The following is a 53,166-nucleotide window of genomic DNA, read 5'->3' on the forward strand; positions in this document are numbered from 1 at the left end:
GGATAGTAAGACGACTCGACAGGGACCGCGAAATGGCTATTTATAATCATAGCGGGTTGGGATTGCTGTCATACTGCTCGTAAGTCAGGACAAAATGAAACCCCCGAGCGTGTGGTTATTGCAAAAAAAGGCTAACGTAGGGCCCCAGGTTTTCAGCTATAGAGGGTTAATTTGGCATACTAATTAGCTATGAAAAGTTAAACAGGCACAATGTGGGATTGACATGCCCTAATCCTAATACTATCCTAACCTTGTTCCTAATGTCATACCACCTATACCTATCAATTACTGCATCTTATTCCTAGCTGATTGTCATGAATATGCATTTGTGTGAAGTGGGTGTGGCCTGTTCGGCCAACGTTGGATCAGAAGATGGATCGAGACTGGGGACGATGGCGCTCGAGGCGAGGGGAGAAATAAAGCATTACAAGTCAGGGGGCTGTTTCATAAAGCTGTTCGTAGAGTTACGAACGACTTACGAGCGACTGGTGATCAGTTCTGATGTGTTATACTTATCAGAATTTCCATAACTCAACACAAGAACTGATCACCAGTCGCTCGTAAGTCGTTCGTAACTTAACGAACAGCTTTATGAAACACCCCCCCCCCCCCGTATGGTAACGATGATTTTGTTCGTAGTCGGAGAAAATACGTGTGAAATGCTGTTGTACCGCCAATATTTTCCTCCCTTCCGTGATAATGTATCATATTCTTTTGTATAACGACAAAAGTTTTGTAATGCGTGAAGACGTGGTTAATAAAATTTGGTCAAACATACCTTCATTAAGCCTATTTAGATACGACAATAACTCTTCATAAATAATGTACACTCTTGTATAATACAAATAATTGTGAATAACTCAATAACGTAGGTACAATTTTTTAACAGAGTTAAAACGTTTGAACCCAGCCTAAATACTTTTTATTTTCAAATTTAGATTTTCTCATTTGAATATTCATAAATATGCATACATTTTCTTGATATATGCCCTTATTTGTTTTATGTGGGGCCCAATATGTACCAACATGATTTAACTGGTATCAAATTTTCCAGTTTGATTAATGATGTAGGTCTATGGGTTTAAGTACATGTACCGACCAACTGTTTACACACACACACACACACACACACACACCCGCACACACGCTCACACACATGCACATACACACACATTTCAGTGCAGGACTATACGAAAACCCATCATGCTCCCTGCTTGCTCATCTGTGCCCATGCGAAACCCAAGGGGCAAGCCCATAGGAAGCCCATGTCAGTTTTCTCATGTCTGCCTTTGGCCAGCACACAAGGGCCCCTTGAACACTGAAGGATGACCCGCAATAATAGCCCTTGCCCATCTCCAACCCGGCTTGCCCACATTTTACACATGTTTACCCATGTGGACCCCACATGGTTTTGTTCGTTGGGAAACCACCATTCAAAAATAATGAAGAATTGGAGGTAACCGTGACATGTACTTTCTCCATACTCGCGTCTTTTTTTTCTCTCTCTCTCTTTCTCTCTCTCTCCCTATCTTTTTTTTTCTTTCTCATTGTCATTTCCTAGAGCTGCACGCTTAGTAATAAAATGGCATGCAAATAATGAACATCCCACCACCAAAGGTTAGAACCGCAATATTTCACCATTCCTTTTTTAGTCTAAATCATACAGTTCCCATAAAATTTGATTGTGTGACATATCATACATAATTAGTAATGGTAAAGAGTAAAGAGTAAAAGACTACGAAAATGCGTCCATAATCAGTCACATACAGCATATTTTGCAACATTTCCAGTCAAACTATTTAAGACAGCAACGCTGGAAAATGATATTCTGTAAAAAGTGCTACTTATTAGTCATGCACTATGATAAGCATAAAATGTTAATTTCTGTTCAATCAAAAATTTGTAATTTTGGTCGATTGGTTCAATCAAAACAGTTGTTAAAAGAATATAAGTTTCTGTATTAAAATCAAGTAACGTCGAAGTATCATAAACTTACATCATTTCATTTGATTAAAGAAATCTTCGGCTGAATGAACATTTCTGTAAAAATAAAGTAAGTTAAAAATATCTAAAGCGTTAACTTTCATCAAAGTTATACATTCATTATATTTCCTTTAAATCTCAAGTTTCTCATGTTACTCAAGTTTACAAATAAAAATGAAGTGTTTTTGCTGGGTAAATGAAAAAACACATCAGAATTGCTGTAATTAGTTAAACTTAGCAAATCTGTATTTTCCTGTAGAAATACAGATATCTTTTACAGTATGTGTGCATGTGTGTGTGTGTGTTTGTTTGTTTGTAAAGGGGAACACATCCTTACCCTTGTTGCCCGTAGTCCTATTGGTAAGTCCTAATTTTAGTTGAGTTAGACTTGATTTTGTTTGGAGCATAGCTATACGTCACGTCAAATCCTCATTAAATATAATTATCTCCAAACAAAGGCAGCATGAACTTTTAGAATATGAAACACCAATTCATTCTCTGCTCTTGTACTAATTTACAAGTCTGACGGCCGTCTTTATCGTCACCGAATAAGATCAGACAGAGAGCCTTAATATGTTAGCTTAACAACTGTCATTATGAAGGTCTCAAACAAAGATACGTGAAATTGCCAACAATCGTGGATGAGTTTCAACAAAATGAGGTAGAATAGTATTACACATTCCCAAGCGCTCAGTACTCGCCGGTGTCTGGTGGAATATCATGATAAATGATACACATACACACCTGCCACGTGAGGCGTGGACATACTGGTACCACTCTTTACTGTGTATTCAGAGTCATAGCCGATACCAGCACTTGTTATGTAAAGACCAGGAGCGAAGATGTTCACACATCCGCCGAAGTTTGAGAAGTAGGCTCGCGTGTCGTCGCTTCCCGTAGCGCCCACAGTGATAGCCTGAAAGCACATTTCAGAAGAGCGAAATCGCAATAATTCAAACATTCATTGAAACCCGATAAAGAACTCGTAATAGTAAGGATAGTGTATGCGCACATAGCATTGACGTAGAGTCACGACTATGAATATTGCAATACTTGTTTTTGTTTGCTTTTCTCCTCTCTTTTTTTTTTTGCCATATTCTCATTTTCGTTTGTGTTCATTTCAGGCTTCTAATCTTATTCACGTGCAAACAGTACTAATCCTTAAATGTCTTCAAAGACAAAACATCGGATTTCTCTCAGCTCCATCCAAACGAAAAATCGCTTCTTCAAACACGTTTTACAAACAAACACGTTTTACAAAGGAGGGACGCGATGTATACCCTGGTTTGTCTTTGATGTATACCCTGGGTTCTCTTTGTTGTAGTTGCTTGGGTTTGGTGTTCCTGTTGTATTGAGTTATTTTCTCTTTTACATGATTTTGACTTGACTAAGTAATGTCCAAAAGAAAAATAGTAGCCAGCTAACGTTTTCCAGTATTTGCCGTAAAAGTAGTTACTTGTTTTGCTTTGTATTTTCCACAGTTTGAACCTCTTTCTATTTTCAAAGGAAAATTTCCAAAGGAAAATTCTCTGCTTTGTTGGGATCACTCTTAGTTTTTGAATTTTACTCAGGCATGGGGCTTATTGCAATCATTTTGTTGATTTATTTGTTTGATCGCACAATGTGTATTGACAGTATATGTAAGTACGCACGTCTTGGGCCCTGGCAGGTACGCGGTAGCAGGCATCGTAGTCGTTGTTGCCAGCAGAAACGGTCAGTGTGACTCCAGATTGGACCAAAGCCTCTACGGCCTCGTCCACCGCTGAAAATGTGGCCACCCCGCTGAGTGACATAGAGGCAACGGCAGGCCGTTTGCCGTTCGTGGCGACCCAGTCCATTCCTAAAAAAAGGAAAGTGGCAAGAATACTTCAGAGGAAATGTGTGTTTCTAAAATAATCCTTTGCGTGCCAATGAGTCAAAAGTAATATGCACAAATTTTAACGAATTCGAAAAGATAATACGTGATACACAGAGGATTAAAGCGAACACATCGTATATATTGCGATGATATGGGGTCAATAAACGAAATGACTTCGTCTGCTTAAATAATTCAAAATGGGTGCACGTGACGAGCTTGACACCCACAAGTCATACAGCCCTTGAGTCACAGGCCTCGAGGTAGACACAAAGTGAACCTGCCATTGAGCTCGACATCAAGTAAAATAGGCCTGTGAACTATACGGTCCACCATCTCGACACTATAGGCAAATAAGACCAATGAGCTCGACACTAGGCAAACATAGCAAGTCCCAGAGTCCGACACTAGGCAAAAACGGCCAATGTAACCGACATTTGATTACGTCAGATGCATCAGAGTCAGTCTCATGGGCCTATTTTGCCTAGTCTTGATGGACTCGTGGGCCTTATTTGCCTAATGTCGAGCTGGTGGGCCTATTAAATTGCCTATTGTTGAGTTCGTGGTCTGTAATACTCGTGGACTGTATGACTCGTAGGTGTCGAGCTAGTGGGATGACGTCCAACCCCCTCCCCCAGACTGAAGTGTGAATAAAAATTAGAGTAAAACGTAAATCATTCTATCCGGACAATTCGAAGCTGGATTCTTTTCGTGGATTGAAGTATTCTACTTGTAATTCAGATAGACATTAAAATTCTGTTACCTCTTTGTATTAGGATTGTCAGTCGTACTTAGACGCTATTTTCATTGTCTCAAATAATTCATTTCAGTGCTTTATCATTATCCCCAAAGTCAACATTTCTCTTCTTTACATTCTTTTATACATGCATGCTTTATTTATTTACATCCCAATGATATCAATTTTAGCAGGGTGATATATTCAACAAAGGTTGGTCGGATACGTAATGATAATTATGATGCAAGACACAAATAGCAAATCATGTATTAATGAATATGGTCGAGTGTGACGCAAGAAAAACATGCTACTCATTCGTGAAATACATAGTATAAGAAGAGAATATGCAAGTAAGGAAAATCAAAATCAGAATTTATACGCTTGCCTGATCATGAATTTATTCAATGTTAAAGTATAAAGAGAATTATAAAAGACGATTACAGAACGTAAAAGAACAAAATGAAAATGAAGGGAGAGATGGAAAACAAAGGAAATCAGCCAGCCTGATGCTATAGGTCCTGGCATCAATCTTCAATATTTACAATATAAAAGATAAAGTTTCTTCCAAAATTGTTTAAAAATGTGCAGTTAATTTTCTTCCTTTAATTTGCAGTTGAATACACTGGTTTGGGAAGTATGACACCATTCTCAACTATAGTATCATATTTCTTCTTCATGTTTCGAAGGTACATGTCATGAAGTGATGCATTAAGAAGCTTACGATATAATTCCAAAACACGATGACATCTAAAGTATGCGACAGAATTAAGTTACTTTGAGGCAACGGTTCTAAAAACATTAATACTTAGGAGAGGTTTATGTATTATACTGAGTTTTGAACTCAAGCTTGTATTTTTGTATGAAAGTATTATTTTCGTATTGTTCTTATGTATGGTAAATTTATGAATCACGTCCCTAGTATAATTAAAAGGTCTATATGCGCATACCCTGTGAAAATAAAACGAAATGAATGAAGAAATAAACATTCATGCAGTTCCTTTTTCAATCTCTTTATTCTTTCCGTTTGCGTTTCAAATTATTTCCTGTATTTACGCTTCTTTGTTTGGAACTCATCATATCCTATGTGTAATGATATCATATCTTACGTATAATGATTGTGATAATGATACGCTGTTGACAAAGTGCATTACAGATAAAGTGTAATGTCATTTACTGTATTAGAAAATAGTCGATTTTTCATACTGTTTCCTAGAAATTATTTAAAAAAAAAATGTTTCCCCGTATAACATGGCATCCCTTGCTTTCAATGTATTTAGGCATGTGTTGGTGTTGTTGGTTTTCTATTTCCAATTATAGGATGGATTTTTTTGTGTCCTAAATTTTGAATTTTTTCTTTTTTCCCTTGCCTTTCATATCATCCCTGTTATACTAAAATTCAAAGGCTTCATTTCATTTGGGTATACCAAACAGATAATTGTCATAATGAAAGCGTTCTATGTTAAATTCTAAAATCATATTTCAAAAGTTTTGAACCAAAATTGTGGTAAAAAAAAATCAAACGCAGTAACGAACCATCAATAATGCCAGACCATGAGCCGGAGCCTGTACATCCGAGAACTTTAACGCCATAAACCTTGGATCGCGGCGCCACGCCGTACTGTGCCCCAGCGGCTGTTCCAGCACAGTGTGTTCCATGACCGTTACAGTCGGTGCCATTCCCCTGAACCCACGACGCAGGTATGAGTATACAAATGTAGAGTATGATTAAGAAAGTTAATTGGATCATTCATCTACTTATAATTTTCTCCACTATAGGTCAAACAAACAAAAAACATATACTTGACAATACCGATGAACAGTGTTTTGAAATATACTGTCATCTTGCTCTTCGGTACAGCTACAGGAAAACGTAATGTATGCGATTTACTATGTGAGTGAAAATTGAGTGAACATTATTACGTCATCTAATCTTGAGAAGGACATTTCTGCTTAAGTTATTCCATGCGGTCAATATTTTTTCAAACGTAACAAAAGATTTGTACATCATTTTCAATGCTGTCATGCTCAATAACAGCGTATATAGCTTGTAATACTATTCATTTTTATAATCACAGTAGACGTGGTAGATAGCAGCTTATCAGAGTAGGCTGATGTTGAAATTGGAGGCTCGTAATGTAGACTATCTAATCAGATTATTTGACCGACATGAGAAATAGACAGACATTGCAGCTGATTAGATTAATCTACAATTAACACAGGAAAAAACAACCACTCGAAATCCCTAAAGTCAACATAAGTGACAGATTAAACTATACTGCTGCGTGTCGTAACGATGTGAGCAATACCACCTGTCATATCATGGCTTTTGTAATTTGCACTCGAAAAATTTCATAAAGCACTCAACATTCAGTCACGATATTACTACCCTACTTAAATTACCTTACTTCTGATAAGATTTCCAAGCCACAATCATACTTGAGTCAAGGATGTTCGAGAGTACCAAAATGACGTATTTATACCATTTCGCTGCCTGTTGCGTCATAGGCAAAGGTGGCCCTGTCCTCAAACTCCTGATGGGTAGTCCTCAGTCCCGTGTCTAGGATGTATACATGGGCTCCATCCCCGTCACCTACTGTAAATAGCATGATTATCCATTTTTTATGTGTAGAATATGACAGAGGCACATTTTCCATGTCGTGATAAAATCTTTAATCAGTATAAAGAAACAGAACTTTCATCTATGTAGACGGAAACAGGCAGACAGGCATACGTAAGGAGAAAAAAACAAAACATCTTAGTGGGTATAACTGGACAAAATTCAAACCCACAGATTCCTGTAATATAATAGTGCATAGCAGTGTATTTTGATAGAATGCAATCCCTCAAAATAAAACGGTACGCTTCATTCATGCTTCCTGGTAGAAAAGTAGTCAGGTAAATGACGTTTATGTCGCTCATTTATCGATAAAAACAAAACCAAAGAGACGAGTTACCGCTTGGCTGGAAAGTGTCATCTAAAGGCAAATCACGCTGGTCGATTCGATCCAAGCCCCAGGTTACATCATCTGCATATGCCATGCCATCTTCCTCCACGTAACGCACAGCGTCATGTGACCGGATCTGAAGTATAAGAGGTGGAAGAGAGAGGTGGGTAAAGATTGAACTGAGACATGGGTGCAAACTGAAGAAAATAAAACAAAAAATTTAAATGTGTACATGTATAGCAGTGTTCTGATTTGACATTCAATGCATTTGCAATAAAGAGCACTTTACTACGTGTAACACTGACCCAATGCTGACTGATACATTCTCCGAAACATGTTGTGCTGAAATAAAATGATAAACTTGAACCAACATTACGGCTGAAATTTTAGACTAATAATAAATCTATTCAATTTATGATAATGCATGGATGATGCATCTTATGGGGAATAGTTCTGTTCCCTGTGTCTGTATGTTGTATAACTTCATACAAATGCACAAAGAAAGATATAAGTCGAGATGTTTATAATGCAAGTGATTGACAAATTGACCTTCATCGACGTAATTGAACAGTAAATATGCAATACCCTCTGTTATAAGGGATAGGAACCATCAACTGGCTATCAGATGGGAGCTCGGCAGTCTAGTGGATATGACACCTGTCTAATAGGAATGAGGAGATCTTGAGTTCGAGTTCCATTAGAGTATGTATGCCCATCATTTTTATCATGGCTATACCTCAGACACATAATAGTCCAGTAGATGGTCTCATAGACCATTTACATGACCTGGAAAAGGTGTAAGTACGAGGTTTTTTTGTTGATTTGTGTTCTAGAATGGTATTTAGATAAACTTAGCTTGGCTGCTACCTTAGCAACCTTGAGAAACTTTTTTGGAAGCAGCCTTATCAGCATAATCATATACTTAGCAAATGTTATACAATATGTAATAAATTGCTAGTTTTAAACCAGGAGGCCAAAAACAGATACTACAAGTTTTCAAGGGTTTTTATATGACGAGAAATCCATCTGTATCAACACTTTCTATTTTGAAATGATGAAAGGTTTCTTAAACATGCAAATTACCATAATGAGTGAATTTGCATAAGTACAATTGTCTAGAACATGGTATAATACTATTTATATGCCGTGGAAAAGTTTATGGTAGAAGGTTTTTTTTCTGTTGATTCGTGTTTTAGACGAGTATTGTAAATTAAGTAAATTAAACTTCGTTGCCACCTTGGGAAATTAACTTTATTAGTCTTACAAGCGTATTCAGCTAATTAGCATAATAATATGTAATGATTTGCTAATTACAACCAGGAAGTTATGAGGAATCAATTTAAAGCAACAATTTTCATTTTGAAATTATAAGTTGGTGTCTCAAATATGTCTCAAATGTTTGTTTGTTTTTGCTGCTTCGAGTTTTAGAAAATTCAAGCTTTGAGAATGAATTTAAATTTCAACAATATAAAAAAAGCTCCCTCTCTCTCTCTCTCTCTCTCTGCCTTTTCCTGCTCCTAGATATTACAGTCTCAAATAATTTGAAGAATTCTAGAATTTGATTGCTTGGTCCAGGTTCAGGTCAGGGGAGGGGGATATCTCCCTTCCCCCCCCCCCTTTTTTTTTTTAGATGAAAATTAAGAATTAGCTCATTATGCTATATCACTTGCATGTTTAAGACACTTAAATCATTAAAAGTTCAAAATGGAAACTGTCGTTATAAATAGATTCCTCGTCATAGAAATCGCTCTCGTCATAATTTGCTAAATATGCTAATTAGACTGCTGAAGATAATTACCTCGGTTGCCACCTTGGCAGCAAAGCTTAAATTTACTTCAAGACCATCTACAACACCATTCAACTAAAATCCTTCCACTAAACAATCTCTCCACATCATATACATAGTATATGATACTGTCAAATACTAGACAATGTAGTTCATTATGTTAATTTGCATTTTTAAGACACTAACATCATGTCAAAATGGTGAATTTTGCTATGAAGGGATTCTTCATCGTAGAAAACCTTTGAAGAGTTGTATTATCCATGTTTTCTGGCGTCCTGGTTGAAAACGAGCAATCTATTACAAATTGCACATATGCTAATACATGATAATGCTAATACATTTTAGGCTAATAGCAAAAAAAAAAAAGTTTACTTCAATATTCTTCGAGAATACGAATAGAACAACACTTAACAACTTCTTCGTTTACAAAAAAAAAATGTCTACCCAACTATAACGAATAATCGGCGTCAATGAAGGCCTTTTTGTCCAGGAGCAATGAAATCAATCATTTATTTGCAGTAATACTGTATGTAATAGCAAAGTGCTATATGAAAGGAACACGAGAGAGATTCTACTCACAATGTCCAGAGCTCTGCTATCGCCTAGGGTAACAGAAAATCCATTAAGAACTGTCAGGAATTTATGCGTGATGTCAAAGACGACTCCGGCCTCAGACGAGATCGATGACATCGACGAAGTCACTTCCGAGAGATCGACGTCACTCTGTATAGCATAAAATGGATTCCAGTGATGATTTTTACAGTCTTACACACGTTGAATTTTGTCTTTATTACTTCAAATCATACTGTAAGCAGAAATATACAAGTAGAAGTATTCAAGTGCGACATAAGTATAGTATTAGAGTGATTACAAAAAAGAACCAAAAAAAAAAAACGTTATTTCACTTCAATCGCATAGAACATGTACTAGCAAGACGTCCAGGCATGGCAATGCGGTCTAGAGTAGGCCTAGAATTCAAGTAACAACCCCCAAACAAAGAATGGTTTGTCTATGGTGTTGAGAATGTCAAACCCACACTTTAAGACGGGGAGCATCATAAGCACTTCAATAAGGGGAAGATAATGGTGCCTCTAAAGTGACTTTAAGATAGATTTCAATTTTTATTTCTTTTGTATTAATTGAGGAACGAAATGTAGAAATAACCAATATTTACATCGCTACAATAACATCAAATTCAACGATGACTTGCCTTTAGGACAACGATGTAACTTCCTGGAACTTTTCCTGGGGAACGGTAGAGTGGCGCCCAAGCCGATAGACTCGGCGTAGCCAGCAATAACATGATCACCATTCCAGCACACCACATGACGATACAATGTCTTTCTTTTTATTACCACAGTATTTCAAAACTCAAAATGCTGCTGTTCCACAGATGTGTCGGCGTGTTTGTATCCTGTACAATGACGACTGCGAAAATTTGCAAATCTTGTTCAGTTAAAACGATATCAACGTCCTTTGCGCTCGTTTATATCGCGTAAACGATAACTTCACTGTGCGTGGTCGGGTGCTTGTGTAAATATGTCAACAAATGTGAATAATTATGTGTGTGTAAGTTTGTGTGTATAACAACCTCCGTGCATCTGTGTGTAACATATTTGCTTATCGTCTTGTGTGTGGCAAAATTACTTATCTAACAATGTGTCTCTTTCACACGGTCATTTCTATTCCAAGAAGAGGAGGGGTGCGGTTGGTGACCTTTTAACATCACTGCCGTTTATTGGAGGTAGAGTTTCATGACGGTCAAGGACAGCTGCAAATTGTTTTCTACAGATATTGCAATGGAACGGACGAAGAACTATCAACTAGATACTGATTTCATTACACGACGAAGGGTTAACTGTGTGAATGCTATACCTTTCTGATTTTCGAAATTTTTAGTGATTTTGTTTCATAGCCACTGATTAGATTAGCAATGTCGTCTTCGATGCTGAATATACCATTTAGAAGATGTACTTCTCTGAAAAAAAAATACCAGCCAGGTGTGCTTTGCAGTAAAACATGCACCGTATAAAGGACATTTGGGAGAATCAGGGCAAACACCAAGAAGCCGCACTACCCCTAGCTATTATTGAATTTTTTCAGGGGGTTGATGCTAATCCTATGTCAGAGTTGTTCTGGAAAATTTGAATACCACCCCTAATTAAAAATATTTCGGGAAAAATCCTGTAAGACCCCCTATTTCAACGTTGTTGGGGGTTTTTTCGGAGCCCCTAAGATATAGGCCTATACCCCTTTTCCGGAAAATCAGGAACGCAAATTCGGTACAGAATCTTTATCCCTATATTCACCTTCAAACTAAAAATTAAAACAGTTATTACAGGTTTTCTCGGTCAATTTCATACTTTTGTCACTCAAATTCATTAACGTGCATTCAAATTCACACAGCGCACGCACGCGAAAATATTTGGGCATTCAAATTCAGAATCCGAGCCATCAATTATGGGCGTTCTATTTCGTTTTCGTGAAATCAAATTCACGATTGGGCATTCAATTTGAAAATGCGAGCACCGACTTTCCTGCTCGTGCATGATTCAGATTCATGCGATAGTCATGTGATAGTCCCAATGAGCTTGTTTAGAGCGTTCAAAATCATTTTTAGGCGATCAAGTTCCTACTTCGTGCAATCAATTTAACAAGGAAAATGGAGTAGACTTTTTAAGAAAGGAAAAAGGGCCAACGCAACCAATGAAGGCTTGCATATAGTGTAATTATGATTGTTTTAAGGTTCTATACTCTGTTCATGTACTCTTTGTTTTTCATCTCAGTAAATTTCAAATTGTAATGTCCAATCAGCAGTGCATCCAAACAACACAACGGCATTTTAATATTTCTTGATGATACTGCATGCTGACAATGCCCAAACACCAACCACATAATGACAATTCATTAATCTAAAGACAAACTGACGCACAATGATATCACAAAGTCCCGCAGAAGTAAATCATTAAGACAGCAATACACAACAAACAAGACGTATAAAATGTTCATGTATCAGTTTCAATATAGTCGAAACTGGTTTTTTTTTCCTCGAAGGTGTCCACCAACCCTCTGTGTTATGCTCGTCTGTAGGCCTACACAGTGCCTAATGTTTGTTTGTTTGTTTGTTTCATTTCCCATCAAAGAAGATGGCTGGATAACCCATATTCAGCTGCAATAGCTGGTCTTACATATGGGGTCCAGTTGGATGTTCTGCTCTTTGCGATGAATAAATGAAGTGGGATCTTTTACGTGCATGAGTTGTGACTCTCTCACATAATTTATGGGACCTTCATTTTATGTCCAATCTGAGGGACATGTGCCTGTATATTCCTTTTTGCTCAGCGCGAGTTCAAAATTGTCAATGAACAGGTGGACCTCTACTGCAAAATAAATAATCATCATAAATCCCAATATATTCAAAGCCAAATAAGAAAAACATGCATACACGGCCCCAAACTAACTAAATTCAGGACTTCTTTTAAATTGAATGCAGTTATTTGGAACATGGTTGCCTATTCACGGATTTGAATGACCGACAAGATTCCGTCGCCAGCTTGACATGAATTTGAATGCTCATTGATGACATGCGTGCTCCTCTCTTAAATTTGAATGCTCCTATAGTGAATTTGAGTGTTCCGATAGTGAATTTGAATGTTCCGATAGTGAATTTGAATGCTCCGACAGTGAATTTGAATGCTCGGATAGTGAATTTGAATGACCGGATTTTGAATTTGATTGCTGATTCAGTGCTGCGAGCTTGGAATGCGTGAAATCAAATGCTCGGAATAGGAACTTGAATGACAGAAGTATGAAATTGACTTGGAAAATTTATACTTAATAGTAAATACACACTACCTGGTTTTTAGCAACTTTCTTTTAATATTCCCAGTCTCCTTGCATTCATTCTCAGCACTAAGTTATTTAATGAATGGTTGGCTTTTAGATTGTAGTTCTCAAATGTTCACCGTAACTAACCCCCTGGCCATTTATTAGCTTCTGAGGGTGTGGCAGTTTATCCTTGCCTTCCATATGAGTATTGAGTGATCCTGCATTAAATTGCTGTGTCACTACTACGTTATGATTGGTAAAGTCTTCGTATAATACATCTTTTAGAATTAATATCAATCTGTTTTATATGCACTGATTTCTGAGTAACAACATAACATTATAGCATTCTTTTTTCAAGCATGACGAAATCTGTACAGTCTGATCGAAGCAATATATATGTGGTCTATTAGTAATGTTCATTCTTTATTGATATTTTGTACTGGAATAATTTTAGTCCGCCAAGATGAATATATCCATTCTCCGCATATAATTCCACTACTAATTTTGGGGCCTAGTCTTACAGGCGTTGTAGCTTTTATAGGCCCCATTAGTATTTCGGTTATTTCCTTGTGACACCCTATATCATGGACCAATAACATTTGTGTTAAGTATATTCTGGTGGGTTTTTTTTAAATAAAAATACATAGTTGTATATATTTAGTATTTTTGCTTCGTATTACCGTCAAATATTTTGTAATTTCATTTAGAAAGTGAAAATATCAAATAAATTGAACAAAAATTACCACTTAATGAGTGAAGGGGCAGGGTGTCATCTTTCTTACTCCGAAAAGTTAAGTTTTAGTTTAGTTTAGTTTAGTTTAGTTTAGTTTAGTTTAGTTTAGTTTAGTTTAGTTTAGGTTAGTTTCATTTCCATATGAGAAGATGGGTGGATAGCCCATATTCAGCGGCAATAGCTGGTCATCAATGGGGTCCACTTGGTGCTTGGGGTCCACTTCACTGTGTTAAACATCCTGCTCTTTGCGATGAATGAATGAAGCGTGATCTTTTACGTGCGGGAGTTGTGACTCTCTCACACACGGGACCGCCATTTCATGTCCTATCCGAGGGACCCTCTCACTATTACAGAAGGGGAGGTATGATTACACACAAGATTGCTCAGTAGGACCCGGGGATCGAACAGAGGCCCTTTGGATCGTGAGGCAGACGCACTACCGACTGAGCTAACGCATTGCTAATGGTATGGGAGATCGCGCCGGCATTGCACGACGAATAAAGTAATGGCGCTTGGTTCGAGTCAAATATGAAAGAAATTGTCTTGACGAAAGAGTATTATAGAAGTGCTTGGAGTGAGCATGACCGCTTAGCTTTAGACACATAGTAGGGGAAATAGATAAAAATTCCACAAAGTTCTTCCCTTCTCCAATATACAATAACTATACATTTGTATCCAAGTTTTGTTCCAGGTTAAGATTTATGTCGCCTTATCTCGTGTTCGTGTGCGTTTCGCATGGCGACAATAGGACATAGGTTTAGCATAGACTTTGCTCGTATTTTATACTGATGAAAACAGTGATAATCAACTGTGTTTTGTACATAGCGCATTTCCAATCGGGTTGACAGACGCGCTGTATACAGTACAGTGGTAAAATCGTCTAGGTGACGAGGTCAAGAAGAATACATATGAACTTTTTGAGATTCTTTCGAAAACTGACATTGGGAGTGATGAGTGGAGTTCCCTTACCGAGAAGGCTTATTTCCATGCTGATATTCCACAAAATTGAGACTTATAGACTAAATGGTAATTAGCCGAAATATATTATATTTAGACGAAATGACAATTTCACGAGTTGGCTTGTAAACCAGATGGAAATTAGACCTATCGCAATTAGAAGAGATGGAAATAGACCAATTGAATATTAGACGTAGTGAAATAATAAAACCAAGTGGGTAGTATAGACCAACCAGTTTTTAGAGGAATTGTCCATAAACAACATGAAAAATAGACTCAATTAAAATTTGACGAGCTAATGATAGGCCAAGTCGTATTAAACGAAAATGGAAAAAAATAGACGAGATGGCAATCAGACCATCTCAATTCAATTCAATTCAATTCATTTTTTATTCGTCCAATAAAAGGCATTACAGGAAACTCATCGCGGGATTTTCACATATAAATGACAAAGCATAATAAATACAATATATACAAAAAAAAGAACAACACGGAATAGCACTTGACAAATAAATAAATAACCGGACACGTATGCAAAAATTAAACTGAAAAGAACACTCGTATAAAATGTTGCATAAAAACGGACTCCATTGGCATGATGTTAAAAACTTAAAAAACCTTCCCTGTTGTTACGTCCCAATATCAGCCCCCCCCCCCCCCCCCCCGTCAGCCCGTAATAAACTGAAACCCAAACCAAATCGCACTGAAATACAACACAGCAAACAAATCAACACATACAGAAACGATATCAGTGACTATATCATCATATCATACAAATTTCTTTCTAAGTCCACCAATATTGCACAAAGTCATTTCCCACATTCTGAAATATAATAATGTTTACAAATATAATCATTGTAGTTGTACGTCAACTTGCCAAGGGAAATATATATATATATATATATATATATATATATATATATATAAAGGGAGGATCAGCGGTAGAGAGAAGAAAGAAAGAAAAAGAATAAGAAAGGAAAGGAAGCATATATAACAATTCATAAATAACATACATCAAATATCATTAACTATGGCATCATAAATCCAAAACTGTAAAATCCCAAAATGAAGTGATGATAATAATGACCAGTCTGTGTCAATGACTAAAATAAGAAAAGGAAAAAAAAGTTGAGGGTGATTATGATGATAATGGTAATAAAAACATGACATCTTCAAAACTGCTTCATTGTTTTACAATGCCCCCCCCCCCCATCCCAACAACTTTCCAACCCATACATACAAAAATCACCACACATTTACCCCTATCACAATACATCCATTTGAAAGCCCATGACTCTACCAAACAACTTACTCATCACAAAAACAATTCCGACACATCTCTGCTGACCCGTAACCTTCCTCAAATTACTCAATCACATATTCCACGTAGAAACAATGGAAATGGTTAAACACAAAATCATCAAAAAGTGGGCGGCCTCAGATGGCCCAGGGAGCAACGCCACGGCTTCCTCTGATAATTCAACTACTAATGAGTTAACAGGTACTGTTGAAAATCTGCGTGAAAACAATGAAAACAATCAAACACAAAATTATCAGAAATTAGGCGGTCGGCCTCGGGTGGCCCAGTGAGCAACCTCACGGGCGGCCTCAGATAATTCAACTACCAATGGGTTAACGAGTACTATTGAAAAGTCTAATTGCAAATGGAACGAAAGAATTCAGATATCGGTTTGTCTTGCATTTTGCAGACTGCAGTCTCTTGCCAGATCTTAACCAACAGAAACATTGATGAAGAGGGTGATGGGGGTCCTTCATGATATTCTCTACCTTCCTAAGAATACGGACAGTGCACATGTTATCTAGGCTGAAATTTTCTCCGACTATTTTACCTGCCTGATTCAATAACCTTTGAATTTTCATTTGGTCTCTTTTCTTTAGACTGCAATACCAGGAGAGGCAACCATATAGAATGGTGCTCTCGACAACAGCGGTGTAGAAGAGTTTGAGAATGGGTTTGTCAACATGAAAGGATTTTAGTTTCCTCAAAAACTGAAGCCTTGCATGGCCTTTTGCCAGTGCTTGTTTGCTCTGTTCTTCCCAGTTTAACGACTGATCAATCATTACACCAAGATATCTATATTTTGGAACAATTTCAATAACCGTGTTGTGGATGATAACTGGTCTTGGAACATCATTCTGTCTTTTTCTCTGATCAAACACAATTTCCTTTGTTTTCTTTTCATTAAGTTTGAGATAATTACAGTCACACCACTCTACGAAAGAGTCCAGTGTTCTTCGATATGTTGTTTCGTCATTCTTCGTAATCAGTCCAATTATGACCGAGTCATCAGCGTATTTCAGTATGCTTGTGTCCTCACAATCACTTTGACAGTCATTAGTATAAAGTATGAAAAGGATGGGGGACAGGACACAACCCTGGGGGAACCAGTACTAATTGACATCGGGCGTGAAAGAACACCACTAACCGATACTTGTTGGGTTCTGTTAACAAAGAAATCGCGAATCCAGTGAATGAGGGTGGGGTCAACTCGCAGATTCCGAAGTTTTTCGATCAGCTTCCCTGCTACCACGGTATTGAATGCTGATGAGAAATCCACAAATGTAGCATGAGCGTATGTGTCGCGGTTGTCTGTGTGACTTTGAATGGAGTGAACCAGTGATAACACCGCGTCATCTACGGATTTATTCTTCTGATATGCAAACGAAAATGTATCCACCTGCTGCTTTAACGGATCAATGAGGCGCTAGGACACAATTCGCTCGAAACACTTCATGACTTGTGACGTAAGAGCAATCGGACGGTAGTCATCCGGCTCACTTGGACGCGGTTTCTTAGCAACGGGAACAATAACGGCAGATTTCCAACACTTAGGAATTATGTGTGTCTTCAGCGACTTGCGGAAGAGTGCGGCATAAGGAATTGCCAACTGATGAGCACATTCTTTGAGAATTTTCCCGGTGATATGATCTGGCCGGCAAGCTTTCCGTGGATTCACGCGCTTGAACTGTTTCGCGACTTCCCAAGTTTCGATGGTGACACTGCATTGTGATGGGTCGTCACACAAAAGCTGTTCAGGTGGAGCAATTGGATTCACACATCCTTCCCTATCAAATCGGCAGAAAAATTCATTCAGGTCATTCGCCTTGTCAAGGGGGTTAGATGCAAATAGGAAAGGGTCGCTTTTCCGCGAGGAGAAACCCGTCATCTCTTTCATGCACGTCCAGGCGTCACGGGGATTGTTTGTTTTGAACTTGTTATGTAATTTGTCTCGGTATGCAAGCTTTGCATTCTTAATTTCTTTCTTTACTTTCTTTGCGCTCTCAGATACTGCAGCTCGATCATTTGCAGAGAAAGCAGCGATTTTTTGCTTCATTGCATCTTTCACCTTTTTAGTTATCCAGGGTTTTTGGTTGGGATATATTTTCACTGGCTTTGTTTGAACACAGCTGTCTATGCAGAAACGTACATAATCATTTATCCTTTTCGTTTCCACATCAACGTTATCATCGCGAAAAACATCCCAATCAAAGCAAGATTGTAGTCTCAGGTTTGTCCCACACTTTCACAACTTTGTTGGTAGGTTTTGTTGTTTTAAGTTTTTGACGGTACCTTGGTAAAAGATGAACGACATTATGGTCAGAGTTTCCAATCGGGGACGAATAAGAGACTTGTAAGAATTGGCATTGGAACAGTAACATTGGTCCAAAATCTTATTTCCCCCATGTAGGTTCATTGACACGTCGAATAAATGTAGACAGGGCTTCACTGAGAGGCTGCTCACAGTGATTAACATCTCCCAGAACAATCTTTGGCGAGTCGGGGGAAGAAATACACATAGACTGCATGTACAGTGTCATAAACCAAGTTTGACGCCACCTCGGCATTTGCGTCGGGAGGGATGTATGCCAGAATAACATGAATTTGGTTAAATTCTCGGGGAAGGTAGAAGGGACGTAAGGCCACGCACATTGGTTCAATGTTGGCGCTGCATATACTTTTCTTTATCTGAAAATTCTGACACCAGCGTTTGTTCACATACATACAAATTCCACCTCCTTTTGATTTATTAGTTGCAGTTTGGGACCTGTCCAGACGTAAGATATCGAATCCATCAATGTCAATAATGTCGTTGGGTATGTCATTTAATAGCCAGGTCTCGGTGAAACAGAGTATGCTGGAGTCTCTGAACTCGGACAAGTATTTGCAACCAGTTCGGATTTCATCAATTTTGTTTCTTACTGACCTTAGATTAGACAGCGTTAGTATTGGTAAGGGTGGGCGTTGTCCTCTCCTTTTGACACGTTGTCTCACACCACCCTTTCTACCACGGCGTCTGTGTCGACGCTGATCCGGTGGCGCCGTCCAAGAGTCATTTCTCGTTGGTACCCATGAAGGCAAATCCATGGGCGTGACTCGCGACGCCACGGTTCCAGCAAGTTCATGTAGTACACGTTGGTCATATGTAATTGGGTTGTAGGATTGAGCCGGAGATAAAACAACCAAAAGAAGCACCAAACGAACCCACATGACGTTTAACAGTTTGACGAACATATTCACCACTATGCAATAATCACACTGAAACAGATAAGAAGTCGAAATCAATCTCCAAAGATGAAAATTAACATAACATTTGACGAAAAAAAGGACGACAAGTAAAAATCCCTGGTCGCCACAGGAGCAGCGCCCTCTCCCCACAGGAGCAGCGCCCTCTCCCACAGGAGCAGCGCCCTCTCGGTCATTAGACCAAAACATGATTAGCCAAACTGGGCACTGGACCAAGTGAGGATATATATAGGACTAAACGGACATCAGACAAAATTTCACAACTTAAACAAGATTTACAATCTCTGGTGAGCCCAATATTCAGCCCACTTTTTATGCACCAACACCTTCACAACCTTCGACGTGTCCACCTCCCCTGCCTACACAAAGCTGTGAACGACGCTGCATATCTCACAATGCTCTTCTAACCATGATCATGACCGTTGAGGGATCATGACGGAAAACATCGATCTCATGCCGAATACGCGACTGCAAGTCATCCAGATCACGCGGTGGGGTGTGTATGGTGAAGTACTAGTATCCCCAGAGGAAAAAAAGTCAAAATGTGTAAAGTCAGGAGATCATGGAGGCATTCCACCTCATTATTGAGGGCTATTTTATGCGTTGGCCAAATAGCTCTACCAGCCTCTCACGGACAGCTCGAGGACGGTATAAGGTGGATCACCATCCTGCACCCACCAAAGGTGCCGGAACATTCCTCGATCCTGTCTGTCAAAGTTTGTTTGTTTGTTTGTTTGTTTGTTTGTTTTCCAGCTGGGGCACTGTCGTTATTGATCAGGTGTTAGTACGTGCCACCATTCATGTTTCTGTTTAAGAAAATGGCCCAATTATTTGGCCACTTCCACACAGACCAGTCCACACACTCCATTTTTGTCTGCTCATGTTTACGCCGTAATTGAACTCCTTATCAGGGCACTTACCCCTGCTAAACACTAGTTAGTGATAAGGTTAGAGTTAAGATTACGGTTAGGGTTGGGTTTTAGGGTTAAAGTTTGAGTTAGGGTTAGGATTAGGTTCAGGATTAGGATTAGGGTTAGGGTCAGGGGAAGAGTCGCGGTAATTGTCCTAGACCCTTGAACTCTGGTGGATGTCCTGCAGCCGCGTACTCAACGGCATTGTGGGTGTTCACTTTCCCGTCCGTGCTAAATGCGGCTTCGTCGCCAACAAGGTTTCGCAGGAAATTGGCGTCGCCCTCAATCCTGCCCAGGAGCCAACTCGAATAGTTGAGCTTCCTCTGGGAAGCCCTGAGCTCTCCAGCAGTTTATGACCCTCATGCATTTTGTAAGGATACATAATAAGATCTAATCGTGCAATACGATGGAAAGTTGGCCTTACCCCTAAACCATTACGGCGTGCAGTGGGGTCCTTGTATGGGCCTCCAGTTGTCTCCTCACAGCCTCGATGTTTTCTGGGCATCTTCCACTCCTTCGCCTTCCAGAATTACCCTTGTTTCTGGTTAAGGCTTGTTCCGTATTGTTATATTTGCGCACATTCTACCAGATAGTCTTTTTGGATGGAGGATCTCTGTCTGGGAACAGTAAACGGAATGCTTCCCTTGTATTCATTATGCTACCTTTACGGTGAAACGTTGTCACCACGAAATAAAGTCCTTTGCCCAACTGTGAGTTGCACCATGATCAGATATCATTTGCTATCTCCTGTTTCATTAAAGACTGTGCTTGTCCCAGTAGAATACTCACAACTAAGTGATGTGTATACTTACCTGACCTCGCTGCAAGAGCAATGGGTTGTTCCATGACAATATAGCAAATCAACGCCATTAAGAACGTCGACCTGTGCTCTCCTGACATTGCAGATGGAAATTTTCCCATTACATGATAATGAAACAATGTCGAACATTGAGAAGAATGTAGGGTTATGAATACCTAACATTGCAAGTAGAATGCGGAGTTATGCATATTCCTACCTGACATTGCAGCAGGGTAATTACCCATAAGCTGGATGAATATATAGCAATCAATGCCACTCAATGAAATGAATGTATAGGAAAGGATGTGCTAAACAGAAGGAGCAGCTATAGACACTGCTTACGTAACAATACATTCACCTGCAAAAAGTGAACAGAGTGGATAGCATTTCTGGTGTGTAAAAAACAACAACAAATAAACGATAAAACAAAGCAAAAAAAAACTTACAGAAATGTTAGTTTTGTAGTTTATAAACCAAACTTGGAAAAAGGTACTTTTTGTGCCCCTCACCTTCGAAGAACCCTAACTCTGTGATCCGTGACAATGTTGACGCAGGCATGTTGTCAAATTAAAGCTGATGAGTTACTTCGTATTGTGGTAAGCATTTCATAAGAATAAATCATGTGTTATTGAAATAGCTGACTTTTGAATTTCGGTTACCTTTTTAGGAACACACTGTATATAAGCCTAGGGGAAACAGAAATTTTTTAGAGAACCCGGCGTTAATAGCAAAATCACGGAAACTCAGCTCTTATTCCGCGTGTGCATCATCACTGTGTACACAATGTCTAATGAGAAGGTGTGTGGGAGGGGGATACCCGCTCCCGCTCAACACAGCTTTTGTGTTTTAAGAATTAAAGTAAAGCGATCTGAAGCACACTTTTTTGTCGAAAATTCGGAAACTGTCATTCCTCAAAGTGTAGTAGGTCTATAGAGGAGACCAAGCAATGGGAGATGGCAAGACACCTCTCCCATATTCGAGAGAGCTTTTTCATTTTTAGAACTGAAATTCAACGGTCTGACGCACACCTTTGTTGAAATAACTGGGAATTTGCCAATCAGAGAAGTGTAGCAAGTCTGTGGAAGGAAGCAAAGCATAAAGGAAACAAAGCGATCTGGTGCACACATTTTCTGGCATATTAAGAAAACTGTCGATGTTCAAAGTGTAGTCATACCCTACAGATGAATGGGGGCGGGATTGCAGGGAGAGGGCGTAAGAGAATGCTTTCCCCACCCTTTCCAGATGAGGAAGCTTTTGCCTTTTTAAAGTTGAAATTGATATATATCGTATATACAAAATGGATTAACTTGGAAATTGTCAAAAAAAAATGTACTAAATCTGATGTGGAGGAACTGAGCGAGGAAAGGGTTTATTAAAAGGTCACATTCCCATGATAGGCCTACACGAGAGAACTTATGAGTTTTTGCATTTTCAGTGATTGACATGTGCATTCAGAATTATTTAGAAATTTTTCTGTACTGAGGCTATAGGGAAAGGGGCACAGAAGGGGAGGTGTGGGAGGGATTATTCCCCCTCCTAAAGCAAGATATATTTTGCCATTTCAGAATTGAAATTCAACGGTCTAGTGCACACTTTGAACAATGTTGAGTGAAATATTGGAACAATGTAATCTTACTTTTTTTAAAAAGATTGAAAGAGAGAGGCTTCACATGCAAAAAATATACATGCAATATTTCATTTTCTTCCGCCTTCCAAATCCACGTCCAAATCTAGGGGGGTGATCGCCCCCTTCCCCCTCCTTCCCCCTTTGCTACGCCGGGGACAACTTCCTCCCACAAGACGGAGATTTGACATTCTCAGATTTGAAATAAAACGATCTGATGCACACTTTTTGTAGAAAATATTCGGAAATTTGGCAATTTCAAATGTATTAAGTCTATAGAGGGAGCCGAGGAAGGGGCGGGTATCCCCCTTCCATTCGAGGGAACTGTTGCGCATTTAGAATTGAGATTCAACAACCTGGAGCACCTTTCTGACGGAACATTTGGGAAAATTGTCAATCCACAAAAGTTAGACATATTCATAGTCTGATATGTATCCCCAACCCTTCCAACAAGAGAGAGCTTTTGTATTAACTCTGTAGAACTGAAATGAAAACGTCTAGTTGGTTGCAAATTTTGGAAATTATCAATCATAAAGATTGATTGTATGGGGATTTCACCCTCCCATTATCATGAGTGATTCTTTTCATTTTTCTTTCTTTTTTTTCTTTTTTTTTTGCATTTAGCGAGTGACAGATCTAGTGCACACTTTTTGATGAAATATTCGGATATTTGTCAATCTCAGAATTGTGCCACGTCTACGGAAAGGGACAGAGTGGGGGAAGGTGTGGAAGGGGATATCCCTTCCAACGGGAGGGAACTTTGGTATGGTTATGATTGCAATTCAACGATCTGATGTACACTTTTGTTTGAATATTTGGACAACTTTCCATCAAAAAAGTCCGTAATTTTTTCTCATCTCGGGAGTATATGGGGAAATGATTAAATCTGCCCCCGTCAACATAAAATTTAGATGTATCTTGACTATGTCATCATCGTTTGCGGAATCTTTCCGGAAATGAAAGACATACGGGGAGGGGGATGTACGTGTAGATCAGTGCGTACACGGAGGACGGGGACAAATTCTGGATATTTTTTTTTATCTGTAGCAAGTATAACAATATTTTTTTTTTCGTAATACTCAGGTAACTGCATGAATCAAAAGATGATTTGAAATAATTAGAATTGGTTTTAGAATTACTCTAGACTCATTTAAATTTCTTTTGCGTCATGAAATATATTCAACGTCTCGATGTGCTGAATTAAAAAATATACATGTTACTTTTCATTTGTCCCTTGATGTATGTTACAAATACAACACTGTATAATTTGTGTGGAAACTTGATAAATGACATGAAATTAATAGAAATGAAATGAAATGAATCATTGCAGTCTGATGTGATTTGATGTAATAAAAGAAATGCTATATAGGAGAATGAGTACTTTAAGAGTGGTATTTTACGGTATCGTTTCAGGTTAACGTAACCATTTTTGGGAACATTTACTTTTACTTGCAATAAAGATAACTTCATTGAAAAAAAAAAAGGTTAAACGAAAGGTTCAGTATAACTCCTGCAGCACTTGCTACGTTACAGCCAATGGATTTTGCGGTGCATATCTCTTGCTATGACACCCTACGATGCTGTGCGCATGCCCGGTTGAGATCTTCGTCAAAAGGCCATCGTATGCACCAGTTTCCTGGACTGTTAGCGATTGTCTCTATACACTGAACAAGCATAAAAGTGTATGTATTCCATTCGAAAACATTGGCGTTTATATACGTGAGATATGTTCGGTTAAACCACCGCCTACCTAAAACGCACAATTAAGGATAGCCTTCTCGCCATGAGGTAAGATTCTTCGTCTTACTTATAGATTTGAAAACGATTGAGGGAAAAAGTGGTTTGTTTGTTTTTTACAAAGGTCAGCTAGATATTTCCTATGCATTCTGGTGGTGTTAAACTGTCCTGCTAACACGGGTAGCAGCCTCCACAGTAAGTACAGGACTGCGGTCCCGGAACTCAAACAGACAACGAACCAGACTTCCAAAACTTGTAAAACTTCTCTGTTCACGTTTTAAAGACTGAAATTCCCTTCAAAGCAATAGTTTGGCTATCAGAATATCACACACAACTCCTTCGCTGTTTCTCTCTAGCTTGTTTCGAGACTTTTTGGACATACTCTTGCCGACAAGTGACTTCAGGACTCTTACTAGGTTCCAGGACAAGCCATGTCTATTCACAGACTGGAAGAGATATCTGAGTGATAGTACTCGTTCATGTGGCTACCAAACTCGCAAGCAGGTGAGTCACTCATCCTGTTTTGAAATCTTTCAAATCTAGCATTCAGTAGAGATATCAGTCATAATCCTTGCTTGGTTTTTTACTGTTTTCCTTTTTTTTTATTGTTATGTATGGAAAAGAAAGTATCGCCAAGAGAAGCATTTTTAGACATTATCGTTTCTGATGGAATAACCGTAGCAAGAAAACCTTCTTTTAGTAATGGTTATTGCGCAGAAAAAAAAAAAAAAATCTCAACAAGGACATGCAAAACCCCTTATTGCAAGTGACAGTGGATTCCCGATGATCGAATACTCCAATGCCTGGTATGTGACTACAATGTATCGTGAGAAATGTTATGCCTTTTTCGTATAGTCATTTGTGGCAAAATTTTTTCTTGTTGAAAGTATGCGTTTGGGATAATCTTTTTACGTCATAAAAAGATAAAATGCTGTTGTACTGTAATAATCATTGTAATTCACATGTGTTTGTTTCTTTGCTTTCGTGAACACAAAGTGCAATAGATTCAAAGCAATCAATCAATCAATCAATCAATCGATCCCCTTACAATCATTTTGTGAGCAATAGCAATCAATGAGTGATGTCGGTTAGCCTAACTGTATTCATGCATTATGCCTTGCCTCTTCTCGTTAACTTTGTGACTATCACTCTTCTACCACTGCATGCTGTTTGTAAATTTAGCTGAGCGGACCAATGAGGAAGGAAATGGTGGAAGTCGATTTCAATTACCTTTTGTGTTTGTTTTTTTTTTGTGACTATAGTAAATATCGCAACCCTGCATTTTCATGTGGCTGCAAAATGCATAATAGATAGGTTGCTTTCATTCCTACAATCTTTCTGTAAATCTCCTCTACTGGATAAATTCATTTGTGAAACGATCCTTACATATATAGTGGTCTATGTCTTTGCCATTAGTCCATAGGATATTTCCGTTCGAAAAACAACAGATCAACGCCAAGAAACATTTCGATGAAATTCCTGGACATATGGGTATATGTCTCAAGGAAAGATTTCATAACTTTCAATATGCAAACATTACAGCGACGAATCATGTCAAAATGTATCGTCATATCCATTCATAATAATAATCAGTGTTCCGGGAAGTACTTGTCATGTTTGTTTTATAACCTTGTATGAGGTTTACAGAGAGTATTCTGTCGAGTTAATTACTGGCATTGTGCATCAGCTTCCTGGATAGACAAATTGTTAATTTCCAAGAAATCGCTCTCTTAATAGTAGGAATTTATGGTATCATGTAAAAAGGTGAGGATTGAGACATATGTGGGTTGTTCTTTCTAACAACCTAGAAGATCATATCAGTGCTTATTCACCTGAGCACTTTATACGGGGCATGATTTTAAACGTCCATGATCACCGAGTGTCAGATGCAATCTTAAACTTGAGTAAGAAATCGTTTTGATACAAAAATGCGCCGTGATAGGTCACTATCTTTATACATATGCTGTGTTGTCCTTAAGGTCAAAAATATTGTTTGTTTTTTGTTTTATCTTGTGTCTGTTAGGAATATTATCGGCAATTTGTCGAGATTGGCGGCAGCAGCAAACCTAAGGCCATAATGGACTCAGACGGGAATCATTTATACACAAAGGTAGGACATCATGGACAACCTTGCGCATTGTTCACTATACACAGTCTTCGCAGATATTGCCAGTAATTATAAGGGGTACATTACTATCATCGTACACAAACCTGACAGGCTAATAATGCTTAAATATCTCAGGTCATTGTCTTGTAGATGTTACCTCCCTTTTCCTTTTTTTTTTCATTGTTGTAGTTGGGATTGAGGGTTGTTGTTTTGTTGTTGTTGTTTTTTGGCCTGTGGTTCTAAAACATGAGAGAGATGATTGATGACAATAATGTACGTTGTTTTAATCATGGTACGTTTACATGTTCCTGGCTCCCACAGCAGCCCCGTTTGCCTGAAACGTAATACATGTAGTGCGCAGTGGGATGGAGGGATATTCTCCTGCTTTTTCCTCTGCATATTTTAGTCTTGTTCGTTCCAGTCTCACTCCAGCAATCCAGTAAACGCGTAGCCGTCCAACGCCGTTCTCACGGCGTCCGGTCAGGCTACACTACACACATTTTCCTTCGTATCCCACAAAGTGCCTCCAAGTTTTCTATTTACGTGCTGTTGCATGTTTTTCTTTTTGTTTTGCATTGCCTTGACAGATTTGTTGACAGTTGAACAATCTGACATGGCATGCATCCACAGCAATCAAAGGCAGTAATTTTACTCGGTCGGATATATAGATAGCGCGTCTGTCTCCTGATCCAAAGGACCCGGGTTCAATTCCCGAGTCTAAAACTGAGCAATCTCTGTCTGTAATCACACCGTCCTAGTGCAGCTGAATAGGCTATGGCCGGCCAGCCATCTTCTCAGATGGAAATATGACACAAACTTAGGAATTACTATGTGTTTTTGCCTGTCCGATTGGAGGGGACGGTATGATTTAACCATGAAGCTGCTATAGTAGCTCAAGCGGTGGTAGAAGTTTTTGAGCGCACTTCTGCAAAAATAAATAAATAAATAAATGAAATAAAATCTGTTGCGGCAACAGGACTATAACGACAGTACAACGGAGTCCTGACTTCGTCTATCAGCTATAGGGAACCGAGGGGATAGGGTTTGCCTTTTCAATTTCAGGAAGTCCCTTCTGCTTGGGTGGCATGGTTGTATAAGGCCAGTGTATACACTGTTGTCAACTCTGCGTCTATGACAGGAATGGTGAGGTTATATCCTATAGAGGGGGCGACACATTGTCCCATAGTCACGTAGCCGTGCCTTCGGCTATACTAGGCACGTTGATATCACATCGGTATTACATCGGTGGTGGATCGGTAATACAACGGCCCAGCAACGATGTCACTGTTTAAATTTGGGTCAATGGTTGCACCTCAGTAGAACAACGACGGCGAATCGGTTACAATGATATGAAAAGTGCATGGTACAGCACATCAGCTATTACATCGGCAGGACAACAGTATCACAACGGTATCACAATAAGAAAGCCGGTACTAGTTGCTCGGCCAATTTTCCGTCTTTGTTATAATTTCTTTTCTTCTCCGGTTTAGTACTGGAACACTACTGGTGAGCGACAATCGGTGATGTCATGAATAAACAATTAAGTCTACATATCAAGGCAATACAAAAAGAGATGGAAAAATCAGTTCAGTATCGTCGTTTACTGTTGGCATGGTAAAACCACTTCACACCAGAACACATTCTCAACATTCTCTACTTGAAATACTGATCTGGTAATGCGTATAGAATCTAGAGATGTTTGGTTGAGTCAGAGTGAGTTAGCTGACAATGGATGACCTGTCCCTGATATTAGCGTTAAGTGTCCGACTCAAAAACTGACTCAATATGAAATTTAACACTGCATGCAATTTGACATTAGATTATGATGTTTCGGAGGAGTACCATAAAGTGTATATCTGATCATATGTCTTACGAGAGATTTCGTGTTTGATCTACAGGTTCATGCGGAAGTGTGGAAAAGCAAAGCACGCAAGAAAAAATCTTGTAAACTCGATGAGTTGGAAAGGGCGAAGCAGTTTCTCAGAGTACGCAGACGAGAGCGGAACATAGTGAAAGAGTCCCATGCGGAAGGAGCCACACAGTTTCGCGAACTCTTCGCTGTCAGACGACAGATAACAAAACTAAGGCACCAGCTCCATGAGGAGAGGAAGAGGACAGGCAGTTTTAGAAGGAAATGGGAAAGGGAGTTTCACAGATCAAACCGGATAACAAACGAAAAGGTATTATATCAATTGACCTTTTAGCGTTCTTCCTGGATTGTTAGGGATAAAGAAATTCCTTTTAATTACATCTTTTGCACGATGGTCAGAGACAGGAATGTAAGCCAGAATGCAGGAGAATAGAAAATCAAACATCTTATTTTTTATTCCAACCTTAACCTTGGTAATCGCCCACTCAGTCTAATCATCCTGAAATTGCGATAAATGTACATGCAGTTGATGACTATTTCATAAATTGAAAGGAACATTGTTTCTCTTTTTCTAATCCTGTCTGAATCGTCTGGAAAGAAATGAAGTAAGACAATAACTGCCGGTACTGAGTGGATCGGAATAGTATGTCATTTAGGTCGTTTTTTACATAATTGTGTATGTGTAAGTGTGTGTGTGTGCGTGTGTGTTTATGTGTTTCTAACATTGTTCAGTCATTTTCGTAGATTAGAGTTATACAAACACAATATAATTTCTTGACATTCAATACGACTTGAGGCAAGATGAATCAATTTGTCCATTGCAAGGAACAATGACTTATTCAAAAGATTGTAAGCTATTAAAGTTATGTCAGATAAAAGGGGGATATGAAAGACTATGCAGTGTCCCTTTTTCTTGTCTTATCTCTTTTTGTTAATCCTAGCCATCGTCTTGATATCAAAGAACTGCTGTACCTCGATCATATTTTTGTTTGGCAATATTGAGCATAAGCCAAGTGAATATTTTGGAGTTTAGAAAGACCTTTAACTCGGGACAGGCAGAAGTGCAACAAATGAGGTGTAATCACACAAATGGGAACTCCCTTGGTAGACTTGACTTTTCAGGCATGATACTGCTCACTAAGAAAATCTCCTAAAAGTAATATCTAAAGTGCATTGCTTAAAAAAGCAAGGATGTCAAATATGGGAAATATTCAATGATGCTCATAATATTTTCTTCTGTACTCAATCAACTAAATGGACCTACATAACTCTTATCATTTAGCAAGTCAAAAGAGGTTTTTTGTGTTTTTGTTGTTGTTGGTTTTTTGGGTGTTTTTTTTTTTGAGGAGGAGGCTAGATCAAGATCACAATAAGATTCGGTCTGACGGGTAAGAAAGATTGCTGAAACACTAAACCGTGTGATTTCAAATGTAATTTAGTAATCTAGAGCTGCCGGGGGGGGGGGGGGGGGGGGTTAGTTGATGTTTTCACCATGTCCAAGTGTTCCGATGGCCGTTTACCCATCGGTGCTTCTTATTATCATTATTATTAGTATCATTATTGTTATTATTGATGTTATTGTTATTATTATTATTATTATTATTACTATTACTATTATTACTATTATTATCGTTATTATTATTATTATTATTATTGTTATTATTCTCTTTAGGATCTACAATAAGCGCTTGTTTGCATCCGTTTAACGTCTGCTTGTACTGGGAGAAAGTAACTAGCGCAGGGCATGGGTTCAAGACTAATATATTCATCACAAGGCATGAACAGGTCGTAAATCATTTATTTTCTTACTTTGTTCTTGCGTCAAATGGACTTAGCGGGCAGAAGAACGAAAAGTCGGTAGACTGTCCAACATGGTGGTTAGAATGAGGCAGATGCTAATCAGTCTGGAGGTAAGAATCATATTTCAGCACTTCAACGTATAGTGTCACATCGTTATTACTATCTCTGTATAAGATAGGTATAATATACACGAGCACATACTATTGTTGGTGACCTTTCTACTCACCTAACATTCACCAGAAAGAATACTCTCTTTGATCAGCCAGCTCTCTATAGCATAAGCGTACCACATGTGAAAGTGTTTCTTTGCATAGTTAGTCGAAGTCTTAACTTTACGTAATTTTCTTTCGCATGACTAGCTCAAAATTGAAACAAGAGATTCGCGAAAGCTTTAATATAGTACCACTTGCGTATCAAAGGTAATGACAGATTGCATTGAGGGTAAATTGTCTAAAGGGATCGAGCGTCCATTTCGAGACCTTGAATACTGGCACGATAAAGGCCGCAGTGTCGATCACTTTTGTCCTATAAGCCTTTCTGTAATACATAAGACTTAGAAGGCCATCAATTCAGAACTTGAAGGATATATTACACGATGTGTGAGTTATTAACTTCAGAGTGGTTAATATACACTTTCGAGAAAATACAAACTATTTCCCAACCAAGAGTGTTGGTAATGTTTGTCAGTTTTCGTTAGATATCACTCAGCTGCCATACCATGAACAGTGGTACAACTACACCGCTATGCTCTGTAATCATATAAGTTACCATTTACTTCTTTCAATCCCAGGAGGAGAACAAAAATCTAAAGCAAGATCTTGACCTAGCTCTTGAAGGCATTGATGAAAGAAAAGAAGACATTGAGTGAGTTATCTGCATCCATCAACATGTTGCTTCATGCATGCAGTAATTTCTCCAGCCCCTTATAACATTGTCATATTTGCATATTTTATTCATTTCATTTATTCACTTATTCATTTTTCAGCGACAACAAAATATAGACGCACAAAGGATATCATACTGATTGATACACATCATTATATATGTGTCAAAATATAGTATCATCACAGGTTTACTTGACGATGTTGAAAATTTGCCTTTATGTCTGCTGTGAAGGGCATATCTCTTTATCTGTCTATCTCGGTCTATTACATCCATCCGTTATCCACGTATATCTTTCTTTCACTCTGATTCAGTAGACAAATATGATGACCTATAGTAATTGCTTTTTTCCTTCTCTCTTTCTCTCTCTCTCTCTCTCTCTCTATTTACTTTAATTTCAGATTTTTGGAAGTCTCGTTGCACCAAGAACAGAAAATGAGAAGAAAACTCGAAAAAGAATTTAGCAGGTAATTGTAACTCTAAAGATGATTTTCGAATTCATATTATATAAACACGAGAGAGAGTTCAGATTACACTTTACTTTCATCATTTATTCATGACTTAGCAATCACCAATATATGAACGTTCAATAAACTACGTTGATGATCAATTGCTTGTTTTATAGATACTTGCATCCGATGATGCCAACGTCTCGATCATAAGTTAGACTATTTTGTGCAATCTTAAAACTGGTCCTGAAAAAGCACTGGTATCAAAATATCATGGGCAGAATGTGCATCATACCATACGTGGTAACGGTAACATTAATGTATTTCCAATCCTTGAAAGTTGTTTGATTTTCGACGATTGATTACACTCCAGATTCTGAACGTAAACGAAATTTAATGAGCAGTTTATAGTGTTGATCCACTCGACATGCGACAAATATTCAGTATTATAGATTCTCTTGAGCAAAGCGATATAATTTTTGAATACGAGTGAAGCTAAGAAAAAAACGGTCATCTCCAACCGTGATTCTTTTACGTGCTTGATCTACAAAACATTCGATCTGTTTGCTTGTGTGTTTGTTTTCATTTTTCAATCTGCACAAGATAGCCCATATTCAGCTGTAGGAGCTGATAGGATCTTCCATGCGGTCCTTTTTAATGTACTTGGGAGGACCATATTGCGGGTTTACGCACACTTCTCCATGAGATGAATGCATGAATCTAACTATAGAGTCAATCCATAATTTTTCTCTGAGCAATAAGTATAGGACTGTGTATCCACATGAAACATTACTTTGATTGAAAATGACTGGGTACCATGAATCTCAAACCCTCATTTCTTACTCTTATCTCCTATTAGTCTGTTGAAGGACACAGCTGACAGTGATTTTCAAGACCTACACGAGCTCCACTTTGCACTGCTTCGCAAGGCACCTCCTTGTACTCAGGTTGACATCGCCGAAAAGTACGAACCTTTGACTGATTCAAACTGTTCTGTAATCACGCTCGGAGATGGTGCATTCGGACGGGTGTTCGCATATCGCCAAAGATGCAGCCGCCATGGTCATGGCAAGATGGTGGCCATGAAAATTCTCCACGCCACTGACGACGATTATAACGTCAAAAGACAAGAAATTCTTCTCGAAGCTCGACTTCTGAAGCTTGTCGAGGACTCTGGAGTATTTCCACTAATGTTTGGTGTAGGTAGTCTGAAGAATGACACTGCAATCGCCATGGAATTCCTTGGTGACGAGACTACTCATGACGTGATGACGTTGGGCTCGTGGACCCGCAAAGCGAATCTGGGAGTTGGTCATGCAAAGACAGTTCTCTCTGACCTCCTCTCGGCGCTTACAGCCCTTCACACAAATGACATCCTCCACAACGACATCAAGGATGATAACGTGGTGATAAAACAATCTGATTATGACATGTACAGTGCATACCTCATCGATTTAGGCAACGCATCAACTACTTTTCTACCCGCTTCCTATGATTTCGGGGCCTTCGAGAGAGAGTGTTACGAGCAAGATCCGCTCACCGTTCACTACGCACCAGAACTGCTCTTTGACAGTGCTTGTACCACTACAGCATCGGATATCTATCAAGTTGGGCAGCTCATTTATTTCATGGCGGAGGATATAGGTAATGCACACCTGAGGGACATTGCAGAGGAATGTCTGTACAGAGAACCATTGTCTCGTGTTAAGCTTTCCCAGCTCATGGAACTAGTGTCAAAATTATGATATGAAATGGATTTGAGGAAAAAAATTATGTAGGTCTGAAGGTTCGTTGTATGTTTATTGCGTGTATGAATCTCATGTTTTCAGTATGTAACTTTATCCTGCTCAGTGTTTCAAACGGTCAACAGTGTTAAACTTGCTTCATTTTTGTTGTTTTGTAATTACTTCCTCCAACAATAGATTGACAGTTATTATGGCTTGCGCTAAACCATGTGCTCATGAGTTACAGAACTTTCAGAGTATGTGATCTTTGATGTCCACTGGAGTAATCAATGATTTCGTGCTAAAATTTTAAGCCCTTTATAGCTTAACCAATATTCACTGGAAGAAACCTAACTTCTTAAGAACAAGGAAAGCGATACAAGATATTTGTCAGAAAACCTCGGTAAGAGGACTTGTGGTTAGGGCATCATGATTATCGCATGTGACTGTTATAAAAGATATACCATCAGTCAAATCTAGGCCTACTTGATAATGTAAATTATAACAAAACTTTACATTAACTTTGGACATCCCTTTTACTAAAGGCAAATTTTAAGTGGCTTTACACAATCATGCACATATTCGAGCCAAATAAAGTTTGTTAAAAAAGAATAAAATGTCAAAACAGATAAAAGGTTTAAAAAAGTGAGTATATCAGTCGACTTTTGACGAGGCATCTAACACATTTTAAAAAAAACTGTTTACGATCTGAACTGTAGAATCATAAGGTTTTCCAGCGGATATAATCGCAATTCATGAATGTAGGCAAAAACTGAAACTGTTTAAGCCACATAGAGAATGACAACGCAGAAGAAGCATGAAGATTTTCGTATATGAAACCTGAATTGAACTGTAAAATAGATGTGGTCTTTCAATGCGATATTAAATACATGTATTGCTTGACCTCATCGGCATCTTGTGCGTGGATGTGAAAGACATTATAATCGATGTTCACCATAATATTCATGATTGTATTGTACGTTTAGGGGAGGAAAGAACTGTGTTCAACATAAGATCTTGTGTGTGCAGTCTGTGAAAGGCTGTAAGAACTATATTCATCATAGAATTTTGAGTGTGTTTGTAGGAGACTTTAGGCATCAATAAATTCCAGGTAAATTTTATTTCATCTAGCTGATAAATTGCAAATGATCGACAAATCATTAACATATATATATATATATATATATATATATATATATATATGTGTGTGTGTGTTTGTGTGTGTGTATGTATATACTAATTGCAACAAAACAACTCAGCGCGATCAAAAATAAAAAGTTTGAATAAATTCGCAATACCCACTGATATAAGGGATCAGAACCACCACCATCAGCGGAAGATCGTTATTGTATGGCGGATATGGATGCCTGTCTAGCAATCAGGAGGTAGTGGATTCGAATCCCACCAGGAGTACGTATGCTTATTACGTTTTGATCATTGCTATCTATTGCTCATGCACACTCACTCTGAACAATCGATGTTTGATTACGTCGCTGAAAGTCAATTTGTCAATCAGTTACATTAAGGACAATTCGAATCATTAATTTGAATACGATATGCAGTATACCCGCTGCTATTATAGGAGATCACAGGTTATCTGGCGGAAGCCTGATAAGTCTCGTGGATATCACGCCTGTCCAGCGTTCAGTAGCAATAAAAACAAACTTGACGTAAGTGTCTTTAATGTGAATGACAAATCGCCCTTCATCGACGTACCAAACATCGATTATTTCGTGTTTGAATACACTAGCCATGATAAACATTAAGAGCATACTCGTTTGGGATGAACATAACCCGATTACGTAGGCCATTCGATGATTTTTATCATGGCTACTACTCAAATACTTATGTCAATGAAGGGTAAATTGTGAATTTGTTGTTGTAAAAACAACATGAGGCAAGAATCATTAATTTTGTTAAATGTCAAATTGTTCTAGATACGAATATCTTCCCAGAATATTCAGTGCTTAACATGCTGAAGGGACGCGATGTCAGTCATCTATTCTCCGTATACACTTGTACTACTAGTACCCTATGTGCGTATGTGTATGTGTGGGTGGGTATGTGTATGAATGTTTATTTGTATCTCTGTAGGTATGTCAATCATTAGGTTTGTTACTGTATGCATAGGTTTTTTTTTTTTTTTTTTTTTTTTTTTTTTTTTTTTTTTTTTTTTTTTTTTTTTTTTTTTTTTTTTTTGGTGGTTGCGCGCGCCCGGTGGCTGCCCGCCAGCAGAGCTCTTAATTCTTCGCTTATTTCTCCTGTTGTAAGTTTTTCATTGAGTGTGTATTGTATTCTATCTTTGAATGTTTGTCTTCAAGCACTTGCTGGACAAATTGTAGTGATTTCTGTACTGTTTTTGCGCATTTACAGTGGATTGATTTTTCAGTACAGCTACAGTGTATACAGTGCAGACAACCACAGCCATTTTATACCTGTTATAGCATAGGCTTCACTGCACTTGATTCTGTGTGGTTCACTCTCACTGACACAATGTTACCATTGGCATTGCATTCTTTTGTATTTGTTGCCCTTCTTTTGTGTAATAGCACTCAGCTATCACAGACCTATTGTCGTATGTGTGCTACCCAGCCTGGTATGTCCCATGGCTCTGCTGTACAACCAAAGGGCAAGTACATTGGGAGCCCCATACTGTACTACTCCAATACTGTATCAACTTATCGTGTAAAGTTGCTTATGTGTGGGGACATTAACCCGAATCCAGGCCCTTCTGAAGATGTGTCTGATTCTATAACTTTTGGCACACGCAATTCTAGGGTTCGATATTCTAGTGAGCTTCTTCACTCATACAACTGTGGCAGTAAATCCCCAAAATGGCGTGAAGAAAACAAGGAAGTATGGAGGAGTATTCTGTCCCTGGGTATCGGTCGGAGGTCGAAGACACATCGAGGGAAAAGAGGAGGTTATGACAAATTTAGTGATCACCTTAGATTCTGTACAATCAATGCCCGATCCCTTTGTAATAAGTCAACAATTTTTCAAGATTTTGTTGTTGATAACAAGTTTGATGTAGTTGCAGTGACTGAGACTTGGCTGACTCCATTAGATGATGCAGCCATCACAGATCTCACTCCACCCGGTTTTGTATTTCTGCACCAGCCCCGAGCCTCCAGGCGTGGTGGAGGTGTTGGGTTCTTGTACAGGGACAATCTCTCTGTAGTTCTCAATCCATCAGATCACCATTTAAGTTTTGAATCTATGTCAGCCGTGGTCTCTAACAGCACTACTAGTCTTGAGATTGTAGTTATGTACAGACCACCAGGATATCGTTCTTTTTCATCTTTTATTAATGAGTTCTCGGATTTGTTAGATGAAAAGTTGTATAAGTTATCTTCTCTCGTAATCACAGGAGATCTTAATATACACTTAGATAAGCTCTCATCCCAGTACACGCAGAAGTTCAACGACCTCGTCGATGGCCATGGACTCCGCCAGTTGGTGACTACACCTACACATGATCATGGCCATATTCTCGACGTCATCTTGATACGGCAATCTGACAGACTGCTATTTTCCAACACACGAGTTATTCCCGGCATCTCCGACCATTCCGCCGTAACCTGCTTGTTTCGTTTTAACAAGCCAGAGAGGAATGATGCTACGTTCTCATCTCGCAACATAAAAGGCATCAACAGGACTGATTTCGCCAACGACGTGTCTGACAGTAACATTTCGTCCTTGTCAACAGCCGACGTTGATGATGCTGTGAACCGCTACAATTCAGAACTTAGCAGGTTACTGGACATTCACGCACCAGCCAAGACTCGGAAAGTGAAGTCTCATCAGTACAGTCCCTGGTATGACTCTGGTATCTCTGAAGCAAAGAAAGAGCGGCGGCGACTTGAGAGGAGATGGCGCAACAATGGAAAGCTGCAGACAGACAGAAAGTTGTTCTGTGATCAGAGAGACCGAGTAAACTACCTTGTGTCCAGAGCCAAACGCATCTATCACACCAGACTCATCGAAAACTGCGGAGATGATCATAAGAAGCTTTTCAACGTTGCCAATCGACTTTTGAACCGCAAACAGTCATCTCCATTGCCTAAACATGTCGATGGCTGTGCCATGGCTGAAACTTTTAGTCAGTTTTTTCATTCGAAAGTTGAAAAAATCCGAGATAATTTCAATTGTAATGTTGTACTATCTGAATCTGAACATGTTACCTCTTCCACACTGGAAACCTTCCAACATACAACTACTGATGAAATACTTCTCCTTCTCCGTAAATTGCCTCCTAAATCCTGTCCATTGGATCCGGTTCCAACCATTCTCTTAAAGGACTGCGCACCCACGTTTGCCCCGATTATTTCTCAAATTGTTAACCTCAGTATCGAGCAAGCTACCGTACCCTTATCTTTAAAGAAAGCTCTGATCCGTCCTTTGCTGAAAAAACCTTCATTGGATAAGGAATCATTGACAAGTTATCGTCCTGTATGCAATCTTTCATTTTTGTTCAAGATTTTAGAGAGAGTTGTGTTCTCGAGACTCTCAGACTATATGCTGGAACATGGTCTATTCGATCCTTTACAGTCGGCTTATCGCCCTCACCATAGTGTGGAGACCCTTTTGATAAATGTTTCTAGTTATATTTTAAGGGAAATGGATTCCGGATCCGTCACAGCAATGGTTTTGTTGGATCTGTCTTCGGCCTTCGACACTGTAGATCACAGAATTCTTGTCAATACACTTAGAAGTTTGGGTATCCAGGGACAAGCTCTCGAATGGTTTAAATCATACCTATCACACCATTCACAGTCTGTTCTTTTGAATGGTGTCACATCGTCTTCAAAGCCATTAGGCTGTGGTGTACCTCAAGGCTCTGTTGGCGGGCCCACCCTTTTTTCTATCTATTTGATCGGTCTGCGGAAAATATTTCAAAGGCATTCTGTTCGGTATCATCTATATGCAGACGACATACAAGTTTTTGTATCTTTTCCACCACATCAAATCCAAGCATCTCATGCACTGCGCTGTCTAGAAAATTGCATCATTGATATTGATGCTTGGATGAGGTCTAACTCATTGTTTCTAAACCACAGCAAGTGTGAATTTATCCTTTTTGGTTCTAAATCTCACTTGAATAAGTTGGATATTAATTGTATTTCAATTGTAGGTAATGATATTCCTCTGTCAAAGTCATGTCGCAATCTGGGTGTTATGTTTGACTCTCACATGGCTATGTCCGATCAAATCACCAACATTTCTAAATCAGTCCGTTATCAATTGCGCAATATTGGTTTTATTCGCAAGTATTTGACTCGCTCTGCCACGGAAAAACTTGTTCATGCACTTATTTCTTCACGCCTTGATTTCGGTAATGGTTTGTTTTTCAATCTACCAAACTCGCAAATTGCCCAATTACAAAAGCTACAAAATGCCGCTGCACGTATTGTTTCTTTGTCAAGTAAACGCAGTCATATCACACCTATCCTGAAGAGTCTTCATTGGTTGCCTGTACAGGAGCGTATTCGGTTTAAGATACTTCTTTTGGTTTATCATGTTATTGAGGGAACAGCTCCTGATTACAATGTTTGTTTGTTTCGTCAATACCAACCTTCACGAACTCTTCGATCCTCAACTTCAGGTCTCTTACATATTCCGTTTTCTAGGAAATCTTGGGGGGAACGAGCTTTCGCTCACGCTGGACCAACACTGTGGAATTCACTTCCTCGTGAGCTGAAAGACTCGAGCTCTATAACATCTTTCAGGAGTAATTTAAAATCCTATCTGTTTAGCAGTGCATTTTGAAGACCAGTGTCTTTTGAACACAGACTTTCATGTCTTTTTTTTTCTGCTTCTTCATCCTTCTTCTATTACTGTGATGTACTTGTATTTTCAATCTGTTTGCTTTGATGTACAATTGTAAAGCGCCTTGAGCATTTAATCAAAGTGGAGAACGGCGCTATAGAAATTGTATGTATTATTATTATTATTATTATTACTATAGGTATATGCAATTAACAAAGTGTTTATGTGTGCAGATATGTACCTCCGTATACACTATGGTTTACGGCCTGAATTTCTTCCATGCACATGAGTTTTTCACTGCATCAGATGAGGAGTCAGAAAACCAAAACAAACTTCCATAGGTTTGTGACATGTCCAACATTTTATTCATTTGGATATCAGAGCACGGCACTGCTCAGACAGCGAAAGAGGTGAGCTGAAATCAAGTTGGTTACAGATGACAGCCGGGTCGCCTATCATTTATAGCAGGATAAAGCAAGAGATAGAACCTATATAAGATGGAACTTTTATATTTGTTTTGTTTGTTTCTTGTTTGCTTTCTTTCTCACAAAACAACCCTCACGAACATCTTACTCAAACATTGGTAGCTTTTCCTTCTTCAAAGGTTTTTAAAAAATTGTAGGTCCTTAAAAAAACTTAAAGAGATGTTGTTGTTTTTTGTCCTTCATATTAAACGTCGTCTTCATAGTTTACTGTTTCAGAGAATGGTTTATAAGTACAAAGCAGATTTCCAACAACAATTATCAATTAAGTTAGAGTCAAGATAATAGGTGCTATATCAGGCCCATTACGATTTGGCCTGAAATGCACAGATGCATAAATGGGGATCGAAAGTGGAATAGTGAACCTTTCGAGGGAATGAAGCGAGCGGGGAAGGATAGGGAGAAGGGGCATGGCCGTACGCAGGAATATATACAGGCCTACATTTTATTTTATTTAATTTTTTTTTGAGGGGAGGGGCTGTTTGTTTGTTTATTTATTCACCGTATAAAATCACAAAAATAACAATGATACTATACAACTGGGGTATGTAACTGAAGGAAAACGGATGGATTGCCCTGCTCAGCTCAGCCTTCATGGCCGTGCTGGTCTTCCGAGGGGTCCAACTTCACATGAAAAATTACAATAGTCGAAACTCCATACAATAAAACTAATTATACACACACTTACTTGCACATAATAATATGATGCGAACACACAAAAAAAAAATGATACATCAGTGTACAAAATCAACTAAGACAACATTACAAAAAAAACTTATGAAAATGATTCCCCCCCCCCCCATACCGACTACCAATATACAATGTTCCCTCCCCCACCAGCAGCCCTCCCCATATAACATGATCATTTACATAATACAGAGATACGTGATCATTATCATAAAATCCAGTGTAATACATAATCATTTATGGCTTTCTTAAAGGAATTACATGATGATGAAGATATCATATCCAAGGGAACAGTATTGTACATTGATGCCCCACGGTACGCGAACATGCCTCTACAATATTCTGTTTTAGGCTTTGACAGCGTCAATCTTCCATAAGATCGTAAAGAATATTGATGAGATACAAAATTAAACCGGTCCAATAGATAAGGATCGCTGAAATCATTAATAGTTTTATATACCATTAACAAAATATGCTATAAACGGCGTGTTTTTAAGGATTCCCAATTTAGTGTCTGATGAATAACGTGATTCGAAATATGCATATACGGACTGACTCTCAGGATCATTCTCCCCGCTCTATTCTGTAATTTCTGTAATCGATCAGTATACTTCTTATGGGCAGAATCATAAGTACATCTGCATAATCAAACAAAGGTTTTATTATAGAATTAATGATAATGATAATGAATAACATTTATATAGCGCTTAATACTGATGTTTCTAAGCGCATTGATCCGGGAAAAAAAAGAGAAGTATGACATTAAAATAAAATACAGCATTATGTAAATATACGTATTATGAATTATGAATTATAAATTATCCTCATAATTTGTTCATTTCAATTGAAACGAAGACGACCCAAAAACCTTATCAAATTACCTATCTTCAAACACAATGTTTCTATATAAATATTCCATTTTAATTCTTGATCAATTATAACTCCGAGATATTTCACTGTTTGTTTGGACTGAATACGCTTACCATTTACCTGTACATTTATCGTATTGCATCTTTTTAACATTGCGGGTGATCCTATTAACAAACATTCAGTTTTAGAAAACACTAGAAAACACCAAAGAATTAAATTCTCTCTTTCATCGTTCATTGTTGAATGACATCTCATTTACTGTTCAAATTACTTGAGAATCTGGTTATACTTAAGCGCAGCAACGGGGCGGGTGTCTGAAGGGTTATCCCCCTCCACACGACGGAGGGTTTGTAATTCTAGAATTGAATTTCAGCGACCTGGTGCATACTTTTGGTGAAATATTTGTAAATCTTTCAATGAGAAGAATAACATGAAACATTTTATTTCCGTAAATCGCAAAGAAAAAAACAAAATCAATTTGTCTTCGTCGTTGCTCGATTTTCTCATTTATACTGTTCAAATCAGCAATCGAGCGGTGTAGAGTGTGGAAGGGGATATCCCACCCACACGAGGGGGCTTTTACATTTTCAGAATTGAAATTCAAAGATCTGGTGCACTCCCTTGATGACATAATTTGGAAATTTTCAACCAGAAGAATAAAATGAAAAAGAAAAAAAAAAGTCATTGTTGCATTAGACAAAAAAAAACAGTTTTTGATCAAACGAATACTCCTCGCCACCCTCCCCCCCCCCCCCCCCAAGTTTCGGGCCTGCTTAATCTCATGAAAAGAAGAAAGTTCAGAGCAAAACTGCAAGTGTGCATAAAGAGTGTGCATGGAAGTCATTTGCCCAACAGAAAAAAGAACGTGATGGTGATATCGATCGCTAAGCAGTTATTTAATCGAAAAACGAGCCTGGCCCTGTTCTTTGCACAGTAACAAAACGACAAGGCGTTCTTTCAATAGCACGATCAATACGTAGGGGCAGAGGAGGTCCCCTGGCCTGTCTCCGCTGCATGATGGGACAACAGTTGAAGGCCCGTTGACCCACGTACATGTAACAAGAGTATAGAGAACAAGCTTTCGCCATATGGTGCAAAGCGCGAAAACAAGAAAGAGTGTCGTACATCAGGAATTCGTTTACTCTGACGTTCAGGGCAAGGGATTTAACTGCAACGGTGAGTTGTCCAATGTGCACTGATTGTGACACTTTCAATAGATATAATATATATAAATTTACATCATTGGAGCAAATTTGCCAATGAGATAATAACCAACATCTTACATTTCGATCTTTGAGTTTTACCTCATGGTTGAGTTGGTAGCGAAGTTTGTCAGTAAAATTCATATAATATGTTTTTGTTTCGATGTTCACGTGAATTGACCATGTTCGGATATAGTTTGTCGGACTCGTGATTATTGTATTAATGTATCTAGATAATCATGTTCTCTATTTGTTTATGAAGGATAAGATTATTTTAGCATTAATTACAACTGCGAAGCAAACGAAAGAGTATGTGTTGTGAGTTTTTGTTCTCGTCTGTCACGGTTTCAGACGGATGTTTTCTTCCTCTGCATTTCGCTGTTATTTAAGGGTTGTGTCGACCAGATATCCAGCTGGTATAAGTTATTACTTATAGTACATCATAAATCAAGTATTTGTCATTATTTATATAATTTTCATCCAGCCGTGATAATGCACCACCCTTTTTTATCTCTCATAATTGGTGTTGGGAGATGTTGTTTTAGGACACTTTTGTGTGTCTGTGCGTGTGTGTGTGTGTGTGTGTGTGTTCTTCTGATTGTTTGAATACGAGATAATGTCGATTGGTTTCCCTTTAATCAGTATGATAGGAATACAAGCTAAGGTTACACACCAGATATGCTGATGGTATTATCTCCCTAACTTAATTGGCTTGGACTCGCAATATCTATATAATGTTTCGAATGATATATATTAATAAGTATGAATGTGTCATGTTTATATTCATATTTATCTTTATATTCATATCTACATCTATTATGTATATTTATACACTCTGCAAAAAAAAGTAAACACTTTTTCGAGTTCATAGTTTTCATTGAAAATTTTGATGAACATAAATGTGTTATATACCATATTAAAGGTAATTTAATTGGCTATCAAGCTGGTAGATTAATACAAAAGGAAACTTTACGCATGAATGAACATATTCGTTTTTGTCCTCCAAAGCACAAAAGTTAAAATGGCAAAAATTGACATGTCTTTTATTTGGAAATGTCCTTCACGATAACAATTACACAAAAAAAAGTTTAACACAATGAGAGACATGAATGAAATAGCAAAGATAAGTTATCGTTCTTTCTTTCCTTTATAACCTCAAACAAAAGCAAAGTGGGAAACTAAAAGGGGAAAATAAGAATTTTCTGTCAACTCAAACTTAAAATGACATACGGTGTAATATGCATAAACATGATTAAATGAACATAATTTCTTTATTTCATTCTTTTAATTTAGTAATTTCAGAATTCATAATATAAATTCATGAACTCAACATCATTTACAATAACCTACGTATAATTTGGAAAAAACACTAAAATTTCCACCATTTTTTGTTAATTATTGCTTCTTCTCTTATTTCACTTGAATTTAGATTTGACAGAAAATATCTTCCTTTTCCTCCATTATTTTTAGCCTTCATTGATCATTTGGGCTTTAAAGACATCATAGAGATCATATGTTTACTCTTGCAACTTAATTCATGTTTCTTTTTGTGTGAAATTTGTTGTTTGTTCTTATTGTTATATGGAAGAGCACCTTCACATGAATGACAACTTGCTCAGTTTTTGCAATGCTTACTTTTGTGCCCTGAAAGAGAAAAACAGAGGTGTTCACTAGTATGCGTAAAGTTTTCCTTTTTGTCGACCTACCAGATTGAGAGTAAATTAAATTATCTTTAATATAGTATATGATACATAAACTTTTAGCCAAATATTATATGGCAAATGTAATTTTGATATAGTGTTTTACTTTCTTTATTTACTGAGTGTATTCGTGTAGCTCTGTGTGTGTTTGTGTGTGTGTGTGTGTGTGTGTAACATTTTGTCGTCACGCGCATATAATTTATTGAACAACTCAATTGGAGGTAACGTCACCTTTTCCTGTCGATTTTTCTTTTATATCGCACCATAGGTAAGCCGAGGTGGTGATTCAGCTTGGGCCAACATGAGGAAGGGTTCGCTCATGACCTTCTTTTACCTGCTGTGTATCTCAGCACTAATCCTATGTGTACGGATCGTGAGGTGGCAGGTAACAACGTATGGACCTAAAACACATGGAGAAACGCCACCCCGTGTCAAACTTGAGCCACGCATTCGTTGGTCCATACCAGACGACATCGATAACTATGAAGTCATTCCTGCAATGAATAATCTCACCTTAAAGCGTGGTCTTCTAGATACCGAGCAACGGAACATCGACATTGAGAGAAATATGCGGGGAAGTGATTTAGCAGACAAAACACTAAATGAATTATTGTCTGAAGTCTCTTATTATACACCGTACACTGATAACCGACTGCTCAACAAGCTCGTGATTCAGGCGAAGGCACAAGACGATACCGAAGGTAGACAATGCGTCGTTAAGATACTCCAAATGTGCTCAGAAATGTGTAAGAACACTATTGGGAACAGATCAACGGAATGGGTAACATTTCCTTGTCGCTTTTCTGGTTGCCGATTTCAAACCAAGTTTCATTCCAAAGAAGAAGATTTGCTGGAAAGTGACGTGGTTATTTTCTTACCTGAAGGACGCGATTGGCAGCGTTTGATTGTCAGACGACCAGCGGGGTCAGCTCTGGGTAGTTCACTCTAAAGAAAGTCCTATTCACTGGCCAGATTTCTCTCCACCTCGTGAGTATGGCAACCCTTTCAACTTATCAATCATGTATCTTTCCGATGCAGACATTGCCCCAGCTTACTTTTATTTAGATTCAAGAATTGGTGAGTCTGAACCGGCTGTCATGCAAAAGAAGAAATTAATGGCATGGATGTCTTCTAACTGCAATAATACGAGTTGGGGGCGTCATGCCCTTGTCAATGCCCTGCAGCAGCATCTTCCTATTGACACCTTTGGGAGATGCGGAACCAAACAGTGTCCGAGATACGAAACCCTGTGCAGGGAACTCACCAAACACTACAAGTTCTATCTTGCTTTTGAGAACAGTTTGTGTCCCGAGTACATCACGGAAAAGTTCTGGTTCAATGCCTTGTCGTTTGGCTCAGTGCCGATCGTTTATGGAGCCCCCAAAGAAGATTACGAGCGATTCGCTCCCCCACATTCCTTTATTCACCTGGACGACTTCCCTTCCCTAAAGGAATTCACCAAGTACATAAACCTCCTGGATAATGACGATCGACTTTATCTTCAATACTTCGCCTGGAGGAGGCTGGGAAGGGTTCAGAAGGCATCACGGATTCTCACCAATAGGGTACAGTCGCCACCGATGTTGTGCTACGTCATTAGAACGCTTGTCAAGAAGAGTTTAAAGTTGGAGGAATGGTCATGGAAAAATCAGCATCCCAACTTTTATGACTGGTGGAATGGTATGTGCAATCGAGAAAAACAGCCCAGAACAGTGATGGACATCGACGTGAGAGTATAGTGTATGGTCACTGTTTTGGACTGCCCTTGCGTGTCTACATTTTGTTCATGGTTTGTGTGTCGTTTTTAAGTAATCTTAATAATTGCAAGGCTATGATTCATTTGGGAGAATTTTCACAAGAGCATTGTCATGACATGATGTCATAATTTGTTTTGTTTGCGCACTTAAACACAGGGTATTTTGTTTTTATAATGAGACGGCACAATATTCATCGGTGCAAGTGTCTCAAGTACGCATTTGAAAGAGTAGAATAGTATCGTTTGTAACTGCTGTTGGAAAGAGATTGTCATGACATGCTGTTGTTGTTGTTGTATTTGTTGTTGTTGTTCTCACTTTATAGACACAGAAAAGGTTACTCCGCTGAAGCGAAGACATGATATTCTTTAGAATGTCTTAATGCACAGTCCAGTCGAGCATTTGCAACGTGCATGTTAACTATCATGAACATTGTATCTAAAAGTGCTCCAGAGCTCATCTGCCATAATAACCTCGTTTAGAAGGCATTATGCAATATCTAACTTGTACAGACCATTCACGTAAACGTGTCACTTCTACATGTATGTACTACGTTAAACTTCGTAATGTAGAATCGACACTGCCTTGTGTTTATTCTCTCTCTATCTCTTTTCGTGCATTCCTGTAAAACATCACGCTTTTGCGAGTATACCAGACATTAATCTTCTCGCAGTTAAACCTGCATTTTATCTCTAAAAATACATGTGTTGGCTGTTGACTTGGCTGTTGGCTAGTCAAACGTCGGGAAGAATAGCTGCATCTCACTGATATAGCTGATCTAGGGCAATCTCCCATCTTCATTTACTTATGTGTATATATGATATTCTTTTTGCGCCCCTCGTTTATTTGATCATGTCATTAATTCGGAAATAAGGAAGAAAAGAAAATGACCTAGGTATGGACAAGAGCCATAAGTTACATTTTAGACCCATTGTTGTCATGCGAATAGTTGCCGAATTTGACAAGATTTTTTGTATGATTATGATCATATTGTATATTCTTATACGTCATGTAGTCCTTCATTTTGTTTTTGATCTATAAGTTGTCGGCACTCAGACGTGATAGCGTGATTTTTTGATGAAACGTTACAAGCCAATCAGACATAATGTTATACATCTCAATATTTACCTATTCTGATGTATCTACAAGGTGGATTTCAGCACGGAAGAAACCAGTCTTGTCACGTCTTATGGACGCATATCATTGCATACACGCGATTCTCATCAGTAAACATGAACAAAATAATCACACATTTTCTTGACAGTCTGACAGACATTCCTCTATACTAGTCTCTAGCTCTGTTTTCCTGTTCATCGCCATTTACCTTTTTGAACATGAGTCAGAATGTATATCTGTGTGTTCTCGAGTGTGTTTTGTGTGTGAGTGTATGTGTGTGTGTGATATGTAGGCAATGAAGGCAATGAAGAAGCTTACTTTGATAACAACTAATGTTTATGTATATGTATGTCACCAACAATGTACATATACATGTGTATGTATCTGCATCTTCAATGATAATGCAGGAGTCAATAAATCAAAGCAAATGAAATGAATTGCAGGTGTGTGTGTGTGTGTGTGTGTGTGTGTGTGTAAAAGTACAAAAAAAAAACCAGTTCAGTTTCATTGATGCGAGTAATATTCAGAAACATTTGACAATTGTCATTTACCACACCAGACGGTCATTGTCATGTTGTTTGAATAAAAGTGAACCAACCAGGGCCCAAGGGTGTAATATATATGGTTATATATATATATATATATATATATATATATGTATACAGAGAGAGAGAGAGAGAATATACACATTAAAGAGAGAAATATAATACTTCCTAAAGGTATTTTAAGCAGCGAGTCTCTTGCAGATGCATGGTGATAAGAGCGCCAGGTGAACGCCCTCTTTAACCTTTTTTTTAACATGTTCCGGATCCCTTTTACTAAACATTGAGCTCTGAAGTTTATTGAAGGAAAATGCATTTTGGCCTTAGAGGCCTACAAAGGCTTAAACATAAAAATACAACATACAAAATACTTGTATTTGCAGAGGTGGCAGAAAGATGTTAGCCCAAGAGGAGGTGTCCAGAAGGATGTTACCCCGGGAAGTGGCAGAAGGGTGTTACCCCGGGAGCTGTCAGAAGGATGTTACCCCGGGAAGTAGCAGAAGGGTGTTACCCCGGGAGGTTGCTCAATTCGTCAATTACCATGCACACACTTTTCTTTTATGCATTTGTTTTTTTCAACAATTTTTTTTTTTTTCAATTCAAAATTTATTCCATTTTTCGACAAAACATATATGTTACACTTCTTTTGACAACAGAGAATAAGGTAAACAGAACATTATGTAATGAAGAGACTGTGCAATAATTGCGGAGCTTATAGTAATTATACATTGTAGTAAAAAACAAACAGCAGTGGTCGAAATGAAGTACATGTACATACCTTGCTTAAGTGCGAAAAATGGAGAGACCCACTAAAAAGACACATGCAGCTTGTAGAATGTGGGCCCCTCTGGAAAAAAAAAACATCAATGGGAAGATTAATTGAAGCATCATAAAAACAAAAAGAAAAAAAGAGGAGGAAGAAGTCTGGAAGCCCACTGAGAATTAGATTCACAGATAAATACACTTACCTACGCGAACAAACATAAAAACAAGACTAGACAACAAAGCAACTGCTGAAGAAAAGGCTGTACTTGACAAAACGGAATGGACAACACTAACAAACGCGAACAAACATGAAACAAGACTAGACAACAAAACAACTACTGAAGAAAAGGCTGTACGGGACAAAATGGAATGGACAAGACCAACAAACAGAAGAAAAAATAGCAAACGAAAAACGCACAACAGAGACAGCGATCTTCGGCAGAAGCATGTCAAGAGAAACAGATGATAGTTGTGGAGAAAAAAAAAGTAATATTGTAACGCCGGAAAAGAGAAAAACAAGAAAATAGAGGGACGTATGAACAGGAGTAACTCTTTTGACGCTTTGGGCAATAGCATAGATGACAACAAACATCCAAAAGATTACAATTTATTCTTCAAAGAGGGGAAAAAGTGAGTTAAGTCAGTATGTGAGAAAGAAGGCCAAATGGCTATAGTTCAGTGCTGTCCAATCATACGATTGCAATAGAGAGGACTTGAGTCTCCTCTTGAAAGAATATATGGATGGGGCGTTTTTTATATCATGATTAAGAGAATTCCAATAATTTGGGCCTATATGAATAAGCGTGTAAGGATCGTTCGTATAAGGGGTAAATGGAACGCCTAGTGGGATGTGCATGAAATGAATGATTTTCGAGGAACATAGAATCAAAAATAGACGGAAGCAAATTATCGTTACACTGGTACATAAATTGCCCTAAATTATACAAAAACAGATCTTGAATTTTTAAGGGCTTGTTAGAGGCAAACAACGTGTTAGTATGAGAACGTACAGGGGAATGGCAGATAACGCGGAGGGCTTTCTTTTGCAAGAGGGACACTCTTTCAGTAAATTCTGATGCGTGTTGCCCCAAACTAAAACCCCATAATTCAAATGAGGCAATATCAATGACGAATATAACATAAGTAATGTTTTTCTGGAATATGAAATTTCAATCTATTTATAACACCTATATCACGCGATATTATATTTCCAGGAAAGTTTGTCATCTACAATGACCCCCCAAAATTTGATATTTGATACTCTTTGTAGATGAGAATCATCTAATACTATATTTGTGTTTAAACTATCAACAGTATTACTAAAAATCATATATTTCGTTTTTTGAGCATTGAGGGATAACTTATTTGCTCTGACCCAGTTTGTTACTTTATTCAATTACTGCGGCCAATAACACGTCACACAGAAACTGCATATACATACACACATACACACACACATACACACACACACACGCACAATACATGTGTTCGAGTCCAAACATCATTTAAGGCACATGATAGCATAAGGACACTTAAAACAAGCTATATGGGATACACAGTATATTGTTATTCATCTTTAGTATTTTCTAATCCAATAGGAACATTCGATAGCATCGCATCATGTATAAATTCAGGGGAAATATGAATAATGTCCTTACAGCTGAGTACTAGTACGTGAGAGAGGCCAGCAAACTTTGAGCATTGAAAGAGCAGGAGTTGGATCATGATTAAAATAGTGTTGTTTACATTGCGGTTGGTGAGAACAAAACTCTCGATGTATAGGCGGAAAAGGAAAGACGTCACTTGAATATCACTTGCATGCCCTTCATCTCTGCCCCAAGGAGAGAAGGCTCTTATTCTCTTATTCTACGCACACTGGTATGACACACATTTGAATTACGGAGTATATCAATGCTCCCTAATATGATAAGCATCTAAGAATATGAACATCATCACACAGCACGCAAGCAAGACTGCCACAAACAAACTAAGAAACATTATCTTGTTGTTTTGTTTTTATTTCCGAAACATTAAAATCACATTCGAGAATAGAAACATAATTGAGACAAGAATCAAAGTTGTTTTATCAAAGCATAATGAAAATAAATTGACTTGCAGTAAGGAATGATATTTGAAACAGTATATAGACCATTTCAGATCTATATAGATCTGTTCTCCTATAGGATCCATAAGTTATAAGCCTAAAACTATAGAAGACATGTTAATTTTTACAATTATGTTCACACAATGAGTATATAGTAAAGGAAGAATATTCTCCTCCTCTTTCTAACTCTGCTTGTGCTCAAACTTCCGAAGAGAATGTTTGCACGTTAACCGCCCATTGCCAAATCTAAACAAGACTTTAAAAAAGTATCATTCCCTATACAAAAAAAAAATATATATATATCCAATTCATGATGCCTCAAAAAATGCACATCTTCCTGCAACTTCTTGAGAACACTTCATTCACGCACACCATGTAACACGTGCAGTGGCGGATCCAGAGGTGGGCGCAACCGGCGCACGCCCCCTCCCCCTTTATTTTTCGTTAAAAACAAAAGAAATAAAAAGAAAAAATGAAATGAAACCCGGAAGTGGCACCAAAAATATTAGTCACGCCCCCCCCCCCCCCCCCCCTTTACAGAATTCCTGGATCCGCCCCTGACGTGGTTACTATAATAAAGTACTGTGACATTCGGTTTACCCCTCCTCAAAGCACAGTCTTGTTCAGCAACTAGACGAGGCCTGTGTTGAAGAGAACACGACTCCCGAAAGGACCGGCGTAGCCAAGGGGGAGAAGGGGCGATCGCCCCCCCCCCCCCCCCCCCCCCAGATTTGGACCAGGGATATGGAAGGCGGAAAGAAAATTTCAAAAATGCGTATATACTGTATACATGTGAAATAACTACTCCTTTTCATTTTTTTTTCAAGTAAGTTATATACAGTATTGATATTTCACCCAAAGTGTGCATCATATCGTTGAATTTCAATTCTGAAATTGCAAAATATCTCTTGCTTTGGAGGAGAATAACCCCTCCCACACACTCGCCCTCTGCGCCCCTTTCCCTATGGCATTATTACACTTTTTATATCGAAAAAAAAAAACCTGAATATTTCTGAGTGCACAAGACTTATCAAGTAAATAGCTCAAAAGTTCCTTCAGGTGCAAGTAGAATATGCCCTTTTAATCAACCATTTCCTCGTTCACTTTTCCCATATCAGATTTAGTACAATTTTTTACACTTTCTCAAATATTCCATCAAATATGCGTATACGAGACACACTGTATCTCAATTTCAACTTTAAATCAAAGCAAAGCTTCCTCGCTTGGAAAGGGTGCACTATGGGGATGGCACTCTCCCACTCTTATCCCTACTCCCCCCGCCCCGTCCATAGTAGACTATGGCTACACTTTGAACATAGACATTTTCCAAATGTACCACACAATGTATGCACAAGATCGTTAACTGCATAAAAAATAAAAAATCTCCCTTGCGTAGGAGTGGGAAAAGAGCTTATCCCTCTCCCACATCCTCCTGCTTTGTCTCCTTCCACAGACTTGCTACACTTCTCTGATTAAGAAATTTCCAGATATTCCAACAAAAGTGTGCGCCAAATCGTTGAATGTCAGTTCTAAACATGAAAAAGCTCCCTTGAAAATGGGAGGGGTAACATGCCACCCTCCCATCTATTGGTCCCCTCTATAGACTTGGTACACTTGTCTTTATGGAATGACAATTTCCGAATTTTCCACAAAAAGTGCACTAGATCGCATTATTTCAATTCTAAAAAAAAAACAAAAGCTTCGTCCAGCGGGAAGGGGTATCCCTCTTTTTCTCTCTCCCCGTGATTGATGAACAACAGCAACAACAACAGAAACACTCTTAGATTGCCACAAACCATGGACTACGTGATATAGCCACCAATATGCGTCTCAATATGGCAACGTGCTCATTAGGACGAATAAGAAGAAAAATTAGTGATAGTGAACTCTATAGGGCCAGACTTGGGACGAGAGGGAGTCAATCGAACAAATGAATGCACCTCATGTGGATGGGCAATCCTCGAGTTCCAAACAGAATATAAACAATAAGCATGACACCTTTATGAACTCTCTTCATGTAGGAGCAGGCGACGAAATGTAAGTATACAAGCTATTCTTGGGAATTAATGATTAACTTTGTGAAGTTACGTGGCAGGACATATTGGATTAAATTTAATTCTTTTAAGTCCTACTAACGGTAAATTAAATGAATTAAAATGGTCATCCCATCACGGCAATAGAAATTTAACACTGAAGAAAATAGATAGACATAACGAAAAACAATATCGGGAAGACTTGAGGATTGTTTATGTTTCATTTATTTATTTATCTATTTTTAGTGAACGAGTCCCTTGGCTGAATTACTACTTGAACCAGTAGGCCTATAATTATGATGAATAAATCGTAGCAGTTTCGGATACTAATAAATGAGACATTTGAATTACTCTATAGCTAATGATTCGATTGTAACCCAGTTTTATCTCTTAGAAGAAATAATAAACAACAATATTGTACACAATACGTTCTAAGTGATATATACACAGTATAGTCAGACTGTCATAGTTTCACACAGAATTCATGAAAACGAACATTCTTATATTATTATCATTAGTTAAATCTTCGTTAGAGTCGGCAGAGCACTTGTCGGCGGCGCGAATCTTAGAAGAATGTGTCGGGGTATGTCGGGAAGCAAACGTCGGCGGAGCATGTCGTGTCACCGCTCGAGAGTGCATGGATTTCCCAGCATTCGAGACTATTAATCTGGTGTATGATTCCTCAGAACGAGTGTAACACCTGATTTTCATATAAACAGAATTTCTATAGCCCTATAACCCTAACATGATTTCCACAACATTTCTTTTAACTATTAAGATACGTCAAGTGTCATATTGGCAAGTGGGGAACTTTTAATACCCAGCAATAAAACATAAAATATAATGAGATCATAACAAAATAAGTGCATC

At 38.3% G+C, this 53,166-nt stretch overlaps 2 protein-coding genes across 2 annotated transcripts in view; one reads left to right on the forward strand and one right to left on the reverse strand.

The window, feature by feature from the left end:
• LOC139723289 (aqualysin-1-like) overlaps positions 1–10,632 on the reverse strand; it is a 10,854-nt gene extending 222 nt beyond the window's left edge. The window contains exons 1-7 of the mRNA XM_071634548.1: positions 10,516–10,632; positions 9,885–10,028; positions 7,529–7,655; positions 7,055–7,164; positions 6,108–6,255; positions 3,636–3,823; positions 2,728–2,899 (exon numbers count right to left, since the gene is read on the reverse strand). Coding sequence (XP_071490649.1) covers positions 2,728–2,899; positions 3,636–3,823; positions 6,108–6,255; positions 7,055–7,164; positions 7,529–7,655; positions 9,885–10,028; positions 10,516–10,632 — 1,006 coding nt within the window. The remainder of the gene's footprint in view (positions 1–2,727; positions 2,900–3,635; positions 3,824–6,107; positions 6,256–7,054; positions 7,165–7,528; positions 7,656–9,884; positions 10,029–10,515) is intronic.
• A 13,854-nt stretch (positions 10,633–24,486) lies between these two features.
• Positions 24,487–33,293, forward strand: LOC139723268 (uncharacterized). The gene is made up of 8 exons (XM_071634525.1): positions 24,487–24,491; positions 24,797–24,944; positions 26,464–26,550; positions 28,446–28,727; positions 30,253–30,327; positions 31,008–31,081; positions 31,501–31,566; positions 32,408–33,293. Exons 1-8 carry the CDS (start codon positions 24,487–24,489, stop codon positions 33,291–33,293), a joined length of 1,623 nt encoding a protein of 540 aa, XP_071490626.1.
• The last annotated feature ends 19,873 nt before the right edge of the window (positions 33,294–53,166 follow it).

This window comes from Diadema antillarum, unplaced genomic scaffold, assembly GCF_040938485.1.
Source record: "Diadema antillarum isolate AM-2024a unplaced genomic scaffold, OU_Dant_1.0 scf00000184, whole genome shotgun sequence".
NCBI classification, from domain to species: domain Eukaryota; kingdom Metazoa; phylum Echinodermata; class Echinoidea; order Diadematoida; family Diadematidae; genus Diadema; species Diadema antillarum.

What these genes read in the sequence shown, in the direction of transcription:
- LOC139723268 (XM_071634525.1), top strand. An exon ending in ACCGGATAACAAACGAAAAG is followed by an intron (nt 28,728 to 30,252) that starts GTATTATATCAA and finishes AAATGGACTTAG; the next exon opens with CGGGCAGAAGAACGAAAAGT. An exon ending in GAAAGAAAAGAAGACATTGA is followed by an intron (nt 31,082 to 31,500) that starts GTGAGTTATCTG and finishes CTTTAATTTCAG; the next exon opens with ATTTTTGGAAGTCTCGTTGC.